The sequence below is a fragment of the Ochotona princeps genome, chromosome 9, assembly GCF_030435755.1.
Source record: "Ochotona princeps isolate mOchPri1 chromosome 9, mOchPri1.hap1, whole genome shotgun sequence".
NCBI lineage: Eukaryota > Metazoa > Chordata > Mammalia > Lagomorpha > Ochotonidae > Ochotona > Ochotona princeps.
The window spans coordinates 52,542,881-52,603,828 of record NC_080840.1 but is presented as its reverse complement, the minus strand read 5'-3'; the positions used below and the strand labels follow the sequence as shown (position 1 = coordinate 52,603,828).

General features: G+C 43.9%; 2 protein-coding genes across 3 annotated transcripts; both read right to left on the bottom strand.

Annotated features, from left to right (window-relative positions):
• Window positions 1-747: 747 nt before the first annotated feature.
• ADHFE1 (alcohol dehydrogenase iron containing 1) lies at window positions 748-35,508 on the bottom strand. 2 transcript variants are annotated; one of them, XM_058668689.1, is made up of 14 exons: window positions 35,450-35,508; window positions 32,041-32,078; window positions 30,143-30,189; window positions 28,343-28,396; window positions 28,044-28,198; window positions 27,700-27,896; window positions 25,510-25,587; window positions 24,604-24,709; window positions 22,069-22,221; window positions 19,483-19,581; window positions 15,896-15,974; window positions 15,644-15,740; window positions 12,366-12,523; window positions 748-2,130 (listed from the first exon to the last, which is right to left on the bottom strand). In XM_058668689.1, the coding sequence occupies exons 1-14, from the start codon at window positions 35,494-35,496 to the stop codon at window positions 2,047-2,049; spliced, it is 1,392 nt and encodes a 463-aa protein (XP_058524672.1). In that variant the 5' UTR covers window positions 35,497-35,508; the 3' UTR covers window positions 748-2,046. The 2 variants fall into 2 exon arrangements, 1 of the variants encoding a protein (XP_058524672.1); XR_009246090.1 differs by lacking the exon at window positions 15,644-15,740.
• Window positions 35,509-36,884: 1,376 nt separating this feature from the next.
• RRS1 (ribosome biogenesis regulator 1 homolog) lies at window positions 36,885-38,200 on the bottom strand. The gene has a single exon (XM_004588019.4). The coding sequence runs from the start codon at window positions 38,133-38,135 to the stop codon at window positions 37,047-37,049; it is 1,089 nt and encodes a 362-aa protein (XP_004588076.2). The 5' UTR covers window positions 38,136-38,200; the 3' UTR covers window positions 36,885-37,046.
• Window positions 38,201-60,948: the final 22,748 nt, after the last annotated feature.

Genomic DNA, 60,948 nt, shown 5'->3' with positions numbered 1-60,948 from the left:
TATGAGTTTTCCTGAAAAGCTGGAAGGAATTTTAAATCACCTGTAAGATGTAGCTGTAATTCTGTTGGTACTGTTTCGTTCTTGCTTTGGGATCCTTGATACAAAGAATTTAGCTGTTCTATGAAATTAAAATTATAGCATGATGATATCACTCCTAAGTACAAATGCATGCATATGAGTAAATGTAACTAACTATGAATATCTAGGCTTCCAAAACGTTTGACAGTAGCTGTCTTTTGAGTAATACCACATGAACCCAGCATTTTCTTTTTGTTTATTTCTATTGCTTGTTTTTGGTACTGGACACATTATATATGTATAATTTGAGGCCCCTTAAATATTATTTTAAAATCTTTATAATGTAAAAACTGGTCTAGAGACGCAGGACACCAAGGCAAGTTGGATGGCACAGTAACAGTTCCTTCAGTTGCTTTTAAAAAATTATGATGTAATCATATATTATTTATTTAAAAGGTTGAGACTACTTAGAAGTTGAGTAAATCTCCCAGTACACAGATTCACACTGCCAGTGCTAGGGCAGGCAAACTTTCGTATCCTAACATTTGAGAAGAAAAGTGGTCTGTGGGTTTGTAGGCGGCTAAGTTGCAGGAGGCAGGTCACCGTGCTATGAGAATCTGTTTTCAAGGCTGACATCTGTAAACTGCCAAATTACTTGCTTTTAGAATAATTTCTTCTGAGCACCAAAAGCATTTGTCTAAAGAGGAAATTATTGACATATGATGTTGGCAATTTTCTCAAAAGAACAATTTATTTACTAGAGGACTAATCTCTAATATTTTACACCTTTTAAATTTATTTTTTATCTCTCAAAAGTCAGTTACTATTATTTTTTTAAGTAAGGTGAATCTGAGCTAAAGCATTAAAATAATTTTCTTTCTTTTCCCTCTCCTGTAGAATTAGAAAAGTAACATATGCCTATTGCAACAGATCCAAGCAACTAGATGCTTACAAAATAAAAACAGAAGTACAAAATAAAAAGTGAATATTTTCTTTTAATTTTATCACATGCCAAATACAATCTTTTCAGGCAAAATCTTTCATATTCTGGCATGTATGTTTTCCATATTTATATAGACATATATGTTGATGTATAATAGAAAAAGTAAAATAAGGCCATATTAATATGATTGTTCTATAACTTGTTTTTTGCCAGCTTTCCATAATTAACAGACATATTTCTAAGATATTTACTATATCCTTATTAATAACATTATAGCATTATACTGTTTGATATACAGTGATTTATTTATGCATGTTATTAATGAACATTTAAGTTGTATCTTGTCTTTATTAAAAATGCATTGCCACAAATTCCCTTGTCATATTTCTTGATATATTTGTGCATGATATTTCTAGGAGTTACCTTTGTAGTCATGCAGACTTTGTAGTCATGCATGCTGTTTAAAACTTTAGAAAGTGTTTGTTTTTTTCATCTACTTGAAAAAGAGACCACAATAGTGTCTATCCACAAACATGTTCATCCCCTAAACACCCACGACAGTCAGGGGTGGGCCAGGCTGAAGGCAGAAGGCTAGATTCCATCCAGGTCACCCACATGGGTGGCAGGGGCCCAAGTACTTGTGTCATCACTTCCTGCCTGACAGGAGACATTTACAGGAATCCAGACCATGCACAGAGAAGCTGGGACTGGAACCAGTGCTCTAAAATGGGATGCTGGCATTGCAAGTGGCGATGCCCACCTCAGAACACATAATTTTACACTTCAGAGACATTTTGAATTTCACCTGTTTGAGCAGGGAGTAAGAGAACAGATTATTCTTTGGGGTTTGGGGTATGAACATTATGCCCTGAAGTCTGGCTCTGGAATCTGACACAGCAGACATCTGTCCAGTTAGAGTTTTTGGAAATGGCTGGAATCTGTGGCCATCATTATCTAGCATTCAAACAGGTGGCAGGCAAGTTATGTGTGGAGATGGAAAGCCAGCATCTTATCTGGATCAACTTGTGATTTGAGAACTGCGATGGCAAGAAGGATTTAAGGATTTAAATCAGTTGCAGTGGTGATCAGTATAGCTTCATGGATGCTTCAAACAGGGCAGACAGGTCTTCTTCCGACTGGGGACGGGGTGCAAGCTTGGTGACTCGTTCCTGCAAGAGTAAGTAAAAGCACTCACCCTGGACTTCAGAAAGACAGTTTGTAAAAGCTGTTGAATGATGTACATTAATTCAGTCATCAGAGAACAACCCAATAACAGCCACGTTTTGTACACCTCATAGCAGGTCATGTCCAATGCAGAGGCATACCAATCAGGCCATGCCTCTTTCCCATTGCTCCTTGCTTTCTGCCATCAGCAGAAGGTTGTAAAGGTGCAGAGGCAAACCAGTCTTGGAGAAAGTACCAGTTACGATGACCAACTGGGTTAGTCAATGACCCCAGCCATGTTCTCTGTGCAGCTCACTGCCAGCACAGTGAGAGCTGCAAAGGAAGACAGCCGGGTGTCCTTGACTTCTAAGACCACGTGTTTGTAACTTGGACTTCAGGTATATTCTAAAGGACTTCAGTAGAGCATGAACTTTTAGGTAAGGCATATCAAGTCATACCTGTTTATTTTTTATGTTTTTATTAACTAGCTGGTCCAGGGGTTGGCTTAATTTCTCCAGTGATTGCTAGGAATCAAGTCTGTGATAAGTCACCACATCCTGGAGTGATTCATACTGCCTCTTTATCCTTAGAACATGGGACTAAAAATCAGTGTTGTAACTACCCCCAGAACCAAAAGAAAATAAAGAAATGTGCCATTTGGGGGCTTCTGTTTTCCTGAGTCTCTGTGTCTGTTTTCTGATGACAAGCAGATGTTTGGGAGCACATCTGGTAAGAGGAAGGATGTTTACCAGGGCTGGTTGGCCACTGCTCACTGCTCTCTGCCTTGAGCCCACCAGAGGACTTGGTGCAGTTGGTTAGCGGCTCCTTACTTGGCTGCTGAATTCGGGGATGGCCACAAGGGACTACAATATCTTCAACTACATTTGCACACAGAACTCTCTCCCCATGCCACTTTCCTCATCTTAGAAATGAGAGCCAGCAGCTTGGGCAGACACCCAGTAGCCAGAGTCCACTCTCCCTCACTCTGCAAGTTCATCCCACCGTGAGTCTCCACAATCAAGCCCCAGTCCAAGCACTTCTCACCTTCCCTGTATGGCTCAAGGCACTAAAGTCCTGGGGTGCCTGTCTGCCGGAACCCATGCAGAGGTCTTCACTCTTGCTCCATCCATGCCCCCTGGAGGTCAGAGTGCTTTTTGTTCCTCCTCTAAATCGGATCACATCATTCCTGGGTTTTCTGTTCTGGGATCACCTCTTGCTGGCATCTCACATACAGCTCTGATCAGGCCCTGCTTCACACCTCAGCTCTCACCCTTCCTCCAGTGGTCCTTCATTCCTTTTCAGAGTAGGAGGATGCTGACCTTGACCCTGTCCCAGAGATGTTGCCCTGGTCTGTCTCGGCAAGAATTTTCCAGTCTGCATGGCTTCCCTGTTCTCAGTGGAGAATCTCGCCCATGGTCCCCCAGAGGTGGCTCTCTCTCACTTCCCAGGCACTCCTGCAAACCACCATTCCTTCTCTGGAGTAATTTTATTCCCATTATCTTTTTTACAGATGTCCACTGCCTGTCTTCCCTTCTCTAGAACCCAAAGACAGATGCAAACTTGTTTCCTCTCTTTCTGTGTCTCATGCAATGCAAGGTATATGGTGAATCTCGGTAAGGATTTGTAAAGTGAAAGAAGGAATGGAAAGAAAGAGGATGTATTTTTAAAAAAGTCAACTCAGAATTAATCTACAATCTTGTTGCAACAGGCCAACATTCTAAAGCTCTTAGAAGAACAGAGGAAAAACTTCACGGCTTTGGATTCGGCAGTGACTTCTTGTCTGGGACACCAAAAGCACAGGCAACAGATTGAAAAAAAAAAAAAAGAAACTGGCCCACCACATCAAAAAGTAAACTTGGGGCTGACATGTTGGCTCAATTGGCTGATCCTCCACTTTTGGGTGCTGGCTGGCATCCCATATGGGTGTCGGTTCATGTACTGGCTGCTCCACTTTCCATCAAGGTCCTTGTTAATGGCCTAGAAAAAACAGTTGAGGATGGCCCAAAGCCTTGGAACCCTGCACCCAAATGGGAGACCTGGAAGAAGCTCCTGGCTCCTGGTTTTGGATTGACTCAGCTCCAGCTGTTGAGGCTATTTGAGTAGTGAATCAGGAGATGGAAGATTTCTCTCTCTTTCTCTCTCTCTCTCCCCTTCTCTCTGTAAATCTTCTTTTTCAATAAAAACAAATAAATCTTTAAATAAATCTTTTTTTTTTAATTAAAAGCTTTTGTGTCTTGGTGGGCAAGAGAGTGAAAAAATCCACAATATAGCAAAAAAAAAAAAAATGCCTGCCAATCACAGATGTGACAGGGGATTAATCTCTGGAATATAAAAACTATTTCTACAGCTCAATAACACCCTCTTTGCCCTGCACTCCTAACTCAGTTGAAAAAAAGAGCAAGGGAGCCGAACAGATATTTTTCCAAAGTAAGTATGTAAATGCCAATAAACTTGAAAAAATGCTCCACATCATTAGTCTTAGAAATGCAAATCAATAATGGGATACCACTTCACACTCGTTAGGCTGGCTATTAAGAAAATAAAAAATAGCCCAACAAATTGCTAAGAATTATATGTTACTATAGTTTTAGTAGTATCTGTCTTTGTGACTGTTAAACAGTTTATATGAGTGAGGCTGAACATGTCTTCCCTTGATTATTGTGTATGCACATGACTGTTTTCCTACTGGACTGCTGTATTTCTGCTTTTTATTTGACGACCTCCCTTTATTTAATGGAGCCAATAGCTTTTGACTATAATGCACATTTAAAATGTTTTCTCAATGGACCCTGTGCAGTAGCCTAGTGGCTAAAGTCCTTGTCTTGCATGTGTTGGGAATCCCATATGGGTACTGGTTCATGTCCTGGATGCTCCATTTCCCATCCAGCTCCCTGCTTGTGGCCTGGGAAAGCAGTGGAGGATGGCCCAAAGCCTTGGGACCCTGCACCCGTGTGGGAGACCTGGAAGAAGCTCCTGGTTTTGGATTGGCTCAGCTCCAGCCATTGAGTCCACTTGTGGAGTGAATCAATGGACAGATAATCTTTATCTCCCCTTCTCTCTGTATATCTGCCTTTCCAATAAAAATAAATAAATCTTAAAAAAATTTTCTCAAAAAATAATAATTTTTTTTTTATAAAGGAAAATAACAAGTGTTAGCAAGGATGTGGAGACACTAGAAACCTCATGCAAATGGAAAGATTCAAGGGTTCAGCCCCTGTGGACAGTAGTTCGGTAGTTCCTCAGGAAACTAAACAGAATTACTGTATGACTCAACAATGCTATTCCTAGGTATATAGATGAAAGACTTGAAAGCAGGACTCAAATAGATACTTGGACATCACAGTGCACAGCAACACTGGGCATATTAGCCCCCAGGTGGAAACAACCCAAATGCCCATCAACAGATGAGTGCATAAGCGGACATGATATATCATCCAATGGAATATTATTCGGCCACAAAGGGAATGAAATTCTGATGCCTGCTAGATGTGAATGGACACTGAAGACATTATGCTGAGTGAAAAAAGTCAATCAATCGCAGAAGGAGGATTATTGTATGAGTTCACTTGTACAAACTCTCCTGAGGAGAGGCATATCCAGAGGGGTTATGGTTTAACATGTGTAAGAGCTTCTGTTCAGGATGATTGAAATAAAATTCTGAGAATGGTTAACAGTGATTGTACATTGTGGATATCCTTAATGGCAATGAATTGCCATTTAAAATGGTCAGATGATAACACTTATGTATATTTTACCACAACTTGGAAAATAAATTTAAAAAGAAACAGAAGGCTAGACAGGTGAACACACGGGAGGACACTGTTGAGAAAGGGTGTGACCAGAGCAAAATGTACATTCTCACAAGCGTTTTAGAGACCCTGAGGAATTAAGAAAATCAACAATAAGTGTACCTATTCATGGGCTACGGTGTGACAATTTCAATACGTGGTATGGCATTTCAATTGGTGTATAGAGCATCTGCTGACCAAAGTAGGGTAATCCACATTTCCTCTTCTTTGACATTACGATTGGAGGACAGGAGCTTCCTTCTTGACTTGCTGAAGAAATATACACTAAGCTATTTTGATCTGTAGTTTCTCTATTACGCTGTACACTGCTAGAAACTAACTTACTCCCTTGATGTATCTCTGATTTGGTACCCATTTGTGATATCTGTCTTTCTGTATCTGGCTTATTTCACCTAAGACGGTGTCCTCTACTTCCAACTATTTTGCTGAAAATGACAGGACTTCATTTTTTATGGCTGATTAATATTCCATTGTGCATAAATACCACATTTGCTTTAATCGTGCATCTGATGATGGACACTTTGGTTGATTCCATATCTTGGCTATTGTGAACAATATTGCAGTAAGCATAGTAGGGCAATTATCTCTTTGCTACTATCATTTCTTGCTTTTCGATCTATATTTCTAGTTTTGTTTTTCATTTTTTTGAATCTCCACACTGTCTCCCACAGTGGTTGTACTAATTTATATTCCCACTACCAACAGTGTATAACATTTTCTTTTTGAGAATAGCCAGTCTTATGGGGAGAAGGGGAAGGTGATATCTCACTGTAGTTTTGATTTGCATTTCCCAGATGACTAGTGATACAGAACATTATTTTGTCAGATCTGTGGGCCATTTGTATTTTTCTCTTGAGAACTATCTATTCGGGTCCTTTTCCCAATTCTTGACTGGTTGTTTTTTTTGTTGTTGTTGTTATTGCTGAATTTTTTGAATTCCTAACATATTCTGGATTTTAATTCTTTGTCAGATAAGTAGCTTGGAAATGTTTTGCTCCATTCTGTTGGATGTCTTTGTGCTCTTGAATTTTGAATATCCCTGTGAAGAAGGCAGAGACCATTCACTGCTGTATATCCTGTGGCAGGATCAGGAGTGAAGTTCCTAGGTGGGTGTTTGCTGCGGTGGTTAAGCTGCTGCCTGGGACACCCACATGTAACACTGGAGTGTCCAGGTAGGAGTTCTGGCTCTCCTTCAGATCCAGCTTCCTGCTAATGCACACCCAGGAAGGCAGCAGATGATGGCTTAAGCACTCGGGCCCTTGCTAATCACATGGGGCCCAAGTTGTGTTCCTAGTTCCTGGTTCCCAGCTCCAGATCTGGTCTAGCTCCAGTTGTTTTAAGCCTTTAGGTAATAAGCCAGTTAATGGAAAAGCTCTTCCCTTCTTTTCTGTTTGACTTTCAGATAATAAATACAAAATTTCAGGGCCAGTGTTAACGGCCCAGAGGGTTGGGCTGCAGCCTGCAATACCCAACATGTCATATAAATGCCTGTTTGAATCCCATCTACTCCGCTTCCAATCCTATTTCCTGCTGGTGCACCTGGGTGGTCCAAGTGGTTGGGCCCCTGCTAAGCACATGGAAAATCAGGGTGGAAGTTTAGGCTTCTGGCTTTTTTCAGGACCAGTCCCAGCTGTTGTGCACATTTGAGAAAAGAACCAGCAAATAGATCTCTTTCTCCCTCTGTCTCCCTCTCTCTTTATATACTCACCTTCTCTTTCAAATAAAAATAAAAAGGAAACCATCATGAAATTGGAATGTATAGTGATGGAGTAATGGAGACTACCATATCCAGAAGTGAAGACACAATACAACATGCATCTCTGCTTCCAAACAAAAGATGGACTCCGAACGAAAGAGTTGGATATATCTAGACAATGGGATGATGGACTGTCTGACATCGTCTGTACCAGTGAAAAGGAAGGACAGTGAAGGTAAAGGACAGTGAATAGTTGAACAAACATTTCATGATAGAGCCTGGGAGCCTGAGAGATAAGGGGCATCTGCAACAAGCCTCTGCCCCTAATTGCATAGCCCCTCCCTGTTTATGGTTCCCCCTCCCTGTTTATGTTTAGGGTTCCCCCTCCCTGTTTATGTTTATGGTTCCCCTTTCCTGTTCATGGTTATGGTTTTATGGTTTTATGATTTTAGACTTGGTTTAGCCTTTAAAAAGGATGCTATACCATGACTCGGGGTTGATGCCTAGCCTCCTGCGTGAGGAACTGGCCCCGGCCCCAGCGCGCTGGTGATCGAATAAAGCCTCTTGCTTTTGCATCAAGCCTCGTCTTCGGTGGTCACTGGGGAAACTCACTCTCTCGAGACAGATGGTAAGGTGTTCCCTGTTGGGGGGGCCTTATACCAGCAGTGTCCTGGCACACTTAAATAGCAGACTGATGGAATTGTAACTCCTTATGAAGAAATGTACTGTTGTGACAATATGGGAAAAATCAGTCGGCGGTTAGATATTGGGGGGAGGGGAATCCCAGACTATACAGAATTGTATGATAAAATTCAAAAATTAAAATAAAAAATAAAATAACTCTTTGTTAAAGGGTTAAAAAAAAAACCCAAACCAGGAGGTTCAGCTTTGCTATGACTGCCCCATTATTCTGTTTATGACAGGGGTGTCTCATCTGAGGAGCTCAAAACCCCTTAACAGGATCCTGTTTATCTTTGGAGAGGCAACTCAGGACTCTCCCAAGTACCTGAGTGAGTGGTTAACTAGGCAAGGGTACACAGTCTGTGGCATGACTCTCACATGGCAGCTAGGCCAGAGGAAAGCTAAATCATGTTGGAGTTGGGATATGTCAAGAAATGTGCTATTTTTCAGAGGCATGGAAAACAAGAACAAATAATTGACATGGGCACTGACATAAATCCAGACTTCTACTTTTAGCACATTCATAAAATAACATTTCAGCTGGTCTTTCTACCAGGGGGCGGAAGTGCTCATATGCATAGGCAGCGCTCCTCGGTAGTGAAATGTTTTGATTTGCAACGTAAATGTTTCTTTCAGGGGCTTCAGAAATCCAGCTTGGATGATTAATTTCCTCTTGCCCGCTCCCTCTGTGGCCTGGCTGTGGCAGTTGGAAGCCTCGGGACACAGCACTGCTATTAGCTGTCACCAAGAAGAGCTGTGGCGCTTGGTCAAGAATACTGGCCTGGTTGTTCGTTCCAGAGAAAACTGAGTGCTCACTGCTGAACATAAAAGCTCCTTTATCAAACACTGACCACATGGAATAACCTTTCTAGCAGTGTTCTTTGCAGGAACCAGGATATCCTTCTCACTGCCTTAAATCCTGTGGACATTAATAAGTGAAGGTTAGTCTACCAGCTGTATAAAATTGTGTGGATGCTGCCATAGGGATCCCGTAACACGTTCACTGAGGCCAAAAACCGAAACTAAAACTCCATACTAGTCCTTCATCTGCAGAATGGACAAGCTCATTTCTAAGATTTCCTCCAATACCCTAGGAATCTTCAACTACTTGTGAATATGTATTATAATCACATTGACTTCATGTGGTACTAGTGTTAACTAAAATTAACTAGGCTTTTCCTAATTATGAAAATTTAATCAAAGGTGAAAAATAAGGGCAACATTCACCTTGGCACTGCATTATAAACGCACCTGGAGGAAAAGCAGGCTTCTGACTTTAAGACAGGGCTGATATTTGAGATTTCACTTAGCTCTTACCTTTTGTGAAACTAATACATTCACTTTGTGTAACAAAGGTTTGGCTGTCTGATTTCCCAATATCACATATACATGGAAGCATCCAGAATGACTCCCAATTAACTTGGCGTTTTAATGGATGATCTCAAATGTTAGTCTCTACCTGCTGCCATATGTGGAAAAAAAAACCCTCTTAAATGTGAAAGTCTGGGGGAGGCTATTTGGTTCAGTAGTTAAGTTGCTGCTTGGGATGCCTACTCTCATATCAAAGTGTTTGGGTTGGAGTTTTGGCTTGATTCCAGCTTCCTGCTAATGTGTACTCTGGCAGGCAGTGGGTGAAGGCTCAAGGAGGGAGGGTACCTGCCACACACAGGGAAGACTTGGATTCTGAGGAGTCAATCATGGGTGGGACGAGAGGTCTCAGTCTATCTCTGCCTCTCAAAACAAACATATATATTACACAGTTTCATCTAAGAATCACGAATGCATGATTCTTGGAGGTAGACAAACACATATTTCTGGACTCTCTCCTGGACTAAGCTAGTGAAACTTTTAGGAAGTTCTTTCGCAGAACATTAAAATCATGGTGACCACCCACCTTATCTCCTTGGACACCCACATCCTCAGTGGAGTCCTCTTTGTCTTAGGAAGCTTGTCAAAAAGTTACTACTGTTTTGGCATTAAGCTCACCTGGAGAGAGAGGGTTGCAGGCCTGTTTTCAGTGAACAAGTTTGTGTTTGGTACAACAAAGGCTGGATGAGCAGACAGATTCCTGCTCTCATGGAACTTAAATTTCTATTAAGTCATAGTTTGGGGGGGTATTTAGTTCCTTGGATTTAATAGTTAGAACTAAGGATTTATGAGTTAGTTCAAGGACTGTGTGTTGTATTTTGAAGCTCATTCATTTATATTTCTCATCCATTTACATTTTTAGTGATGGCTACCCAGGGTGCTGGAGGCAAGGGGCTGGTTCCACTCCAGACCTGGCATGTTGCCTAGGCTTCAGTAAGGAGCAGGAGGAGCCACAGGAACCAGTTATGTCACTGGCCTGGTGGGATTTCAGTTAACCAATGATACACCTAAATGGACATTCCTTACCTAATTAGAGCATAGACAGCCCTTTTACCAGCCCCCCGTGTCCGGGGGGGGTATAAAACTCTCCAACATGTATCTCAACATGTATCTTTCCTCCATGCTGCGTGAAGAGGACCCAGGAGTGGATTTTCCAAAAAAGCTTCCGTTACAACTTTGGACAATTTGCTGATATCATTCCACCACTGGGCGGTCATCATCTAACATTTAGATACAACTGCATCCACTGATCCTGAATGTAAACAAGGGAAACTGGTAGTTCAAGGTCTATGTTTTGTTTTTAAATTGGGAAACCAAGGAATTCAACTCAAATATCCAGATGGCTGATTTTTTTTTTCTTCAAAGTTGAGGGCTCTATCAACTTGAGGACCTGCATTTCAACTCTCTGATAATCAGTTATAGCTGAACAGCTGCTCACCTTATTAGATGGGTCACACACTTGCCAGGCCACCCAAGTCCCCACCACTCCCTATTGAATTAAATTATTTTGCTGTGGAGATTACCTACCTTGTTCCTGTGGACATAAGAGTATATAAGTCTGTGAATCCAATCTTATAGATTTTATCTTCTTAAAAAATGTTTCATTTGAAAGGCACACACACAGAGGGAGAAAGAGGAATAAGGGAGAAACCCCCACCCACTACGAGGCAGGAGCTCCACTTGAGTCTGCCATACAGATGGCAAGGCCCCAAGCACTTGAGCCTTTACCTGCTGCCTTTCACACTGCAAATTAGCAGAAAGCTGGAAGTGGGAATGGAGCTGGGACTTGAACCCAGGCACTCTGACATGGAATGAAGGCACCCCAGGTGGCATCTTAGATAATAGGCCAAACGCCTGCCTCTACATGTGAGTGAGGTGAACATTGGAGCCACTGATAAGGTGGGGCAGAAGATGCTAGCTTGAGTTGGTTACTTACGTTGTTTGCAGATAAGAGATCTCTCAGGGTATGGAGCATGATGCAATCCACCAATCAGAGCTCATGGCTCTGAGCTCTCTCCTTGGCGGTGAATTGCATGAAATAGGACCTTGGTCTGTTAGAATCAATTCTCTTTACCAAAGCTTTTGCAGAGGGCACTTTTCAACTACTATGATTGTACTGAATAAAGGATGGCAGCTCCGTTTCTTTCTCTGACAATATTTAAATCAAAAAGACCCAAAGTGACACAGATACGTATAAAATACACAATCTCCCAAATTCATTTAGAAGCAACTTTGGTAAAAGCTTTGATTTAAAGACCAGGCCTATTCACAAAATAGTAGGATCTGCAACTTTTTTTTTCTTTCTCAATGGAAAATAGTACTAGTGGTTCTTTTGGAACACAGTCATGTAGTTTTTACAGGGGCCCTTGGACGAATAGAAATGGAGAACAGGGAAAATAGAGTCACAGCTCAAGAGCCACTGGTGGGCTTGCCCTGAATTTTCATAAAGGATCCTTTCAGCTGCACTGAGAAAGTTTCCCTGGGAGCCACAGTTTTATGGATGAACATAATAGCAAAGGGGCCTTGGCTCTTACCACTAGGGAAGGGGAGAACTACCACATGGTGCTGAGAAGACCTGAGTACTGCCAGGGACTTCCATCCCCCTAACACACCCGAATGGTGCATGCCTTTTTCTGGAAGCTCTGGCTTTCTCAGCAGGGAATGAAACACACACCATGTCTCTTACCTGGGGCAGCGTGCCTTTCACTAACGCAGGGATGTCGGCCTTAGAGTAACCAAGGGCAGCTAGGCCATCATCAACGTTCAGATCGAATAAGAATTTCCGGAGCGCATCTGCCAGCACTGGCCCAGCATCCTGGGTCCTGGTAGTGCGGATGTCTGCTCCTGGAAGACACAGAGCGCCAAGCGTTGAGAATGAGGAAGCAGTAGGTTCTGGGTGTTGTTCAGGCACAAGATCAGCTGACTCTCCCTAGCGCCAGGACCAAGGGCACCTCTGCATCAGGAGACATGGGTAGGGCCAGGCTCACAGCCATGGACAGCCTCTGTAAGACAGGGCAGCCCATGGCATCTGGGTGGCTTCTTTGATTTCCCAGGGACCTCCAGCACCCACAAGCTTGGCCCTTGTGTGGTGGGGAAGAGGAGCAGAGCCAGGAAATGGCCAAGAAAGAAGGCTGGTGTCGGGACACAGCACATGTGGTTTTCAAGGTCTGGGGTTTGCTGACATCTAGAGGCGCACATGTTCAATGTCTTTTCTCACAGCAACAACCTAGAAAAAAAAAAGACATTCTTTGCAAACACCTTGTGAGACAGGGATCTAGAAACACAGCATTCTAGAAGAAAAGGAGTATGGCAAGAAATGATTTGTTTGGGACCAGGAAAAAGAATGTTTCCTTTTGGGCTCTGTTCCCGAGGGTTGCAGTGTGAGCACTAAGTGGTACTGAACACCTGGGCAGAAGGAACCAAGGACATGGAGGCGCTCAGAAAACACCGTGCTAAATGTAGTAATCATGAGGATGGTAAAGCGGAAAGAAGGTTGCCGAAGGGTAAGGATCTGTAAGGGCAGGAATTTTTGTTTTCAGATATATTTATTTGAGAGGCAGAGTTAGAGACAGAATCTTCCACTCTCCAAAGGCTGCAATAAGGCGGCCTGGGTCAGGTTGTAGCCATCTGGGTCTCACAGAGGTGCAGGGTTTCAAGCACTTGGGCAATCTTCTGCTTTCCCAGATGCATTGGTAAGACACTAGATCAGAAGTGGAACAACTGGAACTTGAACCTGGCCCATATGATGCCAGTGTTACAGGCTGTGGCTTAACCTGACATGCCACAACTCTAACCCCAAGAGCAGAATTTTACCTCAGTAATTAATACCCATAAACACAGAAATATCAATCTGGAAGTGCCCTGGGCTTCTGCCTTCAAACAGTTTTACAGTGAAAGTTTCCAAAGAAAATGAACTTGTCTTCCCCTGCTCATCTATTCTGGTCAAACACTTCACAGCCAAGCAGCTAAGCACTCTACAAACAGAAAGGAGCCTCACATGAAACTCCTCCGAAATGTACCTGTAGTTCAAACAGCCATGGTCCAGGGCCGTGTTCAGAGATCAGAGTGTACAGTTCTCCTCCACACTGAAGCATATTAATAAAAGAGTTTTAGCCTTTCCCTTGTATGAGTAGAACTGCTTTAGCACCCCAGGAAAAGGGATGAATAGAGTCAGGCACCGGCTTCACTGGGGCAGCACCCGATTCAGCGCAAACCTTGCCGGACAAAAGCACTACAATCTGGATGAACTAGAGGAATGGAGCATAACTGGGGCTTAGGAGGTTTGTTGTTAGAAAACACACTTTCAAAACTGCTGGGTTTTTGCAGTGAATCAGGAAAAAAGAGAGAGAGAGAGAGAGAGAGAGAGAGAGAGCGCGCGCAAGAATACACAGAACTAAAACTAAGAAAATCTGAAATTACATAGGCAATCAAACTATTTAATAAGCAGGGATGGAATTCTATGAAAAGGTCCTACACAAGAATTAGTGAGTTCTTCCAGTCTAGATAATATCTAACAGCGGCACTGCATTTTCAGCCATGTTGCAAGTTGCCTGGAACATGAACTTGACATTCTCTATAACTTTCCATTTATCACAAAACCTAGCCTCTGACTTGAGCTTCACATTGTTTATGCTGTTGGCATATTTGCAAGGCAGCTGAATCCAAACACCTACAATCCTAAAGGGAAGAGACACAAGATCCTTGGCTGAGCGGCCACTGTTTTCCTGCAGCTCATGCTGGAAACTCAGCCTTCTTGTCTTGGGTTTCTGTTAATAACCTTCCAGCACACAGAGGCCCGGGCAGGAGCACACAAATAGGTGGTGGCTAGTGTGTGTGTGTGTGTGTGTGTGTGTGTGTGAGAGAGAGAGAGAGAGAGAGAGAGAGAGAGAGAGAGAGAAGCAGCGGGGAGCGGGCGCAGTGCCTGGAGGGCTATCTGTGGTCAGGCCTCATTCCTGGGAAGCGCCTCTCCAACGGCTGCAGCTACAGCATAATAAGGGACTCTTTCTCGCCTTTCCCTTCCTACCCTCAACCCAAGCAGGGGAACATGGTATTTTGCAAGGGAATCCAACACTCATGTTGACCTAAAAGAGTTCTTGTTTCAATAAATCATCAAAATGTAATTTCCACCAAAGAGCTCCTGAATCAAGATTTATTTCTGGTAAGATTTCAAAGGCAGCATGTGTATCTTACTTACAGATGTTATTTATTCTAACGTACAGCAAAAAGATGGCTCTCTTGGGCATTTTATAAAGTCGCTAGTTATTTAGATTCTCCATGATTGGGAATGTACTCTTGTTTCCTGATTGAGATTTTCTTTATTATCACATTAAACATAGCCAGAGCTGTCTATAACATGAACAGTACACCAAGAGCACCAAGAGTCAGCCCTCTCCTCAGCGGGGGAAAGCAGAGGAAAGAGCATTACTACAAACTTTACAGATTTGCTATTTGCTTCTGTTTCATCGTTACTAGACCGTCAACAACATGACATCACGGTATTTAATGCCATATGGGACAGGGAGCAAGCAACTGACATCTTCTTGAATTGTCCTAAAGCAACACTGTTGAGTATTGTCCCTCATGATTCCTCTTCAGAAGTAATCTCAGCATAGGGCTGGTGTTAAGCTGTCACCTGAATCCCATATGGGCAGCAGTTTGAATCCTGGCTGCTTCACTTCCACTCTAGCTCCCTGCCATTGGGCAGGCAGTGGAGGATGGCCCCAGCATTTGGACCCTGATACCCACATGGGAGACCCGCAAGAGGTTTCTCCTGGCTTTAGCTGGCCCAGTTCCAGCTGACGTGACCATTTGGGGAGTAAATTAGTGGATGGAAGATCATTCCCTCTGTCTCTCCCCTACCTCTCTATCTCTGTAAACTCTGTCTTTCAAATAGTAATAGTAATAATAATTAATAATAATAATAATAATAACCCCAGCAAAAGTTTTAGGAGAAACAATGCATACCAAGTATTTCCGCTGTCTCCAGGTGCCGCTCCGGAAACATCTGCGCTGTGAACGTGAACACGGCAGGAGAGGTGAGTACCACAGAAAGGCCATGAGGCTGTGGAGAAACCGAGGCAAAGCTGTTCTTCCTGCACAGCCTAGCTACCAAGCAGCTTCACTCTGTACACCCAACAGTTGAGAATCAACAAACATACTTACAAAAATTTGAAGACATTAGGATTTAATTTAAAAATGTACTGTTATTATCTTTACCACCAGTGGGTGATCCACATTATAATCCTTGGCTTTGTATGTCTTCACTAAGCCTGAAATTGGGTAAGACATCCCATGGCTAGAAGAGAAAGAAAAATTTACACTGATATGCAGATAACAAAATTCAAGTTACACATACTGTTTTCTTTGGGATAGGAAGAGCTATATATATATATCCTTATATTTGATGGTTAGTGTGTGCATCAATACAACTTCTGAAATGTTCAAATTTCAATGATCACTAATGTCATTCAATGACATGCAAGCTGGCTCAAAAAATGATCTGTCTCAACAACTGACAGGTCCTTCCAAATGTACTGTATTAAGCAAGTAGAATCATAAATGCCTACCAGCAATCTGAAGGGCAATGTCCGTTAACTCTAGACTGACTTCTTTTGCCTGAATTCCACCTTGAGGATTTATTTAGGTCCAATTGTCATAAAAAAAAAGCATCATAGTTTTTGTTTTTATTGAAAATTTTTTTATATTCTCTTGAATTTGCAGTGAACTCATAGGAAAAATTAAGTTCATTTGATAACTCAAAAGACAAACATGAAAAATTAACATGCTATAATTAATGTGAGGAATTTTGAAAGAGTTTATGAAAATATGTATCACAAACACTATGGAAATGAGATTTTAGCCTAGTGGGTTTGATTCCCAGCTCTAGCTCCTGTCTCTAGCTTCTTGCTAATACAGATCCTGGGAGGCAGTGGTGAGGACTCGAACAATTGCATTCTCGCCACCCATGTGGGAGGGCTACATTGTGTTTCTGATTCCAGCCTTAGCTCAGGTCCAGTCCTAGTTCAAGCTCATTCAGGGAGTGAAGCAACAAGTGGGAGTTTTCTATATCTGTCTCTCTCTTAAAAAAAAAAAAAACATTTAGAAATTATCTGAGGGTTGGTGCTTTGGTATAGCTAGTAAGGCCACTACCTATGATGCCAGCATCCCATTTGGGTGCTGGTTGGTATCCTGGCTGCTCCACTTTTCATTAGGTTCCCTGCTAATATCCTGGGAGGGGCAGTGAAAGATGTGGGAGACCTTTGTTGGAGACCCAGGTGAAGGTTACAGCTTTGGCTGGCCTCAGCTGTGGCCACTGTAGCCACTTGGGGAGTGAACCAGAGGATGGAAGATTCTCTCTCTCTCTGTTTTTCCCTCTCTCTCTCAGTAACTCTGACTTTCAAATAAGTAAACCAATCTTTAAATTTTTTTTATAGATTTCAAGATTATTTTGTACCAAAATAAACTTCTTTTTATTCTATTTTTTTCCATTAACTTTTGATGCTTTATTTTTTTTATTTTATTTTTTTTTTTTTGTTGGAAAGGCAAATTTATAGAGAGGAGAGACAGAGAAAAAGATCTTCCATCTACTAGTTTACTCCCCAGATGGCCTAAACGGCAAGAGGTGAATTTCTCTGATGCAAGGAGTTTCTTTGATTCTCCATGTAGTTGCAGGGTTCCAAGGCTTTGGGCCATCCTCTGCTGCTTTCTCAGGCCACAAGCAGGAAGCTGAATGGGAAGTGGAGTAGTCAAGATATGAACTGGCACCCATATTGGATGCTGCACTTGGAGATAGGAAATTAGGCAGCTGAGCCACTGCACTGGCCCACGATGATCTATTTATATTGAAAACAGAATTTGACAGTACTGTAAACTTTTAATGTGTATTTCTGGGTAATTCTGTGTTTATTCAGCAAAATTTTTACATTTTATGGACAAAGTGTTTTGGTAAACTATATGAATGTGTGTTCAAAAAAAGGTGTTCCCAACTGGAAAATATTGGCTCTTTTGAGTTCCTGGGTAGTTTGAAAACTACTTTTCCTCTTTTACTTCCAAAATTATTGCCCAATGCTTTTTCATGATGTGATACCAACTTTATGATCACATTGTATATGTGTATTTGGTTTATATGTTGTTTTTGTTTGATATTCCTTGAAAATATTTTCTTATGAGATTTTTCTGTTCAAAAGCACTATTTTCAATGTGCATATTTTATCCATTATTTACTGTACTATGGTTAACTGTTCCCAAAATATTGGAAATTTAGGTTTCTTACACATTTATTTTCAGTTATAAATAACACTTAGGTGAATATCCTTATAAGGAAATAATTTTAGCAAAGCCATGGATGTTTCTTTAGGCTAGATTCCTGGAAGTGTATTAGTGGGTCAAATGTTGTAAATGTTTTCTTGCTCTGGGTTGTACTTTGGTCAGTTACATGTTGGAGAGATGTTACCAATTAACGCTCCTATCAGCCTTGGACAGGATGCCATTTCATAGCACCTGCCCTAGACAAGGATTACTTTTTCTTTTTTACTTAAAAGAAGATTTATTTATTTATTTGAAATGCAGAGTTTCAGAGTCAAGGAGAAGCACTGAAAGAGATTTTTTATCTGCTGGTTCACTCCCCAAATGACTGCAATAATGTCCAGGGCTGGACCAGACTGAAGCAGGCACCGGAAGCTTTAGCTGTGTATTCTCTATGCATGCAGGGGCTCAAGTACTTAGACTACTTCCTGCTATTTTCCAGGCACGGCAGATAGTAGGTTGCTAGATCAGAAGTGGAACAGCTGGAACTTGAACTGATGCTCAGATGAGATGCTGGCACTGCAGATGGTGGCTTAACTAGGTATACTACAGTACTACCCCCAAAGATTGCTCTTAAGTGTCAAAGGTCACTGGTTTTAAGTCACAATTATAAAATTTAGCTATTGCAAATATTCTGATCCTTTTCTATTGGTTAGAGATTAAGGGGAAATTTTTGCTTTTGAGGTTTTAAAAATTTACATCACATGGTGAGGCTATGGAGCAATCAGAACTCTCATCCATGATGGTGGGAACAGAAAATGGTACAGAAGCTATGGAAAACAATTGGCAGTTCCTCAACATTTAAACACAGAGTTACTGTAGGACTCAGCAGTTTCACTCTTATGTATCCAACAACAGAAATGAAAACATCTGTCTATACAAAAACTTGCACCTGAATGTTCAGAACATTACTCATAACAATCAAACATGATGGTAGCCTAAATGTCCTTCAACTGATGAAGGGTTAAGTCAAGTGTGGTATATCCAAAATACTGAAATGTTATCTGGCAGTAAAAAGGAATGAAGCGCTGACACATGGATGAACCCTGCAAGTACTTCGCTATGTAAAACAAGGCAGATACAGAACACTACGTATAATGGGATCGTATGAAATTTCCAGAATGGAGAAATCTACCAACATAGGAAGTAGATTGGTTAATATTGAGGGAAATAGTGATCACAGCTAGTTGTATAAACTTCTTTTAGAGGCTGAAAAAAGGGCTCTAAAATTAGTTGTGATGGTTAGATAATGGTATAAATACTAAGAATCATTCAATTGTACATTTTAAAAATGTGACCTGTACGGTACATGACTTGTAGCTTGAAAACCTGTTATTAAAAGAAAACCCATGACACAATAGACCACATTTGAATTAGGAAAACATTTAGGGACCTAAAGTTCAATTTCTTCCTCTATAAAACATTTAAAATGTATTGCTTGCTTTACTAAACTGACAGCAATGCCTTAAGCAAAACAACAAAATCTCAAATTTGCTCACCACAGATGAACACCAGCATTTCCAAATCCAATGCCAGCAAAAGTGCTTGCCAAGTGCATATTAGACCTTGCTTCAAGATCATCGGGATTTCTGACAGCCCTGTGGATGATATAAATACTTAACAATAACATGTCAACACTGGCATTTTCTACTGAATAAGGAGCTGCCTTAGGGCAAGATCTGAAAAAAAAAAAAAAAAAAAAACAGGAAATGTTAATGCTACCCAGGAAGAAAAATTAGGCAAGTTATTCAACTGACATCTTGTCTTCTAAATGAAAACTGAAGGGCAATATATTTTCTCATCAATGGGTTTAGCAGAAGCATAATAAATACACTGTCAGGCTGCTCCTGCGATATGGAAGTGTGGGCGAGGCAAAGACTGGATCCCTGGATGGTGAGAGCTGCTCTAGCAAGTCCTCGAGAATCATTCTTCTTCTTCATTTGTCAAGGACCTTGATGGCTGCCGTGTATGAACCAGGAAAAAACACATTCTCAGAACACACAGGGCAAGGAGGGCTGCAGTGAGCCCCAACTCCCCTGGGACTGGCTGTAGGACAAACCCAGCCCACCTGGCCCTTTTTCTGTGACTGCCCCAAATCACAGCCCCCTGAGGCCCCTTTGGGAACCCATAGAAACCCTGTACTCACGCTAATGTGTGGAAGGGGAATGTTATTGTTCGGCCAATCTTTTTTTCTTTTGCTCTGTGTGTCCTCAGCATCACTTTGGACAAGCAAATGCTCAAAAGCCCCTAGGAAATTCGGCTCAGGCTTCCTGCACACTTTCCTGCTTGGAAACTGCCCCAGGGAGGAAGCCTGAAGACATTGAAGCCAGCCCACTTGGGCTTGGTTTCTTGATGCGTCTTTACCCTGCGAAAGGGTTTCTGTTATGACATAAGGGTATCACAGCCTTTTTTTCCCCCCTTCTTTCATTTGAAATGGCTGGTAATTTGTGCCTTACTCCAGAAGACCTATATTAGCTCCTTCTCCCCGCAAATCACAAGGTGAAGTGGCAGAGGATGGTGCTTTCCGCCTGCCCTGTGTCCATCTCACACACTTCTGTCCAAACATTCTGTTCCTGTCAGTCTGGTTACCCATTACCTCTGTTCACTTTGTGAAATTATGGAATCAAAATGGTGTCACCTGTGTCAACTCTTAACCAAAAATATAATAAACCGGGGGATTGTGAAGTAGGGGATTTCATGAGTGGGTGCCTGACTATGAGAACTGTCATGGCATACTCTGACAAAACTCAACCTTGCACGAAGACTAGCACATCTCACATAAAAATATATCTATGAGGGCACCCGCCCAGCAACTTCCTGTTCATCCTCGGGCTGATGGTTACCCTTGTTACTGATCCCCATAGCCAAGGATTGTTTCAAAATACTTTATATACATCTTCTCATGGGCCCAGCATGATGCTTCAATTGGTTAATCCTTCCCCTGCAAGCACCAGCATCCCATATGAGCTCCTGGCTTTGGGTTGGCTCAACTCCAGCTGTTATGGGCATTTGGGGAGTAAACCAGTGGATGGAAGATCTTTCTCTCAGTTTCTCTTTCTCTCTGTAAAGCTGCCTTTCCAATAAGAAAAAAAATCTTAAGAAAAAAAAGCAAGTCTTTCCATTTTACCTATAAAAACTTCCCTTTGCCTCAAACCCCTCAAATATGCACACAGTTTACTGCAGCACGTGTATTCGCACTGCATTGCAAGGTACTGGGCCCATGTGTTGGTCTACCTGCTCGATGGCATCTCCCCATACTATATGTAAATATGAGGGTACTTCAAAGTATTTGTGGAAAAACCAAATTAAAAGGTGCAAAAAAAGTTTGAAAACTGCCTAGTTTTTTTTCATTCTACGCATTTTCCACCAACTTTTTTGGTAGAATGATGACCTGTAGAAAAACGAGTCTCACTTTGCCTGCGTTTTCATGTTGCAGGTGTTGGCACTCGTCTCCAAAGGCAGCATGATTCCTGCAGGAGCCTGTTGTTTGCTCTCTGATAGCCCATGATTATAAAGATAATATGCACATATGTTTGTAGTCTTACAATCTTCAAAGGCTTTTAAGAATCATTCTGCATTTTCCATCCTTTTTATCTCCCTGTACAGCACTGTCTGCACCTTCACTTCCTCAAGGCAGTTCCTGTGAACTTGCTTAGTAGGTTACTTCTTTGTGCTTTCTGGCGGCGCCTGCATGGATCCAGCCAACCTCTGCTGATGGGGCTCTCATTTCTATCCTGGCTAGCCCACTGGCTGAGGATACAGTCCTTCACCCCAGCTCGCTTTTGGCAGCTTTATGAACAAGCATCCACGGACTCCATTTGCATCCTTCATAAACTAGAGGCTCCTGTTTGGTTCTCTGGCTGTATCTTTTCAGACTGAGGGACCCCGTTTCCGCTCCTTCCTTCCTCCCTCCCGATCCTTCTGATCCCTTGAGGGGATGTTGGTGTCTGGCCCTCCTCAATGACCCTTGTCTGATTTTCTGGCGAGCAGATGTACTCAGAGTTCCTGGGGATCAGGCATGTCAGGTTGATATGAGGGCAGATGTGATTATCCCTCCCACGGCCACGCCCCCAGGACCAACCTACCTCTTCAGGTACTTAGCAACAATCCGCAGTGCGTGGACTGACCAAAGGTCGCTGATGGGGTTGCTGCCCTGGTATGCCGGTCGCATGATGGGATTGGAAGGGCAGGGGCTCCGCATATGGTAGGGAATGGCAGTGTAGGACTCCAGGGCATGGCTGATGAGAAATATCAAAATAACACAGATTGAGGGTGGTGTCTTTTTCCTCTCTCCATTCAGACACAAAGCCACATTAATTCTATCGTGGGGATGCCATTTAGCACCAAGATCGCGATGACTTTCCCCATTCAGTCTCATTTCTGCAGCAACCATTGATTGTTTACAGAGAAATTCATGAAGCCAAATTGACATTAAATGTACTACGGTGTTTTTGACCAGGGTGGCTGTGAGCCCACCAGGTCCCGAGCCTGACCTCTGCTTGCTTTACATCTGGATGCATCAAGAGTCTGAATCCAAGAATGGCTCTGTTTCCGGGGTGGGGTGGTGGGAAGCAGGGGGAGCAACTCGCTTGCTGAGCTGAGCTTCCAGAAGCTATGAATAAAATCAGGGCTTCAGGTTACCGATTTACAACAGGAAATGTAACTGCTGAGGGATGGACACTTGAGTCTTTCAGCGCCTGCGCTCCTGGCAGGAAAGCCTGATAATGGCCAGCTTATAGTCAGAGGCAGAAGGAGGCTGACCAGGGCAGTTGGCTCAAAGGTGTAAACATGGCCATCTTCCCTCTTTAGGACACTGAAGCGCAGCCTCCTGGGGCTAGCTGTTGTCTCCCACAGGGTTACTCAGAGGGGCCTGCTCCCACCTTTTCACTGACACTGGAGATTTGGGGACTATGAGTCATTCATTTGTAGGGGACTGTTTGGCACACAGTGTATTTATCATATAGCTATAGTTACAGAGGTTCCTCCTCTGTCTCTTTCATTCTCAACTTTATTGGACGGCTCATCAAAGGCCTGGCAGAATTGTCCTGAGTAGTGATGGGACACAATGTTGTTCTCAGGTCTTGAGGCAGGTAGCCTAATGTCATGAGGAGCAGACCACCGATGTGGACAGAGTGGATATGCATGTTAACTAACTCTGTCCTCTCCTAATCACGTGAGCTTTCATTCAGTGGAAATAATTCAGTTTTTATGCAGTGACAGTCATCATGTTCAGGAACAGAGCTTAGAGAAGAGAGTGAGATGGCTCCGTCTTCACCCAGCTCACAGGGCAGTGTTGTAGAGGCGCATGTGACCACGGAGCAATGTACAGGCCACCCAGGGGGCAGAGCAAAGGACAAGTGGTCAGTTGTACCCAGTGAGGGGACAGGCCAGCACAGGTTCCATTCAGAAGCAAGAGCGCCTGTGGAATTGAAAGACGTGTTCTCTGCGCAGATGAAGAGCTGAGCACCAGGGAGATTCTAGGGCCCAAGCAGTTTGGCCTTTAGGTGGGAGGTATGGAAAACCACAGACTTGTAAGGTAGATTTGTGTGTGTGTGTTTTGGTCATGTTGCAACCTGAAACCCTACTGGGGCCAGTATGGAGAGGTGCTGGAAGGACTATGTGATGAAAAGGAGTCGGGGACACAGATAAGGACACTGTTGCAATAGTGGGAGCTGGGACAAACAAGGCAGCTCAAGGTGAGGGAGCAGATGGGGGAGCACCTGGAGCAGGACAAAGAGGCTGGATGAGGCATGAGTGAAGGCGGCTGTTCATGGTGAGTCTGGCTGCTTCCTGAGCTCAGGGATGAGGGGAGGAGAAGCAACAGGTATGCGGTAAGAGAATTACCAAATGTCATCAGATTTAAGAGATAATGTCAACTATAAAGTGCATCGTAAAAAAAAAAAACAAAAAACAGTGCTGCCATGCTACCAATTTTGAGGTATATCCTGATTTCAGAGATGTGAAGATGTGAAAATGCTTGCATGCACGCATGGATGAAATAGGGGGGTTTGGGGCATGGTATATGTGCAGCGCCCATGGAACCCCCAGAGGCTGCTGCAGGTAATGGCTTGCATTGAGGCCCAGATGGGATCCTGACTAGGAAGCCATTAGCATGTCACAGCCAAACCCAGGGGAGCAAGCAAGGAATCTGGCTCCATCCCTAAAGCTCTCAAACCCAGTTTTCTGTTTTCAATAAGATGACAGTTTGTGCGGCACAGAGTTTTGGGGCAGGACTGAAGGGCTGACACCGTGCATGTCCAGGTGGGTGCTACGTGGTGCCAGTTCCCTCTCCCACCATTTTCCTTGGGGCAGTGTTGTGCCTTCCTGGGTTAGTGTGATCATGAAGGCAGATGGTGGTGATGTGGTTGAGAAACCATGTGCCTGGCTGAGCTGTTCCGTCAGCTGTGCCTCTGCTGCACATTAGGTTCATGTCCCACACTGGACCTCACCTTGTCATCAACCTTTATAACTTGAACATTTTCACGTAGTAAGGGTGGAAGGTCAAAGTGAGGGGTACAGTGAAGCAGTGAGCAGTGGGAGCTAATCAAACGCTCTAGCTGTCCAACACTGTCCACAGACATGGCACTGAAAAAACCTCTCTGTAAGGCACCAGAACTTACCAGAGCACGTCGAAGCCACTGTTGGCAACCACCTGGGCAGGCATGTGGCGGGTATGCAGAGGATCAACCAGTCCCAGTGTGGGTTTGATGGCTCTTGAAGCAATGCCTGAAACATCAGGATTTTCAGTTGAGGCTAAAGGTATTGGCACCATTCAAAAAAAAAATATTAAATATCTTCAGGCAAATACATTATTCCAGAAAATAACAATATGAACAAATGTTCATTCTCACGTAGGGAGACAGAATGCAACAACAGAAAGAGATGTGGAGTCAGAAACTGGGTGATTTGCTGACATTCTGGAGCTAGCTCCTACTAGATTCCAAGAGCCAAGTGTAGGTATCTCCCCCCAACCTCTGCATCTTGATGTCATTGGGCATGGTGGGAGGATTACAACTCAGAAAGGAGCAAACACTGCAAATCAAGGCCTATTTGTTCACTGCTAAATTCCAGAGTGCTAATGTACAAGCTGGATTTGATGCTAGGCTACAATTCTTGGCTTCCTGTTCATGCATATCTGGGAAGTACTGGTGATAGGTCAAATAACTGGGTTCTGGCTACTCACATGGCAGAGGGGAATTGAGTTTCCAGCCCTAGGCTTTAGCCTCGGCCATTGTCAGCTGTCGTGGGCATTTGAGGAATGAACCAGGAGATGAGAATTCTCTCTGTTGGTTTTTGTCACTATGTCTTCGGTTCTCAATTAAAAAGGGGGGGAGATATGGCATTTCAACAGGCTTTTGAAGCTAATTCTCAGAAAGTAGTTTATTAGGTTACTTCCTATTAAAGTGTCCACATGTACATGCCCTTTCTAGAACTGCTTGGTTTTTAAAAACTAGGGTTAAAGAAAAGGGGTGAAGACTAAAGGTAAGAAAAGAAATTAATGAAAAAAAAAAGGCAAACATCCTTACCAGTTTTTACTTTCAAGTGTTCATAGTCAAAGATGGCAACCCCAGTGGTCTCGCTCCCAGTTCCTGAGGTTGTTGGGACTTGAACAAAATAATATTAACTTCAATAACAGCATTAAGTAAAGGTCAGTGGAGATACTTCACTCCATCTCAGAAATAAGGAACAGAGTTACAGAAGGAGGTTTGGCTGAGGATGGTCCTCACCTGACGTCTGCATGTGTATGCCCATGCACAGGAGCCTCACACAGTTGGAGTCTGTGTCCGCACTAACATGCATGGGGGAAGGTCTATATCTGTTTTAGCACACACATAGTTAACAGACATGTTGATGCATGTTCATATTAATGTACACGCATGTTTAACATGTATAACGTCAGTATCTGCTTCATGAATGTGTACATGTGTTTAATATGCATGATCTCTGTGTTAGCATGCATACGTACTTCTTATGGGTGACTTTGTACTTCTGTTAGCACACATGCATGGTGTCCATCCCTGAAGCAACATGTAAGGATGTATTTAGCATATATGGTATCTGTATCAGCACACACATGTGCATTTAATGTGTACTATCTGTATCTACGCTAACATGCGTGTGTGTTTAATATGTATGGAGTATCTGTTTCAGTGCTAACATGCAGGCATAATGTCCATGTTCACATTAACACATGTGCATGTTAATCATACACATATCCGTGTCCCCGGTGAGGACGAGCTCTGCAAACGTTCGGCCCCTCAAAGGCCAGAGTTTAAGCAGTTACAGCTAGGGTGCAAATGCAGGCTGCCCCGCCCCTCTGGTAAGCAAAGCCCTATTTGCTGTCTCTAAAAGACTTCTTTATTCCTGCTTGGCAGCGAGCACTGGGACAAGCTCTGCCTTGGCGCCTCTGTGGTTTTGTAGCTCAGTGGAGTACCTCACTTAGTCACCCCTCGGTGTGGTGCTCACACAGTTTCACCAGAGGGGTCCATTTGCCATGCCCCACTTATGCTGCCCCCTGCTGGTCTCTCATTCAGGTCAAAGCTGTCCATCATCGCTCGCTGCTCTTTGGACCCCCTCAATGTAATGGGAGAGGGGATAAGAGAGACGATGTAATTTTAAAGAAAGCACATTTCCCAGTTAACGGTAATGCATTTTAACTATAAAACTTTAAACAGCAATGGACATTCAGACATAAGAATCCAAACGATGGGCCCGCCACGATAGTGTAGTGGTTAAAGTCCTCACCTTGCATGCGCTGGGAACCCATATGGTCGCTGGTTCTAATCCTGGCGGCCCTGCTTCCCATCCAGCTCCCTGCTTGTGGCCTGGGAAAGCAGTTGAGGACGGCCCAAAGCTTTGGGACCCTGCACCCCTGTGTGGGAGGCCCGGAAGAGCTCCTGGCTCCTGGCTTCGGATTGGCTCAGCTCCAGCTGTTGCGGTCACTTGGGGAGTGAGCCATTGGACAGAAGATCTTCCTCTCTGTCTCTCCTCCTCTCTGTATATCCACCATTCCAATAAAAATAAATAAATTTTAAAAAAAGAGAAGAAGACAAAGGAAGAAATGACCAGAAAATCATGAGGTGCCCCCATGGAACACACAAGTTACTCTCGGAAATTGCAGGGCTGTGCTCTGGGCAGCCATGAAGTGAATGTCACCAAGAGCGAAATGGCCATCCTGGTCACATGTCCCAGGCAAAAGACAAAGTCAAGGTCAGCAGGAGAACCATAATGTTGAAGAAAAGGGTTAACATCACAGAGAAAACAGTGAATTCCAAAGTGAATAGTGAAAGGAGACACGGAGAAAGCTGTAGGGACAAACTTGCCAAGGGGGCATTTGGTCACGTTTAAATAAGACTGTCCCCTCCTCCTGGAGCTTTTGATCCGCCCCACGCTGGGCCCCAAAATATATCCCACTATGCAATAAAGATCAGAATTTTAAAATGAACTCATTTCTGTTTTGGTCTCCAAACAAGACACTGATTGAAATGAAAAAGCCAAAAAGTTTTTGGAAATATGCAAGGTTTCTTTCAAAAGCTCATGGAAAAATGGAATTAAGATAAGTTTATTTTGGTGCAAAGTGAAAAAAGTCCTGAACGTCATGATGTGCATTTTGCATGAATTCCTCTGAGACCTTGTGTGAACCCTAGAAGTACGAGCTTACATATTTTCCTGGTGCACTTTGTCCAGTGCAAGACAAATAGGCCAATGGTCTTTACCTGCAATCAGAGGCTTCAGGGGTACGGACACGGGCTTTCCCTTCCCAATGGGGGCATTGACATAATCCAGAAAGTCAGAGCCGGGGCTGGATGCATACAGATTAGCAGCTTTACAGGTGTCCATGGTGGAGCCGCCGCCCACGGCAACATAGGCATCAAACTCTCCCTTTTTGGCAAACTCAATAGCGTCTATGAAGCTTGGAGAAGGGAAAATGAGAACCACCATGTCACATTTTTTTCTTCCAGAAACAAATTGCCCTGGCATTAAATAAGGCCTGGGGCAGGGTTTCAACAGCAGAATGTGTGGGCTTCTACCTAAAGTAACAGCAACAGTGCAGGCATACCTCGCATCTGTGGGCTCCACCCTCACATTGTCATAAACCTTGAAGCTGATGCCATTCTTCACCAGGGAATCCATAACCACTTGGACAGGAGGGAGCTGGGAGAGGTTCTTGTCTGTCATTAAGCAAACATTTTTAGCCCCCATGTTTTGTAGGTCCTACAAAAAGAAGATAGACCCTTTGTGCAAAGCTAACAGTCGATGTTGTTTTTGCAATAGTGGATTCAATTGTAGCCAGCTAGCACTTGTTTACAGAGTAGTTAATATTTGCAGTAGGAGACTGAGGACATTTCAAATCCTTACCATGCCCACTTCCTTTGTAACTCCTGCTCCATATCTAATATTTGAGACAGCCATCTGGAAAAAAGATAAAATATTTAGGGATATGGGGTAATGGGGAGCTGGCTGCTCCATTTCTGAATTCTGAACTTGTTTCTCACTGCTTAGAGAATAAAGGGTCTGCTCCTTGGGATAGTCTTCAACTGGCCTCGGACTCACCACACATCTTTAAGCAAACCTTGGTTCCAGTCACATTGGAACTACAATAGCCCTCCCTTCTCTGGAGTTTCTCTGTGCTGGCAGTGGCCTGCAGTCAATTATGGTCTGAAAATATGAAGCGGCACACAACAGAAGTGAATGATTCATCAGTTGTAAACTGTACACCATTCTTCTTGGGATACACTACCTGCAGATATCTTGGTTACCAGATCCACTGTCCAGGTTTTGCAGGGCTAGTGCCCTTATTTTACTTAATAATGGCCCCAATGTGAGGTCAGCAATTGGGATATGTCAAGGGGAAGCTGTAAAATACATCTTTTAGGTGACAAAGATGAAAGTTTTTGACGCGATAGCAAATAAAATATTTTATGCTAAGATTGCAAAGATCTGTGGTAAATTATTGTTAATCTCTTACTGAACTATACCATCTCTGCCTCAGCTATAAATTTAACTTTTTCATAAGTGGGTATGCATAGACAAAATATAGCACATACACAGTTTGCTACTATTCATGGATTTAGGCATCAACAGAGGGTTTGGAACATATCCCCAAAGGATAAGGGAGCAGAGGGGTACTGCTGTACTCTCTTCCCAAATACACCCAAAACTCTCAAAATTGTCCCCTCAGCTTTCAGAGGCTACCTTTCTCTATTTACACATTAACTATCAAATGTTTTACTTTTCTGATTTGAAATGTAGTTGTATCTTCCATGTATTTTTTTGTCCATTTAGTTATCTATGTATCCACCCATCCATTTAACCTTCCTCTCTCTCTTCCCCTCCCCCCCCACCCTTCCTTCAACTGCCTCCCATTCAACCAACACTGCTGAATGCCTATCTTTTAGTCACTGTGGAAGGCCCCGGGAACAGAAACATGACTTATTAAAGATTAGAGTTAATGTAAGAGTTTTTATACTGATAGAAATAGGTTAATTTGACCTAAAATGTTTCTACTGGATTCATGTTATGCTTAAATTTGTTTTTTCTTTTTGTATTGGCTAATGATCCTTAAAAACAAATAAACAAGAATTGCAACATTGAATATGGCTATCCTAATTTCTGTCTCTTGAGTGAACTGGAAACACTGGAGCTGCCTTTCCATAGGGCAGCAGCCAGGTGGACGGCGCACCCTTCAGGTGGGGCCTGCCTGCTGGGTGAACTTGGCAGTGGCCTTCCCTGGTCTGCTCCCGGTGACATTTCTCTTTGTGACTTCAGGACCAAGCGGACACAGGGATTGAAATAATTAATTGTATTTAATTATGCAATTACAGTATGATAAAAATGTACCAGAATTAGCTCTTCCTTTTGCTTCAGAAGGCTTCTTTGACGTCTTTTGGCATTGTTATACAATTAGAAAACTAAACATTTACCACATAACATACACAGATACATTGGAGTTTCACTGTGTTAGTGGCTATACAGAAGACAGTATTTGAGATATTTATTCACGGTCTCAGAAGACTAGTTCTGCCTTATCCTAAGAGGTTATCTTATAACAAAGAACCTGATCAAATGCAGGTTGTGAAACATCAAGTAATAACAGATTTAAAATAAACTGTAGCAAAACATGAGCTACCCATAAAACAATGAATTGATTGAATCTACCTCAAAGGCATAATCAGTTGTTCTCCCAGAAGGTGAGAGTCCAGGAGCTAGAAATGTAAAAATTGACATCAGAGAAGGTTTTAAGAGTGCAGCAGAAATAATGTTAGTCAATAACAAATTGCCACTGGTCTTTGGAGTAAAATAGAGCAGCGAACACAACACTTCCTTTGAAGACTTTTCTAAAACACATTTTTTGGGTTTCACTGTGCACATCAAATTAAAATTAGACCCTGCCTTTTATGGGGTGAGCATTCAGCCTTGTGAAGCTGCGGGTCGGGAGCCCTGCAGCCTATGATGGACTGCCCAGTTGGCGTCTCAGCTCCACTCCTGATTTCCGCTTTCTGCTAAAGCATACTGTAGGAGGCAGCAGTGATAAGCCACCCACATGGGAGACCCAGATGGAGTTCCAGGCTACCAGCTTCGGCCTGGCCTAGCCCTGGCCTTTGCAGGCAATTGGGGAGTAAAACAATAGATGAGAATGTTCTTTCTTTTTCTCTTTCAAATATATAAATGAGTAAACATTTGAAAAATACCTTGACAGCCATTGCGGCATAGTAGGTTAAGCCACCACCTGGGATACCTACTTCCAAAATTGGAGTGTCAGGTCAAGTCAAGACTTCTTGCTAATGTGCATCCTGGGAGACGGCAGAGGGTTGTTCAAGTACCTGAGCCACTGCCCCTCATGTTGGAGTCTGTGTAGATGATTCCTGGCTCCCACCTGGCTCAGTGGTGATAGCAATGCTTGGGAAGGGAATTAGTGGACAGAATATCTCTTTCTTTTCCTCACTCTGCTACTCAAATAAAAGTAAGTAAACATTAAAAAATAAAAACTCCTAGTTTGAAGCTAGATTGAAATATTAACGTTATGCTGATTTGTGAAAAAGTCATTGAAAACATTTTCTTGGGGCTCCTGCACAATAGCTCAACTAGTTAATACTCTACCTTCAAGTGCTGGCATACCATTTAGGTGCTGTTTCCTGTTCTGGCTGCCCCACTTCCCTGCCTGTGGCCTGAGAAAGCAGTAAAGGACAGCCCAAAGCTTTGGGACCCTGCACCTCTCTGGGCGACCCAATGAAGCTCTGGTTGTTTATCAGCTCAGCTCTGGCCATTGCAGTCATTTGGGGAGTGAACCAGCAGATGGCTGAGCTGATCAGGAGCCAGGAATTTCTTCTGGGTCTCCCAGGTGGGGGCAGAAACCTAAGAATTTTAGCCATATTTCAATGCTTTCTCAAGCCATAAGCAGAGAGCTGGATTGGAAGTAGAATAGCCGGGAGTAGAATCACATAAGATGCCTGCTATGCCACTGCACCAGCCCGTAAAAAATGCTTTTGAATGGATGGATTCTAGAGTTGGATTATTGCTAAGAGTACAATTATTAATAAACAAATTAATTGGAGTTCTGTTTGTATTTCTCCCATCCAGTATTAACCAGGCCCGACCCTGCTTAGCTTCTGAGATCAGACCAGATGGGGCGCGTTCAGGGTGGTATGGCTGTAGATGGAGTTCTGTTTATATTTCTTATAGCAATGGTGATAATTTATTTGAAATAAGTTTTTTTTCCCATAATTTGTCACAGTAAGATATTTTCATTTCTCAAGCTCATACATAAACACAAAATGTAGCTTTCTTTGGGCCCAGTGTGATGGATTGATTGCCTAATCCTCCATGTTACAGTGCTGGGATCCCGTATGGGAACCAGGTCATGTTCCGGCTGGTCCACTTACCAGCTCCCTGTTTATGGCCTGGGAAAGCAGCATATTTTCAGTTTCACAGAGAAAAGGTAACTGTTTTCAACAACATGATCTTGTTGCTTCACCCTTGTCCATAATGTGTCGTAAACATTAGCTGTGGGAGTGGAACTTGTGACTGGCAAAAAATACAGCGTGTATCATGATTACCTTGGGAGTAAGTATGAGAATGCACTGGGCACTGGCATCTGCAAAAAAGGAAAAAAAGAAAATAAAGCAAAACCGGAAAGCAAAGAGAAACCTGAAAACTCACACTAACGCAGTTAGTATAGAATACACCAGCCATGGACATCTTTTAGGAGGGCAGGGGCTTTGACCAAATTGAACCTCACTCAACCCTCCCACCACGTTGGGAACTGTCCTGGTGTTTTTCCAGGTCACTTTCAAAGCAGCGCTGGCCCTGGCGGTGCTTCTGGGAAGCACCCAGCGGGCCAGTTTCTCCAATGCGTGGTTTGGGCAGTTTCAAGCTCCGCAGGGCTGGCGATGCTGGCACCGGACACCTGCTGCTCCCTGGAGCCCGTCGCCCCGCCCGCGTCTCGGACGACTTCTCTACAGGTTTCCCGAGTGCTCGTGTTTGGAACCTTGCCTCGCTTTTCCCTATTTTGATCCTCTGTCTACTGGGCAGCTCATTTATGGCTTTTCTTTTTCCAGCTGGGAATGATGTCATAGGGGGTGTATCCGGGACCTCTTAAGTGCATGGCCTCCGCTTTCCCTTGAGCCCCGCCAAAATTCAAATGTGGAACGACAACACCCGAGGAGGAGGAGGAGGAAGGTGGGAGGGCCGAAGGAAAAGGGTGGATCTCCACGACAAAGGTTAAGGTCTCAGAAACGCTGGGCACTGGGAGGTCCAGGTCCAGGCCGAGCTCCCTGAGCCACGGCCGCCACCTAGCGATCGCCGCTGACCGGCGCGGGCTCCGCAGCCCCGAGCTGCCAAACGGGCATCAAAGGTGCCCAAAGCCAGTGCCCCTGGGAAAAGGAGCTTCCTCCCCAATCACCTTCTCCCCAAAGCTTGTAAGGCACCACGTTATTCCTGACTGTGGCCCTGTGCCCTCTCAGGGCCCCGCCTCCTGATCCGCAGTCACTGTGGTCTTTCCACCAGAACTCCCCAGTTAGCTCACTCAGGCTGCTTTTCTCTCTTCCTTTGGCTCCTGAGATCCAAAACCCAGTTTTCCTCTAGATCCATCCTCCCTTCTGCCATGCCTGACAGAGTTACACAGGAGAGGCTGAGAGATCTTCCACCCATTGGTTCACTATCCAGGGTTGGGCCAATCCAAAGCCAGGAGCCCAAGCATGAGGGCCCATCTATTTGCAACTTTCTCAAGTACTTTAGCTGGGAGTTGAAGCGGAACAGCTGGGACTCTAACCTGTGTCCATACAGGATAGTAGCTTTCCCCACTAAGCCGCAGTGCTCCCTCCCCCTTTCTCTAGTGGCACAGTAGTAGTTGCTACTCACTCCCCTCGTGGCTGAAGCTATCTCTTTGGCCTTCAAGATTCCCTACTCTCATCCTTTCTCTGGCTCCCTGTCCACTTGGCCTGACTTTGTATGTTGGGTCTGTGCTGCTTGCAGCCACTGGCTCTCCTTCTCCCTTCCCCTTTAGAGCCTACCCCACATTGAGGCTCCAAAAGGTTTTCCATCTTGATTTACCCCTCTTCCCAGCCCTGGCCACTCCCTGGGTTCTGATGTCACCTGTCATCTGGATTGTTAAGTTCCTCACTGGCTTCCCTTGGATCAAATGGCCATGCTGTTGCCAGGGGACATATTTCCAGTGATGTCACTTTCATGGCTCCTAGGAGTTCTCACTTGCCTCCTGGCCCCAGCGACCTCTGCAATTTGGTCTTGTCTGGCTTTACCCTCCACGTCTCAGTTCTAAAGACTCAGTTCTTTTTCTTAAATGATCTTTCTCCCACTCTTCCACCTCCCATTCCTGTTGTTTACCTAAAACCCACACTTCCCTCTTCTGGAAAACTTTTATTTCTTCCTTTAGTTCTGCTGGGCAGCTTTTTCTGAGTCCTGGGGCCCCTCGTGGATACCCTTTCTGTGTGATTACAGGGCTGTGCCTCCGTCCCTATTAAAACTATGATCATGGGGCCGGCGCTGTGGTGTAGCGGAGAAAGCTGCCATGTGCAATGCCTGCACCCCATTTGGGTGCTGGTTTGAGTCCCAGCTGCTGCACTTCGGACCCAGCTCCCTGCTAAAGATCTGAGCAAGCAGCAGAAGATATTCCAAATGCTTGGGCCCCTGCACCCACACAAGAGACCCAGAGGAAGCACCTGGCTCTGAGCTGGGCCAGTCCTGCCCATTGTGGCCATTTGTGGAGTGATCTAGCGGATGGAAGGTCCTTCTCTCTAGAATTTTGCCTTTCCAATAAAAATAAATCTTTAAAAACAAACAAAAAACCTTCAACCACTACTGTGATCATGCTACCTACTCTTAAGGGCCCTCACTTTCCCCCAAACGTACTCACTTAATTCTAACACACCACACTCCTTTCTTAGGCTTATTCTGTGCAACAGTGGTTTCCAGGGATATGAACGGTGTTGCGGTATACTTTTAGGACCTCGGATTTCAGACAGTTTCAACAGGGCTGAACAGTTCTTTCCCTTTCCCACAGGACTTGTCAGAGCCCTACCTGTGCTAGGGTACACCTGTGCTCACCACTGTGCTAGGGAACTTCCCAAGTTTGCTGACCATGGACCCACCATCATGGAACCCCACAGGATACCAGTGTTCTTAGACAAAGACCTCGGCCAAAGCTTTCATGTAGATTATCTAAGGATGCACCTCAAATTCCTTGATTGAGGGCGGGGAGAGCCAAAGTGCCTGGTTGCACATCACAGACATTTGCTTAGCTTGGGGCCCTAGACAAATTATTCACACCTGTTTCTTGTCCAGGACACAGTACTGCAGCAGGCTGTTCTAAGGACTGCAGTCACTAATGTTAACAGCTCCTACCAGGCAGGGGCTGGTGCGTGGGTGGCACGCGGGAAATGCCCGGGAGGGAGCTAGTTCCTGTTCCTGACCTTTGACCCAGTCTTCTCTGCCCTCCCCTGCGCTATGAAGCCACTGCACTTTGGGATCCAGAAAGGACGTTTCACAGCCTGATGTGGGTCTTGCCTCGTCCCCCACTCCCCTCAGACTTTCCCACGTTGTCTCAGGCAGACTTGGGCTGTGCACCTGCCAGGGCCGATGGAGGCCACCGCGATTCCGGCATCAGGTGTGTAGGGTAACAAATACCCTTCTAGGTGCAATGCAATGCCACGGCGTTCCCACAGGCCCCTGCTACCTTCCCGAACTTGACAAGCGCTCCCGAGCCTTTCTGGGCCGCATTCTCGGAGTCGAGCGCAGTTTCTGGCACATGATATGTAGTCCATAACCGTGCTGGCTGGGTACACTAACCTGTCATGGTCACGGCGTGGGAGCAGGAGTCTGTCTCCTTAACAGTGACAGGCAGGGTAGAACTCGCCGCACTCAACGAGCACCGCAACGCTGTCCTGCGCCCCGGAGGTCTCACCCGGGACCGGCCCCATCCCGACCCGCAGCCCCCAGCCCCCTACTCACGCTGCGCGCTGCAGTTCCCTTAGCAAGTGCGCGACTCGGGCGGCCATCGCTGCTAGCAGTCTTCTCCGGCACCCCGGGGTCCCAGCTCCACCCCTGCCGTGGGCCAATCCCGGCCGCCACCCTCTTCCCGCCCCTCTGCAGTCACCTGCTGCTGCTTTAACCCGCAGTGGCCCAGGATCACTTCCCAGGACAACTGCAGCCAGCCAGCCTACGCAGAGGCTTGGGCACTTGGAACTTGGAGTGTTCTTTTCCCACTCAAGACGCTTTTTTAGGGCTGCTGAGTATTTCCGGTGGAAATTACCAAGATACTGCAGTTCTAAACAGTTAAATCTTACAAAAGTCAGAGAAACTTTTTTTTTTTACTGCGCCCAGTGGCTACATCAAGGCCTGAAGCCAAAAAAAAACCTCCTGGTAGAATAAGCCAGAGCTTTCCCAAGCTGAAGATGAGTGAAATGCAAATAGCTCCGACTTGCCTTACAACTTGCTCCACTGGTGGGTGGGAGAAGGCCAGGTCCCCAGTACCAAGTCTCAGTGGAAGTTAACCATTGCAAGGTGTTAAAGTCAGGCAGTAGTACACAGACACCAACACATGAATATTTATTCACCCCTTTAGTAAAATTACTACAAAATAGGAATGTCTTTTCCTAAAATTAACCTTACAACTGAAGCAAGAAGGGAAGTAGGATGGCTTTCTACACCACAGCAGGTGCAAGCCCTGTAAGTTTACACCCACTGTGAATTTTCAAGAAATGCAGCATTGATCTTCATACACGGAGGACCAGCCCCAGACCAGGCTCGATGAGACCAAGGGATGGGAACCAACAGGGACACCTGCTCATCAACTAGCTCAGGGCAACACACAGTGTGGCCCCAGCCAAGGCCTCAGTGGGCCATTTGTTTCTTCCCCAGACTCAAAGTTCTTAAACACAGGATTTACTCAAAACAATAGAAAGATTTAAGGGCTTTTAAAGTAAAATTTGTTTTGTGAAACTGATTTATGAGTTGCAGCAAATTAATATGTTGAAACGCATAACTTTTTTTTCAAGCAGTTATCAATTGTACTGAATTCGATGCCCAAAGATGTACAGCTCAAATAAAAGTGGCTTTTTTTTTTTAAAGTTGACAAAGCTAACCTGGCCTGGCTTTGTACAATTACCACCAACGGTCAGGAAGGGAACACCCACACCAGATCCAGACGCACTTTTATTATTAAACAAACTTTACACTTGTTTCTTGTAAACCACGATCTGAAAAATATCTGTAAACTCCTGCCCCTTACAAATACACAAACTTGTTATACAAATAATGCAGCAATGCAGAAACCAATCTCTCCAACCTCTGCAATAGAGGTGGCTCACCCTCATGTCAAAGTTAAAAAGAACTCCCAGTTTTGACCAAACCAATTCATCAGTTCTCAACCTCCACACTGTGTCAGCTGGGACAAAAACCTGAACTTGTCAGAATCCATTCACACTCTCCCCGAGGGGAGGGCGAGTCCGTCCCTCCACCTTCACGCCCGGCGAGGGGCAGTCACCTGTCCGGCGCCCTGCTCTCACAGCACCTGGGAGGCGACACGGGGCGCTCAGGGTCACATTAACTACTTCCTCCTCTTTCCTCCGGGCCGCGGTCTGCCTCCCCTCTGGCCACCCAAGCCCGAGCTTCCGGGCTTCCCCTTGCTCCTCAAGCTCCCTTTCCTCTTCGGCCCTTGGCCGGGTGGCCCCCCTTTCCGCTTGCCTCCGGGACCCCCTTTCCGCTTGCCCTTCTGGCTCATCTTCCTCTTCTTGGCGGCCTCCTCTTGGTCCTCCTCCCTCATCTGCTTGTTGGTGGCCCTCGTCACGTCCAGCTTGGGCTTCTTGCTGTTCATGATGCGAAGGAGCTCCAGCTGGCTCTTCTTCTCGGCCGCGAAGTCCCCGAAGAGGGGCTGGAACTGCCTCTTCTTGCCGGGGCCCCGGGGCGCCTTCTCTTTGGGGAGGCGCTCCTGGAAGCGCCCCAGGGAGGCGGTGGAGACCTTGGCCACCTGCATGGCGCGGCCCAGCTCCTCTTTGCTCTGGTGGCCGGTGGGGTGCAGGCCGGCCCCGCTGGGCAGCTGGGCCTTGTGCGCGCGGGCCAAGTTGCGCAGGCGGTTCAGCTCGTTCTTGGCCACCCGCTCCTTCTTGGCCTGAAGGCGCTTGGCAAACTGGTCCTCCATGGGGTCGGCGCCACCGGGCACCTCGATCAGCCACTCCTTGGTGTCATCCCGGGCGCGCTGGTAGCCCCAGCGCCGTCGCCACTGGCCGCTCACCTCGTCCCACACCAGGTTGGTCTTCTTCTTGGGTCGGATGCCCTTGAGGCGCGCGAACTGCTGCCAGCGCGTCAGGGGCCGCGGCCGGGGCACCGGCTTCTCCCGCGGCAGGCGAGTGCTGGGCTCGGGCAGCCGCGCCACCACCGCCTCGTCCACGCGCTCCGTGGGCAGCTGCCACAGCTGGTTGATGAGCAGCTGCGTGTTGTCCCGCGCCAGGGCCCGCAGCTCGGCCTCCGGGGCGGCTCCCGCCCGCCGCAGCCCCGTAGGGGGGTTCCGGTCGCAGGCCAGCAGATTACCCAGATCGAACTCCAGCTCCAGCTCCTTGTGTACCGTGATGCGCTGCAGCCTCTCCGCCTCGTCCCGCTCCGCCTTGGCCAGCAGCTCCTCCACGCCGGGACCCTCCATGGCTCCGGCACGGGACACCACGTGGGGACGCTGGGAAGCTCAATCCGGAAGAGAAGGAGCTGCTTCCGGAACACGCGGAAGTGGCTCGCCGCCCGGCGATCTCACGACGGGCCAGCAGAGGGCGGTGTTGGAGAGCTGATGGGCTCCCCGTACTCGGCCTGCCTCGCTGTAGATGGAGCGGGCGCCGGGAGCCTGGACTACAAATGCCAGAGCCTGATTGGGACTACGTCTTCCAGGATGCAGCGGGTCAAGGGAGTGGTCCCAGGGGGCGGTCCGGTGGGGCGTGGGGCCAGAGGATGTGGGATTCGGATCCTCTAGGGGTTGCATTTGAGAGCTGTTGTAAAGATATTTAACTGGAGGGTGGGTTGTAAAATGCTGTTGCCAGAGTCATAATTTGCTCTCAGGGGTCTGGGTGTGGACCAAAAAAGACACAGCCCATAGGTTGACATAAATCTTAAGATTCGTTGGTTCTGGGCGTGAGCCGAGCTGGCCATCAACCCGGCCTGTGTGGGCGGTCATCAGAAGATCCTCGGGGTCTGCGGCTCGGCTGCCTGGCTCCCACTCCTGATCGTGACACTGATTGATCTCCGCCTGTGACTTGTTCAGGCTTTTGCTAAAGCCTGTGAGATTGGGATGCTGACCATACTCATTTCCGACAGCTGTTGTAAACATGAACGGCTTAGTTATGCTTCAGAGAAGCTTAGGTCAGGGCCCCAAACTATAACTTATTGCAAACTGTTGATCCCGGTGCGATGCCTCAGTGGTTAAATCCTTACCTTGCATGCGCCAGGATCTCATAAGGACGCTGGTTCGCGTTCCGGCTACTCCACTTCCCTTCCAGCTCCCTGCTTGTGGCTTGGGAAAGCAGCCTAGGATGGCCCAAAGCCTTGGGACCCTGCACCGGTGTGGGAGACCTGGAGGAAGCTCCTGGCTTCAGGGGATGGAAGATCTTTATCTCTGTCTCTCCTCTCTGTAAATCTGATCTGCCTTTCCAATAAAATGATTAAGTTTTAAAAAAGAATGCTAACTATTGCTAAAGCTTCATAATGGCCCTGGGGCTCCCTGGAAAGGTACTGTTAGCCTCATTTTGTGGTTAAACATCAGGGTTTTTGAGACAACCTGCCTAAAAGCAGAGCTCAGGGTCTCGCTGACCATTTCTGCTGGGAGGAGTTGTTACCCTAAAGCTTTATTCCTAGGTTGGCAAATGGGAGATAGTTCCTTAACAGGTGTCAGCTGTTATGGTTGGTAGCCGTGTGTTCCCTGTGCTGTTACACTGATGGGAAAGGAAAACTCAGGCACTTCAGAAACATGACTTATCTATGTGATACCAATAAGAAACGTGGGAATAGTAGGCGTCTTCATGCTGCCTTTAAAACCACCTGCAATGTGTATTCTCTGCAAAGTCCTTGCAAGTGCTTGATCCCCAAAAAGTATGGTCAGATGGCCAGCAGCATCTGGCAGCATGACAGAAATGCTGGGTCCCAGGTCTCACCCTTATGAACTTACCCTGAAGGAGTTACCAGAACCCTTACTTGACTGAAATCTGCGAATAAGGAGTATTCATTTGTACATTCAAGTTTTGGAGTCACCACCGATCATGCGGTTTACAGGGGCATCTTCCTTCCCCGGGGGCCGAAGCTACTGAAGAGGAGTTATGCTGGAGAAATAACCAACAGACAAACCCAGGGCACCGAGGAAACAGACTCGGTTGAGTCTTAGCATTGTGCCCGACTCATCTTCCTCTGACCTAAAAGTATTCTAAGATTTGTTGGATGCTTCCCTCTGAGCCTTTTCTTAGCACTCAGCATCAATTCTTTAACATCATTCATTCCATGGGCAAAAGGCCAGCTCAGAGAACATATAAAATAACTATCTTGGATCTTAAAATTTTAGGATTTTGTTGTAGAAGAGAATTAAGAATTTTGATGTGACTGCTTTGGGCTTGCTCTTTTTTCCTTTTTTTCTTCTTCTCCTTCTTTTTTTTTTTTTTAAGATTTATTTATTATTTGCAAGTCAGAGTTACAGAAAGATAGATCTTCCCTCTGCTGGTTCACTCCCCAATGGCTACATTGGCCAGAGCCGGTCCAAGCTGAAAGCAGGAGCCAGGAGCTTCATTTGGGTCTCCCACATGGGTATCAAGGGCCTAAGCACTTGGATCATCTTCGGCTGCTTTCCAAGATTCATTTACAGGGAGCTGGATTGGAAGTGGAACAGTGGGGACTCAGACCTGCACTGATATGGGATACTGGTGTTGCAGACAGTAGCTCTATGTGCTATGCCATAGTGTTGATACCTTGGCTTGATTTTTGATTCATTCATTCACTTACAGGTATTTGAATGACTATCATGTACCAGACAGCAGATATAGAGATATTTTTAACCTTATGGAACACTGGGTGAAAAGGAGAGGAAAAGAGGGTGGTGGTGTTGTGACATAGCAAGTTAAGATGCCTCCTGCCCTGCTGGCATCCCATATGAGGGCTGGTTGAGTGTCTGATCTAGCTTCTTGTTAATGTTCCTGGGAAGGCAGCAGAGGATGACCTACTGCTTGGGCCTCTGCACCCAAATGGGAGACCCAAAAGAAGCTCCTGGTTCTGACCTAGGCCAGTCCCGTCCATTGCGGCCATTTGGGGAGTGAACCAGGGAATGGAAGATCTGTCTGTTTCTCTGTCTCTCTCTGTAACTCTGCTTTTCTAATAAATAAAATAAATCTGAAAAGAAAGGAAAAAAAATTGACTATGTAGTATGGTTGGAATTTTAGTAGGAGATACAGCTATGTAGGATTTAGCTTTTCTGCAATAGGAGAAAATGAAGTTGAATAGATGTCATGTAGCATGAATTCCCATGGGAAGAAATGCTATTTGGTCAGACCATAATTTGAACTGCAATTTTATTATAACTAAAATGGAATTTATTGATTTAAATATTTATTTATTTGAAAATGAAAGCTATAGAGCTAGAGGAGGAGACAGAGAGAGATGTTTCCATTTTCTTCCTAGATGGCTGCAACAGCCAGCCAGGTGTGGACCAGGCAGACCCAGGAAATCCATCCAGGTCTCCCATATGGTGCAGGGGCCCGCCTCCGTGGGCCATCTTCTGCTGCTTTTCTCGGGTCATGAATAGGGAGCTGGATTGGAAGTGGAGCAGCCAAGATATGAATCAGTGCCCGTATGCAATGCTGGTGTCACAGGCTTAACCTGTACTGGCTCTCAAATAAAATTTAATTTCCTTGAAGATTAGAGACTGATTTTTACTGCCACATAGTAGGTATTCAATACATGCATTAAAAAAAAAAGTATTTCAGTTTTTCTAAATTAAAAGGTTATTATTGGTTGAGTTTGATTTAGGGCAAACAGAAGCAGTAAAATTGCATTTGGAGCTTTTGCGAAAGCCTTATTGAAGCAAGTGTTTAAGTGGTGGTCTTCGTCTTGCATTCGTATTCCATTTTAGGCTAGATCACAGTGTGAAGAAAGCAAGCAAGCCTAACAGTGATGTGTGTGAATATGTTTCCACAGTTTGGCTATTGGGGGAGCGTCTTGGATGCTTCCTCTGTTCACATCCCCTTCTCTTCTTGCAGAAGGGTTTTGCATTTGTTGTTGGTGTTGGCTTTGAAACCAGCCTCCCACATCTCTTGCTTTTGGTGTAGACTTGCACGGAAGAATAGAGTGACAGTTGCCTGATCCCTTGCTCTGCACACTGAGAATGAACTACTTTATCCCACAGCTTAATGCCAGTGATTCACTTGCTACATGTCTGGCAGGTAGACTTGGGCTTTGGGGGGTCTTCAATAACATTATTTTTTATCCCTCATTTCTGTCTTGCAAGTATAGAGCAATGCCAAGTTTGCTTATTAGTCTCTGCTTGTTTTCCCACTATACCTATTCTCTGTGACATTTTATTTATTTGTGTGGTGCCAGCTGTCACTTTTGTAAGCATAGCTCCTTTTTATTTTTCGGTTTTCAAGTCATTTAGAATATCAAGTTTATTTCCTAAATCAACACATGCCATATAAAACAATGTAAAAATAGCTACCATTTTCTCTCCCCTGTTCCCCCAGTGGGCTCCTTGGGTACCTCTTTATTCTTTTCATTTTCAGAACTCTAGGTTTAGATCTCCAAATACTTGCTGGCTTTTTTTTTTTTTTTTTAACCACACACTGAATTCAATAAGACTACATTACGTATAACCTTTCCTCAAATTTGCTTCCCCCTCCATCATCCAGCCATCTTCCCTGCCGCCCCCCCATGTTTGTAGAGGGTCTTCAGTGCCTGGGCATTGTGTCAGCACTGGAAATGCAATGGTAACTAAAACAGTCTCGATTGATACGATCATCATTCCAGTCTAGTAACTTGTACTTGAAACCATGAAGCCATGTTTGACATTTCTCTTCCTGTCTCCCAGTCCAAACTGTGTATGAGTTCTTGTTGATTAGCCTCTGTGATGCCTTTTCCATTTCCACTGCTCTGGCCCAACCACTAATTCCCTAGACTGCATCTCTTCCTTTTGCCTTGGCAGATCTTCTCTCCACTGTGCTTACTGCTCTGGCTTGGGTTTGGCCAAAGGACAGCGTAACAGAAGATCATAATATATAAGGAGAGTGAAATCAGGCATATATACCTCTAGTCCTCTGTGATGGTCTTCAGAAGGCCACCAAATGACCTTGGTGGCTATCTCAAGGCCACGCCTCTCAATTCAGGTCCTCCCTATAGAACCACCCTCTTTGGGCTTCTCTGGCTGTTTCCTGGTGTTACTGGGCAAGGACTTACTGCCTACCACTGACACTAGCTTTTGAAAAAAAGAAGGTTTTTCTTTTTTTCTTCTTCTTTTTAAAATAAGTCTTTAAAAAGAAGTCATTTTATTAGAAAGGTGGATCAGATTTATGGAGAGGAGACGGAGAGAAAGACCTTTTATTCACTGGTGTACTCCCCAGATGGCCTCAGTGGCCAGAGCTGAGCCAATCTGAAACCAGGAACCAGAAGCAGGTGCAGGGTTCTAAGACTTTGGGCTGTCCTCTATTGCCTTCCTAGGTCATAAGCAGGGAGCTAGATGGGAAGTGGAGCAGCTGAGACATGAACTGACACCCATATGGATCTGGTGCTTGCAAGTGGAAGGACCAGCTAGTTGGGTCACAATGCTGGGTCCGTCTTCTGCTACTTTTCTTAGGCTATTTTCAGGGAGCTGAATTGGAATTGGAACTGGAGCAGTCAGGATTTGAATGGGGGCCCCATATGGGATGCTGGTGTCATAGGTGTCTACATCACAATGGTGGCCCCTGTTTGTCTTTTTAAAATTACCGACTTGACTGCGGCATGTTTGCTGCCAGGCCCTGAATTCTTTTAGCTCCCTGAGTTTGCTGACTACATACTCCCTTTAGGCTAGTCCTTCTGTAGTTTGGCAAGTTACACTTCTCTGAAACTCCTTTCTGCCTAGCAATATCATGCCTGTTCTTGGTCTTGGATGTTCCTGATCTGGCCTCAGTAATTTTTTTTCTTTTTATTTTTGTAGCAACTATTTACCTTTACAGAGTTTTTTTTTTTTTAAATCTGGGACAAGAATTTTAAAGACAAAATAGTCTTCAGAGTTTTCCTTGAAAACATAGTGAACACAACTTTGTTCAGTAAACCATTTTTGTAAGGGATATCTTCCTTTACTCTTTGATATCACATTACCTTAAGTTTACTTTCTTTTTTTTTATTAAATTTATTCATTAATTACATTGTGTCGTAATTACATAGAATCTGGGATTCTCCCCCCCACCCTCCCCCCATGGTGGGTTCCTCCACCCTGCTGCATAACCATAGTTCAAGTTCAGTTGAAATTCCCTCCCTGCAAGTATTTGCCAAGCATAGAATCCAACATCCCATAGTCCAGACAAGTCCAACTACTTATTGGGTAGACCCTCTCTGGTCTGAGGGCAGAGTCAGCAGAGTATCTTCCCGGACAAATAAAAGCACTAATATACCATCTGCAACAATTAACATCGTTATGGAATTGACATGGTATTGAGCAGTCAACATGTTAAAAATAAATGCGATTTCTTAACCACTTTCTGTGACCCCCCATTCACAGTTCAATTTTAGTTTATATACTACAAATGACATAATATCCATAACATGATATGCTTAACATCATATCATATTAAATTAAGGCAAACATGTGGTATCTAGCCTTTTGGGATTGGTTCATTTCCCTTAGCATTATGGTTTCCAGTTTGGCCCATTTGGCCACAAAGAACTGCATTTTTTTTTTAATAGCTGAGTAGTATTCCATGGAGTAGATGAACCATAGCTTTCTTATCCAATCCTCTGCTGATGGGCATTTTGGTTGTTTCCATGTTTTTGCAATTACTGATTGTGCTGCTATGAACATAGGAGTGCATGTTGGTTTCTCATAAAACAAGTGTTCTGGATATATTCCTAGGAGTGCTATAGCTGGGTCATACGGTATGTCGATTTTGAGTTGTTTGAATGTTCTCCATACTGATTGCCATAGAGGCTGTACCAATCTGCAGCCCCACCAGCAGTGGAGTAGGGTTCCTTTTTCCCTGCAACCTTGCCAGCAAGTGTTGTTGGTGTTTTTCATGTGGGCCAGTCTTACTGGCGTTAGGTGGTATCTCATTGATGTTTTAATTTGGATTTCCCTTATTGCCAGGGAAAGTTTACTTTCTAAACATTTACTGGTTCACTCTTTTGTTAGTAGTGGAAATTGTTAGGGTTGATTCAACCATTCTTCAATACCACTGTGATTAAAGGTTTCTTTGTTTTTCTTTTTTTGAATTTTGGTGTAGGAAATTTAACAAGACAGTAATTTGATCAAAAAGTAGAAAAGGACCCTTAAAATACTTATTTCTACATGGTTCATTTTTTACCGATTTATAATTTCATTTTGGAAGTACTTAAAAGAGAAGTTAATTTGGAAAGTTTTTAAAATCGTAGACAAAATTTCTATTCACGTGCTTCCATTCTAGTAAGAAACCTATACTGAAAGTCCATTATTTTATTTTTATTCTTTAAAGATTTATTATGATTATTTTATTTGAAAGGTGGATTTATATACAGAACAAGATGGAGACAAAGAGAGAGGATGAGAGAGCGCACTACTATCTGCTGGTTCACTTCTAAATAGCTGCAATGGGCAGAGCTGAGGTGACCTGAAGCCAGGAGCTGGGATCTTTTTCCTACAAGGGTGAAGGAGCCCAAGGACCCGAGCCATCCTCCTCTGTTTTCCCAGGCCGTAAACAGGGAGCTCGTTCAGAAATGGAGTAGCTGAGACTCGAATGGCTTGAACAGGCACCCATTTGGGATGCAGGCACAGTAGGTGGCAGCTTAGTCTACTATGCCATGGTGCTGGCTGCGTTATTTTATTTTATTATGCTTAAATAAAATATTTTCTAAAGATAATTTATTGTTATTGGAAAGGCAGATTTATAGAGAAGGAGAGACAAACAAAAAGATCTGCTGATTCATTCCCCATATAGCCTTAATAACCAGAGCTGACTTGATCTGAAACCAGGAGCTGGAAGCCTCTTCCGTGCTTCCCACATGAGTGGAGGGTCCCAAAGTATCCCCTGCTGCTTTCCCAGGCCATAAGCAGGGAGCTGGATTAGAAGTGGGGCAACCAGGACATGAGCCACAAATGAAATGCCAGTGCTTGCAAGTGGGGGATTAGCCAATTGAGTCATTGTGCTGGCTCCATATTTTAATTCAAAAAAGAACAAAAAAGATGCATCATTAAGATTTTGGTATGATTAGTGTAAAACCAGCTGCATCATCAGCATTTCATTCCAATAATAAAATACTGTGAGACAACTAACATTATATATATATGAAAAGATTTATTTAGTTCAGAGTTTGGGAAGCTCACATCCAAGACTGGCAATCCTGTTGGACTGCCATCCGATGAGGGTGGCAGGATGGCTGTGGCAGAGCAAGGTCACATGGTAGGCCATGCAGCATGGACAGTGGCTGGGCCTGGCTCACGCTTTCATTCCAGTGCTAGAATTTACCCTGAGGGCATGTCTGAGAGTGTATTCCCAATGACTGCAGGATTCCCAACAAGGCCGACTTCCTCAACACTGTATTTGGAGCAGGTTTCCACTCCTTTATTACCATTAATTTATGACCTTAAGGCTTAAGTGCTTACATGAACATGGGCACTACATTGTTCAAATTATAGCAGATCATTAACAAGCAAGCATTGTGTATTTGTCTACAAATAACATTTTAGCAAAGTAAAAAGGAAGGTGAGTATTTGGATCTGATTTATGTTGCTTTGCTCACTGTAAAAGACTCAGTTGTCTTTATTTTCCAAGACTAGTAGATGTAGTCTTCCTAATTTGCCACAATCTTATCATCACCTGTAAGATAGGTAACCACTTGCTGGCCCATGGACCCACTGGTATGCATGAAACCTGACGCCAGGAGGGGTCTGATGGAGGAACCTGAGCAGCTCCTCTGACAAGACACAGACCCTACAAATAAGCGCAGAAGTATGGAAGGAAACAGCCCAGAAGAGGTTATGGAAAGTGTCCCACTGGCATACATTTGGCATGGGTTGGGGGCAGTCCAGGCTGAGTCAGTTCGCGTCATCCACTGGCAAGTCCGAGCGCCAGAGCAGAGTGTGGGTCGAGCCAGGTTCGGTTGCGACAAAAACAGTACTCAACACAGAATGCCAAGGTGAGGCTGCCTGTGCCAGATGGGACCGCAGCACCCAATCAGCACACATGAGAATCAGGAAGGGAGAGGCAGAGCCCACAGGGGACTAAGGGGTGGTTCCCTTGCTGGATAGCTGCTCCCACTGGAGAGCGTGAGCTGGGATGGGGACAGACCAGACTAGGCAGGGCTGCAGCACCTGTGCGCCTCATGTGGACCAGGTCAGGGAAGAGCCAGGATGGGCGGGTTATTCCTACAAAATTAGAGTGGGTGAGAGCTGTTGGGGCTTACCCATAGCAGAGGTTGGGACTAGGGGCTAATACTGTCAAGTCTAACCACAGAGCCACCTGGAGAGTGCATAATCTGGGAGTGAGAGAGACCTGGGAGGGAAATAGTGGGCTCCTCCCTCTTGGGTTACCACTCCCAGGGAGGGCACAAAATAACTAGGACAGGGGCTGGAGTGGCTAGACAGAGAGGCACTCAACAACATCCATGAGGGCTGGATAGTTGAGCTGGTTAGATGGAACTAAGCCCTTCGACATTTATGAGAGCCAGATGGGATATGGGGCAGACTGGACTAGTCTGCTACACATACTGGCAAACCAGGGTAGGGGCGGGCCTGGTGGGGGTTATTGTGGGTCGCTCCGACTGGGCTGCAGCTCCCACTGGTTTATGTGAGGGCTGAGTATGTGCTGGGCAGAGCCAGGATGGACTGCAACATGCATTGGTTCCGGTGGAGGTCGGGGCTGAGAACAGAACCAACCCAGCAATCGCAATCACCAGCTGATCAGGGCAATGGACTGTGCCGGACCCTGTACTTGCTAGTACATATAGGAATCTGGTCTGGGAACACCTCAAAGTTTCTTTGGGGATCCCCTCAATCGAAATGGTGGACTCAGAACATTAACCAAGAAAAGATGAAAGATGGAGCAGGTCAATCAATCACCTCAGCTATATGTTGGCAGCGAAATACTGGACAAGGGGAGACTCTATGATGGACTATGTCAATCAATGGATTCTTCAACAGCCTCATCGTACCTGGAGTGGTGAGATTGGCAGTGGTTTATGACTTGTGAACTATTGGAATCACTTGAGCAAGGATCTCGGAGCATGCCCTACATCCAGGACCTTAGGTGGGTGGGAGACTGGGTGAGGCTTCTCCCTCAATATTCCCTTTACCTCGGATATATGAAGGAAACAAGCAAACAAACAAAAGATAGGTAACCACTAACAGATGATGGTTTTTATTCATAAAGACATCACCATGTCTCCAAAAGAATGAAACTGATGTTATATTTGCCTTTTCCTTCTATATATGAATGAGAGATTGATGTGAGAAAGAAAAGTGAAGTTTCACAAATTTAGGGATATTTGCACTGAAATAATCTAATAACAGGACATTTAGATCAACTCATTACCATAATATTTTAATTACATTCTAATTTATTAAAGTAAAATTGCAATGACTAAGAAGTTCTTTTTGGTTTTTCTTAATGAACCTTGGCCACATTTTGGAAATTGTTTTGAAGTATATTTTTTCCGGACTTGGTGATGGAGCCCTGAATACCCTTTCCTTAAAGAAAGAAACTTCATTACCAGAGAAACTTCAAATTCCCTTTGCAGTTTTAGACTATGTATTAACATGTGTTAATACTCTTTCTGTGAAGGAACTGCCAATCAATACTTCTTTTTAATTTTCTAAATAGGCAATATGAATAATTCACAGGAAAGTTATGAATATGTCTGATAGATGGTATTTCTTAAGCCCTTCTTGACCAAAAATGATTCTAAATATTAGTAACTCATTATTCTTTTAGGACATGGAAAGTGAAAACAAAGGATAGAAGTGCCCACATTGTGAAGACATATGTGTTAGGTTCTATAGCCTACACTTCTCTTTTTCAAATGTTTTTACTTGCCAAAGAAAGCAAAGCAAAGAATCTCTGTGTGGCAAGTAGGTGTCGCTGTATCCTTGTCAAGCATCTGAGAATGGGTTGCAGTCTCTAGCAGCTGCCTGGGCCACTTGGGCTGCAGAGGAGCTGCTTCCTTACAATATAGTGTGGGTGCTTTCCCCAAGGACTACGTAGGACTCAGCATTTGGGTAATATTTCAAGCATTTCCCAATTTTCATTTCCTTTGCCTCGTTATCTGAATAGGGCCAGTTTTCAGCTAGGGAAACTGACTTCTTTTAATGAGTCCCAGGTTTCCTTCTCTGGGAAGTTTGAGAACTTCACAGAAAATCCAGTTTAGGTCTCACACTTTGGCTTTTATCTGAGAAATGAAGGGTCTTGATGGGTTAGTTTTGATGACTCATCTCAATGATCCATTTCTTGTGTTGAAAATCTCATTTTGCAGGTGTTCCAATCCTATTTTCTTATATAATGCTTCCATTCCTATTTGTTGATTTGAGGTTTTAACCCCTCTCACCACCTTACAAACTACCCCATCTTGAGTGATGATTATTCTTGAGTAATAAATATTCATTCTGGGCCCAGTGTGATGACTCAGGGGCTAAATCCTTGCCTTGTACACAGTGGAATCTCATATGGGTGCCAGTTCTGGTCCTGGCTGCTCCATTTCCCATCCGGCTTCCTGCTTGTGGCCTGGGAAAGCAGGAGAGGATGGCCCAAAGCATTGGGCCCTGCACCTGCGTGGGAAATCTGGAAGAAGCTCCTGGCTTCAGATCAGATTAGCTCTGGCTGTTACGGCCATCTAGGTAGTAAACCAGTGGATGAAAGATCTTTCTCTCTGTCTCTCCTTCTCTCTGTAAATCTGCCTTCCCATTAAAAATAAATACATCTTAAAAAGAAGAAAATATTCTCACAGTGAGAGTTGTGCCATTAGAAGTTACACCTGTTTTCCTAGGCAAAGCATTGTGTATTTATCTGTCATGGGAAGGCATGACCTGGGCAACCACCTTGTATGTACCCTTGAAATGATGAGTTCGACTAAATGTTGCTCAAAATCTCCAGTTTATGGTAATCTGTTCCCTTATGTCATCTCACTCTTTAAAATAGCCACCCAGTACCTATGAAACTGTGTCACATAATACAATGTAATTAATGAATTAAAAATAATAAATAAATAAAAAAAAATTTAAGTAACTTTTTTTAAATTTCAAAAAAAAAACAACAACAACAAAACAACTGAACTTGAGCTGTGGTTATGCAACAAGGTGGAGGAATCCACCTTGGTGGGAGGGTTTGGGGAGGGGTGGGGAGAATCCAAGTACCTATGAAACTGTGTCACATAATACAATGTAATTAATGGATTAAAAATAATAAATAAATAAATAAAAATTTAAGTAACTTTTTTAAATTTCAAAAAAAAGAGAAAATTTAAGTAACTTTTTTTAAATTTCAAAAAAAAAAATAGCCACCTACCTTCATCACGTTATGTTGTCTTGCTGTCTGTCTTCCTGGCATTTGTTATTTTTTTTTAATTTTATTGTCTGTCCTCTCCTTTTGAGAACAGAGATTTTGCCATGCTCACTGCAGCAACTGTGGTGCCTAGAACTTTTTGGGAAAGTTCTAGAAATATTTATTTACTGATATTCAGCAAAGGCCTATTGAATATATAAGTGGTAGTCCTGAACCACTATACAGCAGTAAAGAAGAAAGATTCTGAATGCAGGCTTTGAAGTCACAGGCCTTGGTTCAGATTCTTATTTTCCCTGACTGTTGTGGGCTGGTCTTATGTCTCCTTCAAATTCTTATATTGAGGGCCCGGCGGCGTGGCCTAGCGGCTAAAGTCCTCGCCTTCAACGCCCCGGGATCCCATATGGGCGCCGGTTCTAATCCCGGCAGCTCCACTTCCCATCCAGCTCCCTGCTTGTGGCCTGGGAAAGCAGTCGAGGACGGCCCAATGCATTGGGACACTGCACCCACATGGGAGACCCGGAAGAGGTTCCAGGTTCCCGGCATCGGATCGGCGTGCACCGGCCTGTTGCGGCTCACTTGGGGAGTGAATCATCGGACGGAAGATCTTCCTCTCTGTCTCTCCTCCTCTGTGTATATCTGGCTGTAATAAAATGAATAAATCTTTAAAAAAAAAAAAAAAAAAAAAAAAAAAAAAAAAAAAAAAAACAAATTCTTATATTGAAATTCTATTCCTGGTACCTTAGAATATAACTGTATTTCTAAAAGGTCGTTGGATGTGAGTGCCAGTCCAGTATGAGTGGTGTCCTTTTAAGAAGAGGTCTTTTGCTCAGGATACAAGAATGAAACCGCAACAAAATGACAGTCTCCTACATGGCTGGGAGACACTCCAGCGGAAGCATGATGGACTTGGGAAAATTCATGATGGACACACATTATGAACCTAGAGGGGAGAACAGAGTGGAGGGGAGGGAGTTTGGGGGAGGGAGGGAGAGAGGGCAGAGCCCAGTGCCAACTAAATTGTATCAAAAAACAATAAAAAAAGAGGTCCTTTGGGAAAAACATACAGAGGGAAGATGCAAAGACAGAGAGACAGTTATGCACAAGCCAAAGGGCAAACCCTGGCACAGAGCCTTCCCTGTCAGTCCCTGAGAGGAACCAGCCCAGCTGATACCTTGATTTTGGACTTCTAGTCCCCAGATTCATGAGAAAAAAAAGAAATCTTTGTGTTTCAAGTCACCCAATCTATGGTACTTTGTTATGGCAACCTAGCTAACAACTATACTGACAAACATTTAACTAGGATTTTCCCCCTATTTTTCTCCTATTTAAAATGAAAAATCAGAATTTTCCTCCTCTTGTTTTGTGAAGATTAATTGTGATAATGTAGGCACAGTGATGGGAGCATGGAACGTATTTGATATATGCTAGCTTTATTATTGGTATTGAACTCAGTATTCAATGGGGCTACATCCTGTAAAATAGGATGATGGTTATGTTTTACTATTCTGCGTGTCTTTAGGAGTTCACATTTCCCTTCATTTGAGGTATCATAATCTCAGTTTTATAGAACAGGAGGTTTTTTCTCTTTTTTACTCATCAAAACTTTCCTTTGCAAATATCTCATTTACACGAATGTTCAAAGTGAAAGTGTACTATTTAAAAATAGAAGATCATTAGCTTAACTTCATGGAGGTCTCTATATGGAAAAAAAGGTCTAAAATAGAGCACGCATTATTTTACAAGCCATGTAGAAGGAATTTAAAAGAAGCCAAGATGGCTGTAGATGACTTGAATAACATTCATTGGTGAATTACATTCATGTATAGCAGGCAAAATATTAAAATTGTTTAGTGAAATACCTTTTTATTAAGAAAAAATTATTTTTATTGAAAAGTCAGATGTACAGAGAGGAGGAGAGACAGAGAGGAAGATCTTCTGTCCCTTGATTCACTTCCCAAGTGGCTGCAATGGCTGGAGCTGAGCTGATCTGAGGCCAGGAGCCCGGTACCTTTTCTGGGTCTCCCACTTTGGCACAGGGTCCCAGCGCTTTGGGTCATCCTTGACTGCTTTCCCAGGCCACAGCAGGAAGCTTTATGGGAAGCAGGGCTGCTGGGACAAGAACCAGAGCCCACATGAGATCTTGGTGCACACAAGGTGATGACTTTAGCCACAAGGCTACTGTGCTGGGCCTGTGAAACACCTTTTCAATGATTAGAAAAGATTTCTTCATTAATTTTGCTCTAAATTTCCTTTCCAGTTGCTGATAATGTAGAAGAAATGTGGAGGATATACCAGCAAATCTAGGGTAAAAGTGCTGTAGGATGCAGTATCAATCTGGAAGTGAAGTCCTGGGGAAGAGTTATGCACTCCCCCAGTTCGCTCTAGCTGTGCACAGGCACCCCACACCAGAGTGCAGCGGATTTCTCTGCAAGCATGATTGTTGAAGGTTTACCTGGAAGAGTCCTTTCTGAAGGCTGGAGATCATTTTGTTTATAATTCAGTGAAACTGGGATTCTAACCTTTAGTCTGATTAACTTGCCAATCCCAGAACTTGTTAGAAGAGCGCCAAAAACCATATATTTGTTGTTAGGTAATGCTTGTATTTCCCACACAGTGCTTACTGTTGGAAAGGCCATCTGCTGGGGTTCCCAGGATTCTCTGGATTGAAGAGCTATCCTCCTCATCTGGAACCTTCCTACTCTGCAGTGTGAGGCCGGAGGAGGGTGGTGAGGAGGTGGCAGTGGGGAGGATGCTGTGAAATGCTGCAAGAATTGGAAATAATCCTAGATTATATTTAAGAGCAATCTTTTTGCTTGAAGTATTTAATCACGGAAGTAGTACATGAATACATGTTCTTGAAAACTTTGGAGTTTGCAAAAAGCTTAGAGTTTTCTATTCTCTCGCTTCCTCAGATTCTTTCCTTTCTCAGAGATAAACACAGCTGAATCTTGATAAACTCACATTCATATAAAACATGCACCTGTAGTTTAAAAACATTTATAGGACAATATGTAGATTTTCTTTTTGATTCTCCCTCCCTCAATAGTAATATTAATTGGGATTGAGTAAATTGCATTGCAGTAACAAATTTATACCAAAATGCCAGTGGTTTAACCTAATAAAGATGCATTTTTCACTCATATTTCAAGCATTGATGGAAGGGACATCTCCACTCTTCCCCAGGGTCCTTGATTGCGAGGGTTTTTACGTCTGATAACGGCACCATCCTTGACTGTTTTTCTTGGATAAGTGCAACTGGAGAGAAGGAAGAATATCAGTTTTTTTTTTTTTTTCTGTCTCAGCCCAGGAATGACATATGTTACTTTCCCTCCAGCCCACTGGTCAGAAATCATCACAAGGACTCACCCACCTGCAGTAGAAACACATATTTGTGTGTACTACAGCCTCTGTCACTGCATTATAGTGATTTCAATATCAATAGTTAGATTGGCATTTGTTCAACTTTGACATGTATAATTTATCTACATGAAGCGCCATGTGCTGACTCAATACATGTAAGCATTGTGTGGTGTTCAAGCTAGGACAAATATATCTCCTCAAACATTTCTCATTTATTTGTGTAAACATTACAAAATCTAGCTTTAAAAAAATTCAGTAAATTATTGTTATTTAAAGTCACCCAGGATCTACTTCCTGTGTCTAACTATAACTTAGTACACATTAATTAATCTCTCCTCTTACTTACTCTATTTAACCTTTAGTGGCAATCAGTCTGTTCTCAATTTCTATGATTTCAACTCTTGGATTTTGCATGTGATTGAGTTCATGTGGTATTTGTCTTTCTATGCCTGGCTTATTTCACTTTACAAAATAACTCCCAGTTCTACCAATGTGGTTACAAATAACAGAATTTTGCTACTTTTAAAGGCTGAATAATATTCCACTGTGTATATGCATCACATTTTCTTTAGACCTGGCTCTTTCACATGCTGGTAGGTGTTGCAGCTAATCAGGTGACTCTAAACAACTGCCAGGCCCACAGCCAGCCTTGGCTTTTGCATGTGCCAATGGATGCTGTGGTCTATCCCAGCTGGCCTGCCCCCAAGGCCTGGTTCTAATGTGTACCACCAGCAGGTGCTGTGGCCTAGTCAGAGTGACTCCAAGGAAACCCAAGCAGGCTGGTCCCAGCCCCAGTTCTTGCACATGCTCATGAATGCTATAATGTAGTCTGATCTGCTCCCAACCTTAGTACTGGTGAGTGCTGCAGCTTTGTTTGGGTAACCCCAAAGAACCCCTACCAAGCTCCTACTAAGCACAGTACCATGGGCATGGCAACTTAGCCAGGCCCAGTCTGTCCCCAGCTCAGGTTCTCGTGCACGCCAGGGAGTGTACTGGCCTGGCCCAGGGAGGCCCTCTGGATTCCCCCAACCAATCACTCCCTCCCAGTTCCCTCATTTACCTGTTGGTGCAGTGACCTGGTCTGTAGAATCCCATACAAATCATTCCATACATGTCAAACAAATCCCCAGTGGCCCTCATTTCGATTTGTACCTGTACCCCTGCCCTGGGCAATGCATGACCCTCTTCATGTGCTCACAGCAGTGGTAATGGCAACAGTAGCCCCAGCGGACATGCACCCACATTGGAGTGGTGGGCACTCTGCCCTCCCTGTCCTTAAAATCTTTTAAAAAAGAAAATAAGCAACTATGCTGGCATACTGGTATGGTTAACACAAATTTGGCATTAACCAGGCCCAGAATGCCTGCCAGCTATTAGCTGCTCTTCTCCCAACACTTGTCTAGGTACAGTGCAACATAGGCAGCTGCCTATATAGCTGGGGTGAGAGAAATTTCACTGCCATGAGCCTAAATCAGAGTAATTGTTCATTAATCCTGTCTGGAACATACTGGGATTCCTCCTCCTCCTTCTTTTTAAAGATCCATTCATTTATTGGAAACGCAAGTGGACCAGCTGCAATGGCCAGAGCTGCTTTGGCCAGACTGAGCCAATCTGAAGCCAGGGTTCTCTTCTGGGCCTCCCACATGATTGCAGGGTCCCAAGGCTTTGGGCCATCCTTGACTGCTTTCCCAGGCCACAAGCAGGTAGCTGGAAGGAAAGTGGAACAGCTGAGACACGAACTGGCATGCATATGGGATTCCCAGCACTTGGAGGAGGAGGATTGGCCAATCGAGTATTGCACTGGACCTAGTTGACATTCTGTTTGTCAAGCCTTTTTCAGAAAAGATGAAACTCTTTTTTTTCCCTTATGACATGTTTTACCATCTCCTATTCCCTCTGGAATATTTCTATTTTCATTTTTGTGTTAGGTTTTTTGAAATTGTCTTCCATGTTTATTTTTTTGTGTTTGTAGTGTTTTCTCTACTATCTGCAAGGGTACGCATTAGCAAGAAGTCAGAAATGGAAGCAGGCTTAGGACTTGGACCTAATTCCTCTGAGATCAAATGAGGGCATCCTGAGTGGTGGCTCGACTGCTGCTTTGGACCTGGCCTCAGATTTTAATATCCTCACACTCCCTGATCCCTTCACTATCTTTTTATTTTGCTTGTAAAACCACACCAATGCAGCTGGTGCAGGGGCTCAATAGCTAAATCCTCCACCTACAAGCACCAACATCTCATATGGGTGGTGATTCATGTGCCCACGAAGGAGACCCGGAAGAAGCTCCTACTGATTCCTGGCTCTAGCCATTGCAACTATCTGAGGAGTGAATTGGCAGATGGAAGATCTCTTTCTGTCTCTCTTGTCTGTAAATCTGCCTTTCCAATAAAAATAAACCTTAAAATAATAATAAAAATTCTGCTTTTAATGAAGCACAAGTTGCAGGTGCATATTCCTAATCTTCCTTTCTGGCCCATTTTCCTTTTCCTCTCCTATACACACATGATTTCTTAGGTTCTGAGTTTTTCTTCTGTTTCTTGAATACATGATACATATTTTTTCATTTTATGATTTTCTATCAGAAATTCAGAGAAATACGGATAAGAGTATTAGAAGTACGGATCCAGGCTAATCTTCACCCCAGAATCTGCCTCCCAACTATGTTATAAAAAACCCTGTGTTATGAAAAGCAAATCGGTGAGGGGGTGGTGGGGGACTGAGCACTGTGGTGCAAGAGACCGTCTTCTACCAGAAGTGTCGGTATCCAAATGGACTGCTAGTTTGAGTCCTGGTTGCTTCACTCTTAAATCCAACTTCTTGATCATATAGCCAGGAAAGCAGCAAAAAAATGTGATCTAAGTGCTTTGTTCCTGCCAGCTAGGTGTGGGACCTGGAATGGAGTTACAGACTCCTGGTTTTGGCCTGGTATACCCCTGGCCATTGTAGCTATCTGGGGAGTAAACAGTAGATGAAAGATTTTCTCTCCTTCCCTGTTTTCCTCTTGCCTTCCCTTTCTCTCACTCACTTTCTATCACGTTACCTTTCAAATAAATAAAATAAATTCTTCATTTGCAAAGTGAATCTTATTGGGATCCACTAGCTGGTTTTACTTAAACACACACACACACACACACACACACGCACACACACGTTAAGTATTACCCAGGTTTCAGGAATTAAATTAACTGCAGTTCTTGGAACATATCCCACACAGATAAGGCATCATGGACTAACAGGGAGACAAGCATACCATAGGAAGCAGAAAAGGAGGCTGGGCTTAGAGAGGGATGTGAAGCAATGGCCACATCTTTTCCTCCTGGTCCCACATACAGTGATGTTGCTGTTCTGCAACTCCTGTTGTTGCTTTTGGTTCCTGTGGGCTCTTTCAGGAAATGGATCAGTTTGACCACCCTGTCTTGCTCCTCACGGTTCCATCAGTATTTCTGCTATACCTGAAGACTGATTTCTCCTGTAACCCATGTTAGAGTTCATCACTACTGGTGTATTGCAAATTTTCCTGTGGAGGAATTAAATTACTTTCTAAACGTTTATTGAAGAAGTAAGAGTTTCCTTTACCATAACCTGGTGAATGACTTCATTCAACTGGCTGTGAAAAGAATTGCAAACATGGCACTATTTCACTGTTGAATTAAAACAAACCTGTACAATGTATTTGTATATAAAACATAGTTTGAAATATAGACAGCATATATATATGCTGAGCCGTGTGTGTGTGTGTGTGTGTGTGTGTGTGTGTGTATACAAACTTCTTATGGTTTGGCCTATTAGTTTTTGTTGTCTTTATTGTGTTTTAACATCCATAAAATGATAGTTACTATTTCTACCAAGAATAACTTACCAAAATCCTTTTTTCTCTCTTTTTCTCCTCATGATATCTTGTTTGAAGTTGTTTTCTTACAATATGCAACAAAAGGGTTTATTCCCTTGGCAAAATACTTAATAACAGACAATATAGCAGACACTGTCAATACTTTCTAAATCTCAATTTCTTCCTAGCAAGTAAGTGCTGGGAACATTTTGCTACATTATATTTTTCTCCCTGTTTAAATCTCCCAGGTTGACAGCATGCGTACACTGTACAATGAAGCTCATTTTTCTTTCTTTTTTTTTTTTTTACTATGCCTACGACACCATCGCATGATACTTGCAGCCTTGAAAATGGACAGATGATTAGATATCTTTATTTTATCCCTATTTTATCCTGTTTCAGTCATCAGTGAACAAATGTTTGACAAGGCCTAAAATAGCCAAACACCCAATGCCATACAGCAACACGATGATGGCATTGTAGGTGCTGTTCCTCTTACTAAAAGAGAAAATGCCACCATTGGGAGGCATGTATAAGAGCACTTCAAAATGTTTGTGGAAAAATGAAATTATAAGTTTATACTGGTGTCAATAATTCTGAAATTGATGTTTAGTTTTTTATACTGTGCATTTTCTGTGAATGTTTTGAAGACTCCTTATATTATGAAAAGTGCTAGAACTTACTGGATATTTTAACATACTTTGCCACATGTGCTTAGTTCTTTCTTCCATTCACATGATATCCCAGGACAGGGAGATGGTGCTCTTTGTTGGCCATGTGTAATCTACTCACAAGTGCCTCTCAGGAGGACATCTGATGAAGTACCACCTATCCTGGAAGGCAAATGCTTGAAAGGATTTCGCAGTCTTCATGAAGTCCTTTCTGATATGCCTACCCATGATCAGCACATTAAGACATCTGCATCCCACATCAGAGTGCCTGCTTCCCATTAATGTTGATGCTAGGAGGCAGCAGGAGATGCATATAGCTCAAGTGGTTGGATTCTTGTCACCCACATGGGAGACCTGGATTGAGTTCCTGATTGCTGGCTTTGCCCAGGCCTGGCCATTGTGAGCATTTGGTGAGTGAACCAGCAAATGGAAGATCCTTGTTTCTATATTTCAAATAAATAAATAAAAACATTTAAAAGCACCAGTGAGGAACTAAAGAGGCTATACCTTGAAACTTGCTGCCTATCAAGAATCATATACTTGGGTACTTAATGAGCAAATGCTAGAGTTTCTTGATCATGTGATGCTGCTGCCTTCTGGTTTGCATATAGAGAAGATGACAGGTGAAACAATGTCCTCTGACCACAGCTATGATTGGAGGCTATTGTCTTGCTTGTGCTTGTCTTCTACCCAAACCAGAGGCAAGCCCAGAGAGGAGCCGGGCAGTCTAAGAGAGCATTTAAAACCAGACAGGAGTGAAGTTCAAGTACTCCAATGGTGGAGTACTTAACTGCTAGGCCAACAACTGCCCCAGTCGACATGACTTCTTGATGTAACTAGGAGATGCAGTGAATTTTCAGTGTGACACAGCATACTGTATTACAGTGAGCTTTTAAAGAAATATATGAAGAGTACACTCTAAAATAGTTACAAAAGTATAATACATTGGGCCCAGTATGGTGGCCTTATGGTTAGATACTCATCTCACAGCCACCAGGATCTCATATGGATGCCAGTGCATGTTGTGGCTGCTTCACTTCCCATCCAGGTCTCTGCTTGTGGCTTGAGAAAGCAGTGGAGGATGGCCCAAAACCTTGGGATCCTGTACCCATGTGGGAGACCCGCAAGAACTCCTGGCTCCTGGCTCAGCTTTGGCCACACTTGGAGAGTGCACTAGAAGGTGGAAGATCTTTTTCTGTCTCTCCTTCTCGCTGTAGATCTGCCTTTCCAATGAAATTTGGATAAATCTTTAAAAATTATAATATAGTAAATATATAAGCCAGATATGTTCATGTATTGTTATTATCAAGAGTTCTATGCCATACAAAATTGTACGGCTTTTGCTTTACACAACTCACGGTGGTTTTGTTTCCATCAGTGTCATTGTGAACTCATGATAGTGCATTATACCATAAGCATGTCTGTGATGTCACTAGGCAGTAGAAGTTTTCCAGTTCTGTTATAAATTTGTGGGTCCCCCATAGTCTGTGTGGCCCTCTCTTGACTGAAATATTGTTGGGTGGCACTTGATTGTAGTTTGCAAAGGTCTTTCCACTTTTTCAGATTGTAATATGGTTTTTTGTATTAGAGTCAAAGAAAATAAATAAATGTGAGAAAACTCATGGAAGTATGGGCTCCAGAGCCAGAGGTGACTGAGAAACAGCAGCATTTTTCCTGAGACGTCATGCTTTTCCAAACTAAGGTTGTTACAACTCAGAGCAGGAAAGGGATGGGGTTGCTATGGAGATGATGCAGGAAATGATTCAGAAGGTTTCCCAGAAAAATATTTCTTTGAATATTGATAATGTCCATTGTAATGTGTCAGTTCATGGCCATTACAGACTCAATTTGGATATGAGGTGTTCCCAGGGACTTTGTCCTGAGGCTGTGCCCATATTTTGTGACCTGCACTCTATTTGCCATGATAGCTATAGAAGTGGAAACTTGTGAGTGATGCTGCATCCCACAGAGGTCCACGCACAGAGTGGGTGGTTCTGACTTGAGTATGATGACTGTCACTACCGGTGATTATTACACAAGTTGGTTTACTCTGATTCAGCAGGTCATGACAATGTTTGAGACACATTACTTCAGAAGGGAAAAATGGAAAGCATTCAAGGATACAGTTTGGATTTGTTTCCTGGATAAAAGGCCTATTCACATTCTTTGGGAGCCATTGATTCAATGACAAGATGTTAAGATTCCTTGGAGAAAGGGAAATACATTTTACCATTGTTCAAAGTCCTTGATATTTTAGTCATCTGTTCAAGATGACCTCTGAATTTATACTTTTAAAGCATAAGTGTGATTTGATCTCCAGGTGTGTACATCCAGCTGTCCACGGGACATCTCTGCTGCAATGGCTGACGGATGTCTCCTACTTCACATAGACACACGGAATCCTCGTTCCATGTCTTTTCATGTCTTTTGCATCTGTGTTTTTCTCTATGGTATTTAATGGCAACCTCATTCTTCTAGTTGGGCAGACCAAATGTCTGACAATCATTCTTGATTCTTTCTGTTTTTTTTTTTTTAAATTTTATCAAATTCGTTTGCAGCCACCTTCAAAATATGTCTTGAATCTGATGATTTTCTCCATTTTTTTTGTTTTGCTAAATACCAGTCCAAGCTTATTAGCTGTTTCTTTCTTTTTTTTTTTAAAGATTTATTTATTTTATTACGAAGTCAGATATACAGAGAGGAGGAGAGACAGAGAGGAAGATCTTCTGTCCGATGATTCACTCCCCAAGTGAGCTGCAACGGCCGGTGCTGAGCCGATCCGAAGCTGGGAACCAGCAACCTCTTCCAGGTCTCCCACGCGGGTGCAGTGTCCCAATGCATTGGGCCGTCCTCGACTGCTTTCCCAGGCCACAAGCAGGGAGCTGGATGGGAAGTGGAGCTGCCGGGATTAGAACCGGCACC

Excerpts from the sequence above, each read along its gene's own strand:
- ADHFE1 (XM_058668689.1), bottom strand. The coding sequence starts at position 35,496 with ATGGCCGCCCGAGTCGCGCACTTGCTAAGGGAACTGCAGCGCGCAGC. Across the intron at positions 24,710-25,509 it reads ACACTTGAAAGTAAAAACTG|GCATTGCTTCAAGAGCCATC; the intron begins GTAAGGATGTTT and ends CTGATGTTTCAG. Across the intron at positions 22,222-24,603 it reads AGTGGCTTCGACGTGCTCTG|CCATGCCCTGGAGTCCTACA; the intron begins GTAAGTTCTGGT and ends ATTTCTCATCAG.
- RRS1 (XM_004588019.4), bottom strand. The coding sequence starts at position 38,135 with ATGGAGGGTCCCGGCGTGGAGGAGCTGCTGGCCAAGGCGGAGCGGGAC.